Source organism: Sparus aurata, chromosome 10 (genome assembly GCF_900880675.1).
Source record: "Sparus aurata chromosome 10, fSpaAur1.1, whole genome shotgun sequence".
Lineage (NCBI taxonomy): Eukaryota > Metazoa > Chordata > Actinopteri > Spariformes > Sparidae > Sparus > Sparus aurata.
The window spans coordinates 7,002,613-7,074,701 of NC_044196.1; the positions used below are offsets into that span (position 1 = coordinate 7,002,613).

The following is a 72,089-nucleotide window of genomic DNA, read 5'->3' on the forward strand; positions in this document are numbered from 1 at the left end:
GGGACTGTGTGCTTTGTGCTATCGTTAGCCACTACAAGGGTGGGTTGCTCTCTTAGCAGCTCTTTTACTGAGCTCAGGGGCTGTGTGCTTTGTGCTACTGAGTTAGATAGCTGCTTAGCGACATGCTCAAAGGCTGTGAGTTGTGACTTTAGCACGTCATTGTCATCACAAACTGTATTCAACTACCTCAAGTCTCACTCACCAAGGGTTGCACTCACAGGTAAGAAAACACCATATATTATCTGATGAACATAAACAGTGAACATGGCTATAATTAGTAATCAACGCAGTTGAGCTAGCATGTTAGCACTGAGAAATTTTGGCTGCACTTTCTCTCTAATTTTTGTGCAGCTAGCTACCTCATAGCTTTAGCATCTCCAACAGCAATATATTCTTCTAATCTAATAGAAGAGTCCCAGTTAGAGGTGCTGGAGGTTAATATACTGACGTGCTCGACATTCATGTTTTTGTATTAAGTGCCAGGATAATTTACATCTTATTTTCCAAAGTTGAACAATTTGTGTATGATTTGCATGTAGAATGTAATCACATGTTTGATTTTTTCTTTAATTTTTTTCCCCCACAGACTAATCAGATCCCAAACAGAATGAAGGCAAGTAAAACATAGTTGTCTTACTAACTGTATTATGTTCATGCAGGTATCCTCCAAATCTCGCTCTTTTACTTGTTGTAAAGGGGAAATGCACTATGATGAGGTAAAATGATGAAAAGATTTATGTTGTGTCTCATTAAAGAACCACCATATAATTTGCCAAAGAGCCAGGTTGAAGCTACAGTAGGCGAGGACGTCACTTTGGACTGCCACCTCCATCCTAAACGAGATGTGACAATAGAACAATTTGAATGGAAGTTTAACAAGAAAGAACGTGCCCTCGTCTACAGAAGTAAAGATTTTTCTGAAACTGATCATCAAAAACAGAGCGTCTCTTGGGAGCGATGGTAGTCTAACAGAGGGGAAAATTCCTCTGAAAATCACAAACGTTACGAAGGCTGATGAGGGACCGTACAGCTGCTCAGTTGGAAAAAGGCGAAGATCCTGCGAGATTCGACTCACTATTGGTAAGTAGTGCAGTGTATCTCATACACTACTTGATCACACAACTACTGTTAAAATGTTTTCAGACCAATCTCATCTTCGTATATATTTATCAATATATATATGTATATATATATATATATATATATATATATATATATATATATATATATATAGTATATATACATATATATGTATATGTATATATATATAGATATATTATATATAATATATAGTATGATATATATATATAGTATATATAATATTATATATATAATCTAGTATGTATATATATATATATATATATATATATATATAATATATATATATGTGTATGTATGTATATATATATATATATATATATATGTAGTGTATGTATGTATATGTATATGATGCAGTGTACTTCTGCCTTTTTTCCTCTGACAGAGCCGCCAAAGAAATCTGGTAAGTAGTTAAGTTTGTTCAACAGTTTGTAACAGTTTTGTCTTTATCATTGTTACAGGTTTAAGTATTCATTTAACGTCTGCATAACCAGGAAGTCAATTCTTACAACCCAGATTAACCTATTTGCATGTTGGATGGTTCGATCACTGTGTCATTTATAAATCTTTTCATGGACTCCTTGAAGGGCATTATCCTGCTTATACAACAGTCACTTACCAAAAAATCCAAAAACAACCATTAATATATTTCCCATTATTTTTATGTGTTTTGCTTTCAAAATAAAACGTTTTCCCCGAGCACTAACTGCCTGGCAACACCTGAGACTAAAAGGAACAATAAAATAAAATCCCATAAGTTTATTATGTAAAGTAAATAGGACGGACCTTAGATATGACTTCACAATTCATCCACTATAATCAACGCACTGATTGACAAGCTGTGTCACAGGTGATACCATCAGTCAGCTCGAGTTAATGCTTCTGAAACATTTTCAGAATGATGATGAAATATTCCTGGGTAACTTTGTCACCTTTTGTCAACAGTTGAGAAAGAAGAAGTGGTTCAATTCCCCAGCATGACACCCAAATGTAAGTAAATGCTTTTTCATTTCAAAATGTTCTAAAACTGCTCATGTAGAGCATTTTTTATAAGGATACTGGAGTCAAGCCTGAATGAGAGAAACATACAGTGTTACAACTAAGGTACAGTATGTGTTAGATGTACAGTTGGCAAGCTTCCAGCTTTATTTCAGCTACCTTTATTTCAAAAGTCCTCTCTTTCCTCCTCCTACTGATAGCACGGCTTTGAATGTGTATTCATGTTTTAATAAACGAAAAGTAGTTGGATCAAACTCCTAATATTTCTATAACAGCAGTGGATGGAAACGTGCATGAATGTCTCCTTTACTGGTTATTCGATCAAAATGTGAAATACATTTGAATAGAAACCTGGCAATAGTTTTATCTCTGCCTTTATACTTTGTACTCAGAAAACTTTGTTTTTCTGTCATTCTGTCCCTCATTTTTCCTGTAGTGACAGATCGACCAAAGAACAACAGTAAGTACTTGAGTTTTGTTCAGCTGGAAAAGTTTTGCCTTTATCAGTGTGGTCTGAGATAACAGGTGAAGTCATTATTTGTAGGGATTCTCCAACCGAAAGACCACCGTCCCTAAATCAGGTACGACAGAAAATGTGACGAAAGAGAGCTTCTGCTCAGAGTGGCATAAAGGGCTAAACAGTGAACTGCAGTTTAATGAGACAACACAACAAGTTAGGACTATATACATTTTCTGAAACACATGAGTGCAGTTTGGGGGTAAAGGTACACTACTCAAAATGAGTTAGGGACAGTGTAGTGTTTCATTTAATTGTTTATCTGTGACATATCTATATTTTGTGTTATGTGAATGTTCTTTTTTAATCAATTGATAAATAGCAGCTATGATGGCTTGAAAATTGTTTCTATTTATTCTTTTTACTTTATGGATGGGGATATGTTGTGGTTTCTTTCTGGTGACAAATTTATTTATGTATGCCCTAAATGTAAATGTAAACCCTAAATCTTCTGTCAAACTGGCTTCCAGTCTCGTGGATTAAATGAATAGATGTGAAGAACAAATCTTGACAAATTTCCTCTATACTTTCAGCGGTCATCATAGCTGGTCTTGCTGGTGGTATCCTTTCTCTGCTTGCTGTCTGTGTCATTGCTACCATTATATACTGTTATTGTCAAATTACCAGTAAGTCTTACGTTTCTTCTCTGTTCACTTATATTGTTATAAATGTATGCTTTTTTTCACAATTTTGCACACTTTTATTGAATTATTAACTAATACTTGTTCATCTGTTATCATAACAATTGCTTTTTCTGGGAATTTTTTTCTCAAACACAGAGCAAAAAACAGATCAGGGTGAGTAAAAATTTTCAGTCATAACGTGTTATTTACTCACACTGTTTATCAGTTGTTTATGTGTAATGATAACACAATATAACACACATTTTTTTTCCACAGACACTACACCAGAGCCAAGTGATCCTGGTGAGTAAAACAAGTGATGCCTTTACTGGATCCTTTAATGAATATGCTATTATAACTCCCGTGTCATTTGTCTGAACGTGAACACGGTTTATTCATAATAATAAACAAATTCAGCGTATACGGAGCAGCCGTTTTCACACTTGAACGTGAATTGAATAAGATAAGATACATTTCCAAGTCAATAAAGTGTCCGTTTGATGTAATTAAAGTAAAACGTCAAAGCACTAGAGGAATCAAGATGAGGAACTGTGTTGTGTTGAGGCTTATAACCTGTTGATATGAAGTGCTTTGCAAATAGTATGTTGTGACACCACCTAAGTGTGAGACACTTTGTCTTGTAGCCCCTGAGGAGCAGCTGCTGACCAGTGAGGGAGAACCGGTGCCAAGCGGCAGTCATGCGCCTCCAACACCAGATCGGACAGGTAGGATTGATCAGCCAGCGCTAATATTATAAAGTGTACGTTCTGGACTTTGATGATTAAAACACTCCAGATTGAGGTCTTTGAGAAAGTAGTTTTACTCATCTAGCCTTGATGAGGCTAATAACAGAAATTAGCCATTTTGAAAGATTAATAATCTGTTTGTACTGTTTAGGTACAGAAGAAAGGAAAAGAGGCATAAGGACAACGAGCAAGCCTGAGACTTTGAGACTGAAGAACATGGGAAACACCAGGGACAGTAAGTAATTGAGCCCAACTATTGTTGTTTGATGGCGACCAAATTTTAAGAGGTTTTATTCCATTCAAATATTTTCTCATCAGGGGCCTCCTCTAAAACAGCACACTTGATGGACTTTATAAGGGCCTGCCTTCTGTAATCAGCAGTGTCTACTGGAGTTGTAGGTTTTCTACACTGTAAAATCGATTTGTTTTAAAAACCTGTAAAGCAATCAAAAAAACAATGTTATCTATGTGTTTCAGTAGTGCATCAAACGCCTACAAAAACTGCCATCTTAATCCGAACTGTCCACCAGATCCATTTCAATTACACAGCAACCAAAATACAGTATTCCATGATTGAACGGTGAAAAAATGGCAAAAATAAGAGTGATCACTGAGGCTTTTTTTCATGCTATTATCTCGAAAAAGAGACGATAGGTGCTTTGGTCCACCCTAGAGACTGTAACAGCCAATGGGTAATTGTGTAGACAAGTAAATAAATAACTATAATGAATTTTTGCTATTGTTACTCTCAAGCATAAGTAACATGTGGACCCATTACCCAGTGGTCAATTTTCAATATATTTTTGAATTATTATTTTAGTGTTTGTAATATTTTCAGTATGATGATGATGAGTTTTTCTTTAACACTGTGATATCATTGACATTAACATTAATTCGGTGGAGAATACATTATGTGTCTCATTGAATTATAACATAAATCTTTAAATTATGTAATATAAACAACATATTCAAATGTATTACAGCAAGTTTGCATCACTTGTTTTCTTTAGACTATGAAACTAAGTCCTCTCCGGAGAAATTAACTCTTAACAATGCATAATTGCATGCAGATGATACGGAAACCGTGAGTCCCAGTCACTGTTTCAACTCACTCTGCCAGAGATTGTATGAAGAATAACAGTCAACTGATGATGTCTGAAGCTTTAAATGTGATAATGTTGAGAGTTTGTCGGCTAAACGATGCTATTGGCACATCAGTGGATCTGAAAGGAGGCAGAATAACTTAGAAATATCACGATGGATATTAGAAATACATTGTCATATGTAACATTATTCTTCATATCAGGTAATAATTTAATAAAAATAAGGGTAAGTTAATATATATTTCTCTCTGAACCTGTGTGACTCATATGAAATATCCCATAAATATAAACATTTAAATGAAAAACATGAGCTCACAGTGACAATATTTCACGTCAACAAAAATATTATATATCTAATCTTGTTAGAACATATTGAGGTCCATTTTACTGTAATGTATTGCGCTACAACATCTATATTAATGCAGCATTTCTAAACAAATCCTACTGTTGGGACTCACAGATAAAGTCGTTCACTGTGGATTTCAAAATGGACTCTGAACTGAACTCAGTTTCCCAGAATTCCCCAGTCTTCACACCTAGGCACAAATTCAGCTTTGGGCTACTATTGGTCAGGGCGACAGACCATTACTAGCTGTTATGGTCATTTTGGTTGTAGTTATTATGTTAATTATTAATCAGAACTACAAACAGTTTAGTACCTTTTCCTGAGACTGATTTGGTGAACTGGCCAGCTTTTCCCTTCTTCAAGGTGCCTTGAAGTGATTGAATGTAAACTGGATCTTATTATTTATCATAATTGATCATTATCCCCGATAATCATGAATTATTATTGATAATTATTATTAAATTTAACCTAAAACTCCATATTAATGTTGCAAAACGCACTACATATGGTACCCCATGTGAGGAAGTGTATATTACACTAATAATCAATTAATAAACAACACAAAGGTTTCTTGAACTGTACACGTTCAGCCTCAGTCTTTAATGGCTGCTTTACGCCACCAGATGTCACTTCATCTGCCCATCACTTATGATCATATCTCATCGTCGCTAAAAATATGTTATTATTTTCTATCAAAGACAGACAAAATAGTTGGTTATCTGAGAAGAAAGCAATGTTTATAGGTAAACAATGTAAATGCTGTTTTTCATTATTCTTTCATTACACTGTGCAATCAACGTTTACTTCGTAGTGACAGCTCACCTCTAAACCGAGCCACATACTACCTAAGGAATATGTTATACCACCATCAAACTATCAGTAACAGCAAAATGTACTTAATGTAAAAAGTAGTTCATAGTGCAGTGAATTGATATTGTATGATTGTGGATTAATATTCCTGCTGCATTAATGTGTATGTGTCATTTTACTGCTGTAGATGTTTAATGTCACGTTCCTTTACACCCAGCTGAGTAGTTTAACGTACAGTGGTGCATCTTCTTCATCTCATGTCTTCATCTTCATCAATGTTGTTGTTTTTCTCAAGTGGTCACTGTCTTTTCTGATTGTATATCATGTTTTATATGTTGTCTTTTCTTTTTGTATGACTGCAGCAAATTACTGTAATCTCAGTGTGACTTTCTGGTGAAAAATGTATAAAAATAAAAATGTTTTTCACTACACAGGAAAAGTTATAATCGTATAAATAACAGGTGAAAATTATTTGTACTGACACAAAGTTCTGCTATATTAAAACCTACTGTGAAAGGTGATTGTAGTCAGTAACAAAGTACATTCACTCAAGTACTGTACTTCAGTACAGTTTTGAGGTAGTTGTACTTTACATGAATATTTTTTATTTTCTGCTACTTTTTACTTCCACTCCGTATTTTGGAGGCAAATGTTGTACTTTATACTAACTCCACTATATTTATTTTAACTTTAGTTACGTTTTGGATTACACTCTGCATCTGTGGTACATCAATAAGCTTATTCATTAACAATCAAATAAGAAAACACACTGACTCTGATCATCAGAAAGAAAAAAACGGCAATAAGTAGTCAATTAACAATCATCTGTTAAATTACTTTTGATACTCGGACATTTAATTGCTTTTATTACTTATACTTCAGTCTTATCTGTATGTGTCGCTTTTCAATTGACTGTTTGATGTGGGCCTGTACTGGTTGTTTTCTTTCTCCCTCTGCCAGTTCTCTCTCTGTCTCTCTCCCTTTGTTGCTCCCTGCTGCCCTCTCTTCCTTTGTCTGTGTGTTTATCTTCCAGGAAGACACAGTTGTACAGGTGTTATTCTGGATGACAGAATTCAAGTAGGATTAAGTGGAAGTCTCACTCTCTCTGGAGCCACTGCCCAGCTCACATTAGAAGGTGATGTTTTTCCCTTTGTCTGCTTCTTGCCTTTTTCCACCACCTGTCTTTCAGAGCTGGGTTAGTTTGTTTGTAGTGTAGTTTGGAGGTCACGGTAATCCAGTTTAGAGGAGATAATTGGTTGCGACAGCCCAATGTGTGGCTGGTTCAGTGATTTCCCCTTTTTTGTATTTCAGCTGGGATCTCCAACCTTTTTTGGTAAATACTTTGTTTGTGCTTCTTTGATTTCAAAATAAACTTTGGTTCCACTTTTCATCTAATGTCTGAGCATCCTTTTAAATAGTTACACCCTCTCTGCAAGTATTTTGGTTAACATTACCAAAATATTATTCTAACTAATATCTTTACTTCTACTCAGTCATGACTTTTGGGTACTTTTTACAACAGTGGCTGAAGTGAAAGTTATTTTCTGTTTTGTTGCTGTCAGCTCGGTTGTTGAGACTCAAACCTTGAACAGGATCCAACATTTTAAAAAAGGGTCAAAAGTGTCCACTAACAGACTGAGGATGATCTGATAACAAAGAGCAGACCTGATGCAGTAACACTGTGTATCCTGACATGTTGGTGAAATCTTTGATTTTATTTCTTGGAAACAGAACAGAATACTCCCAGTGATATGAACAGATCAACCAGTGACACTGACGTGGCTCTAATATCTCCATTATTTTGAATTGAACAGGGCAATGCAAACTGTACCTTTACATCTGCACAGCAGGGAGGTCTGGATATTTTGATGGGCTGAAGTACGACAACACAGAAACCTACTGTAGTTACTGAAACCCCCTATAGTCTAGTTAGTCATATATTTAATGAACATTTTTGATCCATTATGATTATTGCATTTCCAACATATTTTGAAGTAGCTATTAATTTGTTCCTTGCACTGATTTATTTCATTTTCATGTCGTTGGGAGAGATGCACTTGTTTGGCAGGATTATATGCAGAACTCAAACACTGACACACCACACATCAGGGTGTATTGTATTTCTTCATCTAGGATGTGAGCGCAAATAAACAATACAATGAAAGGAGGATGTTCAATAAGCTCAACCTAGTCTAAGAGTGGGTGGAGAGTTTCACCTGGAAGACACATCCCAACATGTTCTGCTACCAAACTCAGTCATTTTTACACATTGCACTGATGCTGAACTCCTCCCCTGTAAGGTAAACCTGTACACCCACTTTGAATAATTCGGTTGAAGCATCATGATCTGTGGAGGATGATGGAGTCAATGTTTCTGGCTTTGCTGTTCACCTGTATGAACCCTATAGGTAGGTTTTTATTACTCACACAGACAGTTGTTGTTCATTCTGAAGGTAAACTGCTGCACTTCTGTAGCTGAAGACTTCACTCTGAGCATTTATATTGACCTGTAATCATGTGATGAACATGGCAGAGCTCAGATTTAAACTAATGTTGCTTTAAAGCTAAAATGAGCCTGTTTTCTTGTCTGTGAGAGAAGAAATTTGAATCAGAAATCTGATTTCTTTTTATTCATGTGTGTTGTAATCCTCAACACTGGTGTTTCACAAATGTACGTTTTTTTTGCATGTGAAGATGTTCACTCTGCATCAACTATCAGTCAAGTTCAGGTTCAGTGTATGAATCAATATAACAACTGATCAGCAGTTTCATGATGTCTGATGAAACATGTATAGAATATTAAGAAGGTATTGTATCTTTGTAATTCCCATGGTGAGATACAGGAATCTTTTCCAATACCAAGTTGTTGCTGTGTTTACAGTCATCACAGTGATAACGTATGGTGATGATTACTTATAAATTATGGCTCCTTATGAATGTATATTTGTATGAATTGCTGTATAATGGTCAATTACGGGCCAGAGTGTTGAATACATTTTGCAGATTTGCCTTGATTTACAATTATTTTGAGACATCATGCATTTTCTGATGTGAATTATGCTGGTCATGTGTTGGAATATACTGTGTTGAGGTTATTATGATAGTTATGATGATCAGATGTCTGATAGTGTGATGTGATCTGTAGGTGTGGTATGCCCTTTGATTTATGACAGGTGAACAGGGGTTCACTGGAGCAGAAGGGCAAAACAATTTTCAACGGCACAACAGAAAAACCTTCGTCTGAGGCCAAATTAATTTGTGATCATTCTGTTGTCGTCCTTCAGTAAAGGCCAAATGTGACATTGAGAACAAGAGTGTACGTTGATTTACTGACTGCTCCTAACAATAATATTTTATTCATGGTCCGGTCAGAGAATGTTATGTTGACTGAGAAAAAAATTAGAAAGAAAAACTCAGAACTGTTTAAACTACACAGACAGTAAGCTGCTGTTTGTTTGATGAGCTTGAGTCGGAGTCTTGACATGAAGATACTAAAGTAAAGTACCTCAAAACTGACACATCCATCCTTCACCACCCTCTCATCAGACACCTCCGTCACACCTGCTCTGACTCCTCGTCTTCTTCTCAGCCAGAGGAGATAACAGCTGACAAAATGCTGCGTACCTTTTGATATATGAATATTTTAGATTACTCTCCCCAGCCTGTTGTCACCCTTATTTCTGATGCACATGAGCGCTGGCGCCTGCTTCCTGCTTTTTAAATGAGCACCTGTGCTGCCGTTCAACCCACCTCTGCCCACTGAGTGTGTGTGAGCAGGAAACCATGATTTCTGATTGTCAGAATGACAAACTGAATTCATTGAATTTGATGACATGTATAATAAAGTGCTCCTGTCTTCTGTTTGTTCTTCAGTTTTACTTGCAGCTGAAACACAGCTGATTGGTTCACATCAACCAATCGTAGCCCTGGTCGGTGATGACGTCCTTCTTCCATGTCACCTGGAGCCTCCACTGGATGTAACAACACTATCAGTGGAATGGAGACGTGGTTCAGCCCTGGTCCACGTCTATAGAAGTAGGGGGGATGATCCAGTTTCTCAGGACCAGAACTTCAAAGGTAGAACTTCTCTCTTCCAAGATGAGATGACCAGAGGAAACATTTCTCTAAAACTGACCGACGTCACTGAGCAGGATGCAGGAAATTACACCTGCTCTGTTCCCAAACTGCAAAGAAGCTCCGTTACACTTGTTGTTGGTGAGTACAGATAAACTGAAGCAATTTGAAATGGAATAAGAGAAAATATTAGATTATATTTTCAATGTTTCTGTTGTTACAACTCTGCATATGTTTTGGTTCAGTTAGGGTTCAGAAAACAAAAATACCTGTTTTGGTCGCCACAAACAAGCAGCAGATGGCCTGACTTACCATCAACTTACAGAAGAGGATTGGGTCTTACGTAAAAAAAAAAAAAAGGAATTGAGAAACTTCTGACAAAAAGTTGGAATTCTGAGTTTAAAGTCTCTCTGTTTCTTTCTGGCACCAAATCCTGCACAATGGACCTTTTAAACAAATGTTTTCTGTATCCTCAACAGAAACTCTTCTTGTTGGCCCTAATGTTATCGCACACATTTTAACATTTCATTTTATTTTCATCCACAGAGCCACCACCAGCCCGTGGTAAGTGCTTCCTGTACACAGATATCATCAGTGTGTCATTAAACAGGTGAATTGTTCAGCAGTCAGGTTTTGAAGCACCATCTGCTGGACGGCTGTTGACCCTGTTCAGGAATCAGTTCAGTATTAAACTCGCACTATTTAATGCCAGTCAAATCAAAATACTCTTATCACGTGAGAACAGTCTGCCTCCTAAAGTCAGAGCAGCGTTTCAGGTCTTTGACAGGTTCAGTGGGACCGACTCTAAGTTTATACCTTATTCCTGAACAGATGATCCATATTTGAAAAATGGATGAATGTTATCTTTGAAGCCCAAAGTGAAGAACAAATCCTGACTTGTTTCTCTGTTCTTTCAGGTTTTCTTTCCACGTTTATAGTTATCATTGCTGTCATTGCTGTCATTGTACTTGTTGTTACTGGCACATGTCTGAAGAACAAAAAGATCGGTTAGTCACACATTTCTCCTCTTTTTATTTCCCCTGTCTGTCTTAAAACACTGCTGCATCTGATAACATTTAAAGCAATATTATATAGAGATACATATATACATTTCTTATTTGGACACCACTGTCATGAAAACAAATCCCAGCTTTCCTTAACAATCTATCAGATGTAACGTTACATTAAGTACAGTGTACAGTGCTCAGACTGCGATGTTGTATACAACTCTAATACTCTCTGAAACAGAGTCAATAACTTCAGGCAGCAACATGCTAACAGCTAACACTCTGTCTAAATGGACTTTTGGCTCCATCAGACATTACTGTGAGAAATAAGCGCACTTTGGTTGTTTTTACACAGTGGAAAGAAAAAAATGTTCGGAAGACCAAGCAGTCCTCTAAAAATGTCTTGTGAGTGATGATGAAGAGAAACAGTTCCTGAGTGTCAAGTCAAAGCTTCATGAGAAAGAGGAGATCCTGCAACAACAGAACATCAACATGTTTCCACAGCAGCCCTGCCATTTACACTGTCAGTGGTCTCACTATGGCACCATGACCAGTCCACTGCAGCCTCAACCAACAGCAGTCCAACATCTGGCAACTTCCTCTAGAGCAAGGATCCAAACGATGCCAGGCTTAGGCGTCGACATTTCACACCCTGCACACTGGACCTGGAAAGTTCAGTAGTTATATATAGACAATTTGATGAGCAGCGACGATAAGAAGTATTGAAAAAGCTCATTATTTCTGGATGGCATTCTCTGAATTTATGCTTTAATTTCCTAGATCAACATGAATGTCTTTACTGTTCAGTTTCTATATTTTTTGTTTTTATTTTGTGCCACTTAAAAGAATTGTGTTTTTGCTCCATTTCATATAAATATTCCCTGAAAAAACAACACCGAAATGTATTAAAGTTTCCAAGTTAATGTTGGAAAAACAAAGCAACTTATTTAAACCAACAAACCCAGTCTCATCTGTGATACTGAGTGACCAAACTGTTTAATTATGTTAGAATTCACACGGATGACAAACTGAGTTTTTTTGGTTTTATATGTAAGAGTCAGTCAGAGACGGTTTTTAATCAGGAAACTGAAGAGGTTTAGAGTCAGTGTTGACCTCTTTAGAATATGTTCAACAAAATCACACAAGTTTCCAATCACACTGCAAAACATGAGCTGATTGAATGAAACTAAACCTGTGAAAGTAAACAGTCCTGCTTGCTTACCTGTTCGCAGTATTCTAACATTTTCCTTTTTTTACTGATTTTTGTGTTATTTTGAAATAGTTTCAGTTAAAATCTTACCTACTGTATTTTAAATAGTGAGAACTGTTGTTCTGTTTGTGATTTTGAAAGTGACAGAATGTCCTGTGTTTGTTTACACTCCTGAGAAATAATCTCACCACCACCGACCCACACAGTGTTGTTATGTTTGTGAGGTTTATGGTGTTAAATTCACTGTTATTGTGTCATAATTATGTTTTTATCCAGTGAACGATCTCATAAATTCTCAGCATTTCTAAACAAATATATCTGCTCCATAATTAACAACACAAAGGTTTCTTGGACTGTACATGTTCAGTCTCAGTGTTTAATGGCTGCTTTATGTTTTAAAGCCAGTAGATGTTGCTTCATCTGCCCATCACTTAAAATCATGTCTCTTTAGAAATGTATTATTTTTGATCAAAGACAGACAAAAAAATTGGTAACCTGAGAAAGAAAGTAAGGTTTATAGGTAACAAATGTAAATGCCATTTTTCTTTATTCTGTCATGAGACTGGACATTCAAAGTTTACTTCATAACGATTCAACAAGGTTAGAGTAAAGCACTCCTCTGTGCATCAAACACAGAGTAAACAATAAAGCTGGATGTATGTTCTCTGATTGTAAACTAAAAGGCATCATCAGGAATGTTGTTTTGTTTCTCATGTTGTCACTGTCTTTCATCATTGTTTATCATGTGTTATATGTTGTGTTTTCTTTTTGTATGACTGCAGCAATTGATTGTAATCTCAGTGTGACTTTCTGGTGAAAAATGTATAAAAATGAATATTTTTCACTGGACAGGAAAAGGTATCATAAAAATAAAAGATTTGTACTGACACAAAGTTATGTTATATTGAAACCTGCTGTGAAAGGTGATTGTATCCAGTAACTAAGTACATTTTACCCACTACTGTACTTCACACATGTATTTTTATTTTCTGCTACTTTTTACTTGTTTGTTTCTTTGATTTCAAAATAAAACTTTGGTACCACTGTTGCTCCATCTGATGTCTGAGCATCCTTTTAAATACGTCACACCCTCTCTGCTAGCATTTCTGTAAGAGGGTCCTTAACATTACAAAAATATTATTTTAATTTGATATATTTACTTCTACTCAGTCATGACTTTTGGATACGTTTAACACTGGCTGAAGTGAAAGTTGTGTTTTGTTTTGTTGCTTTCAGTTCGGTTGTTGAGATTCATTTCTATCAGATGTTTCTCCTCAAAGCTGCTGTATCTGTGAAGAGAGCTGACAGTTTAAACACAGAACAGAAAACTGAAAAAACAAAGGTGTCGAATAACAGACTGAGGATGATCTGATAACAAAGAGTTGACCTGATGCAGCTACACAGTGTGTCCTGACATGTTGGTGAAATATTTGATTTTATTTCTTTGAAACAGAACCATCTTATTATAATACTATTTTGAGGTACTGTGAGGGAACATACTGACTGATGAAGAATCTGCATGTTTCACTGATAAGAGTGTTTACTCTGTCATGTCATGGGACATTTCAATACAGGTATGTAAACATGGAAACAATGTTCTTGTGCAGAGAGGGTATGTCAGAGTCAGTGGGATCTGAGCTCCAATAACAACAACCATTAACTACAACCAATAACTATTCCTTATTCAAGGTAGAAAGTATCCCTGTTACATCAGTTTAAAATCAGCTTAAAAGAGTTAAAGGTTTTCTTGATGAGCTACGTACCATACTCTCACATTTCCTGTGTTTGTCATGGACATGGCCCAAGTAATGAAGTGAATTCACGAATATCCCTTTAAGAGTTGTCACATTGTGGCGAGGTGAGATTGTAGGTGGGAGGCCACCAAAATCTGACTTACTGATAACGTCACCTGCAGAATTTCACCCCAGGAAATATCTTATGGAAATCTGACAAGACCTCAATTACATATTGGACAGCACAAGTTCGTTTAACTGAGATAAGACAGAGACGTGGTTCCAAAGTAAAGAGCATTTATTAATTGAAGTGAAATAATCAATAAATGAAAATATCTGTGGAAAAGGGGGTTAATAACTCACGGAAAATTAATCCAGTTATGAAAATATAACAACTTCATTTAAGTATTCTTCTGTAAACACAGTAAAATTGTATCCCTTTGAAACACATTCCAAAAACAACAAAAGAGAGTGGACAGAAGCCAGCTAAAGGGAGGCAGCCTACTGTAGGATGTGTTCCAGGAGTGCAACAACTTACCCACCACACGTGCTCACGGCAATCGCCAATCATTCCAATCACTGCAAACTGTGTCCCGGTGAACTTTAACACTACCAACAGTGAGGGAACCACTCCAACACCTGGGTGTGTTCAAGAGCCAGCAGCCTAATTAACATGAGGAAACACTGGTTTCCCCATCACAACATCATGAGGTGAAACTTACAAAACTTTGTAGAATGGCTATGGCAAAGTTTAAATACCTGATGCCTTTTTGGAAATTGTAAAATGTGTCTGTTTGTCGTGCCATTGCTGTAAAAGCCTGTTTTTTGTGTGTTTTTGTGCGTCCTGTCACAAGTATTTCTTATCTTCCAGCATCTGATTGAACTGATTTCACCATTCACAACAAATTTAACAAAGAACTTAACATTTTGACATGACAAATTTTACATATAATAATTGTGACAGAGTATTTTCAGTGCTGTGTTGCCACTTTAACTTTAAAAGATCTAAATACTTCCTGCTCCACTGCAGTTTCCTCTGTGAATCAGCAGAAAGTTTCTCATAGTGCACAGTGCCATCATGAGGACAGACAGAACACATCAAAAGCTGTCACAACAGACAGAACAGTTGACAGACCAAGTGAAACTCCTACAAGCCTCAGATCATTGTAGTGACTGAGAAACATTTTCGAAACACAATGGAACAATAAATCTATTTTTATTTTTTGTCAGTTTTACAGCAGAGGAAATATTACACTGCTTCAGATGAGGGATGGATAAATCCGTTATGAACTTTGTTCTGCATTCACAGCTGCTGCGTTTAAAGAAACGTCACAACTTGGACAAACCATTCAACACAAGTGTTCATACAAGTCAACATAACTTTACAATCAGAGGACAATATTAATGTGTGTTTACTCTGGTATTAAAGCTCTGTGTTTTAGTGTTTCTCTCTATCCTTGTTGAATTGTAGCACCGTGGATCATCAGTTTGATGACGGTATAACATATTCTTTATGAAGTACGCAGCTGGTTCAGAGGGAAGATGTCATTATGAGGTAAACGTTGATTGATAGAATAAAGAAAAATGGTATTTACATTTGTAACCTATTGACTTCACTTTCTCAGAATTCTGACTTTTTGTGTCAGTCTATTAAAAAAAACTACAAATTAATACATTTCTAAAGAGACATGATCAGAAGTGGAAACAAACACAGGACATTGTCAAACTCACAAACAGAACAACAGTTCTCACTCTTTAAAATAAGAACAATGTTAACGAAAATATTACAGAATGACATGACGTCAGTGTTGGGACCCACAGATGAAGTCATTCATTGTGGATTTCAAAATGGACTCTGAAATGAACTCAGTGTCCCAGAATTCCCCATTCTTCACACCTAGGTGCAGAATTCAGGTTTGAGCTACCATTGGTCAGGGTGACAGACCCCCTGCTGATCAGGTAGTCAAAACCCCAGAGCATTCAATGTTCACTCTCTCACTCAACGCGCTCTACTCCTTTAACTTTGGATCTTCAAGGGCTCCTCTCCACCTCCCCCCACGGGGCTGCCTGCCTTCTAGATCCCTTCTTCTGGGCCCAACAAGCTGTGGAGAGCTGCAAGCTGCATTGGCAGCAGGCCCAAAGAACTTCTCCTCACTGCAGCGACACGAGGTCCTGCCAATCTGAGGATCTAAGGAACACCAAGCAGGTTAGCACCGAGCTGCTATCCTTACAAAGTAAAGGAGCGACCAGTTTCCTCCTCTGCCGACTTTCATCAAACCTTGCACAGCAAGAGCAGCTTGTTCAACCTTGGAGCCCCAACTTTCTCCTGCAACCGCCAGCACCTTCTCCTCAAAGACTGGTAACGTTGAACTGGGCTTAGATAGCAAACCATAGCACGGCTAAGCACAGGACTTTAAACTCTGGTTGATGTATTGTGTTCAATTGATGTGTTTGTTCAATGTTTTGGTGTTATGGTGACCTCGAGTCAAGTTATTGGTAGTTTGCTTTCCTAGACGGCTAATTCGACATTAGTTGAATTATGTTTCACACCGACTCAGGGTCTCTGCATGCAACTAACCATCTTCTATAACCTGGCACCACGTCACACACACATACATACTCACAGACACACACATTCCTTGAGGCTAGAGCATATCACACCCACATGTGATATCATTGACCGCCATTTTTCCTTTGTTCTGCCAGGCACTCGCACACACACACACACACACACACACACACACACACACACACACACACACACACTGGTATAGTACATGTTAGTTAGATTGTGTGTTTCCATTTTGTGTTAAATAAAAGATCTTGAACCTTCTTGCTGTCTATTTAATATTGTACATGAGTGAATGTTGCCAACCTCTACCCTGTCAAGAACTCCAAAATCCTTCAACCATTACTAGCTGTTATGGTGAATTTGGTTGTAGTTATTAAGTTAATTATTAACCAGAGTTATAAACAGTTCAGTACGTTTTTATGAGACTGATTTAGTAAAATTGCTATCTTTTTCCCTTCTTCAAGGGTGGTGCCCCGAGGTGATCTAATGCAAATTGGATCATATTATTTATCATAATTAATAATTATCCCAAATAATCATTAATTATTATTGATAGCCTAATTTAACCTAAATCCCCCTTTTATTGTTGTTAAACACACCTTAACCAGGCCTTGTGTAAGGTGAGGCCCAACATCAGTAAAAAGGAGTAATGTGAGAACCAAGCAGGAATGTTCACTTTCACAGGTTTAGCTTCATTCAATCAGCTTGTGTTTTACAGTGTGATTGGAAACTTGTGTGGTTTTGTTTAACATATTCTTAAGAGGTCAACACTGACTCTAACTCTCTTCAGCTTCCTGATTAAAACTCTGACAGACTCTCTTACATATAAAACAAAAAAACACTCAGTTTGTCATCTGTGTGAGTTCTCACATAATTAAACAGTTTGGTCACTCAGTATCACAGATGAGACTGAGTCTGGTTTAAATAAGTTGCTTTGTTTTTACCACATTAACTTGGAAACTTTAATACATTTCGGTGTTGTTTTTTCAGGTAATATTTATATGAAATGGAACAAAAACACCATTTTCTTAAGTGACACAAAATAACAATACATAAATGTAGAAATTAAATAGTAAAGTCATTCGTGTTGATCTAGGAAATTAAAGTGTAAATTCAGAGGATGCCACCTACAAATAATGAGCATAAGTACTTCTTATTGTCGCCTCTCATCAATCAAAGTGCTCATGAAGCCAGTAAAGAGTGCAGAGCTGAAAAGACAGAAAGTAACTTAGAATATTTACTCAACTACTGAACGTTAAAGGTCCAGTGTGCAGGGTGTGGAATGGAGTAAAATACTTAGAATTATCTTTTCATTTTTGTTTCACCTGAAACTAACAGGTATTGTTTGAGCTTCATTGAGAGCTGCAAAGTGGTTGTCGGTCGGCTCTGATAAATGACGACACTTCATCCTGTCACCGTTTGGATCCTTGTTCTGGAGGAAGTTGCCAGATGTTGGACTGCTGTTGGTTGCAGTGGACTGGTCTTGGCAGCAGAGACCTGTGGAGAGCCTGATATCCAGAATGGCAGGGCTGCTGTGGATACGCCTCATGTCGATGTTCTATTGTTGGAGGATCTTCTCCTCTTTCTCATGCAGCTCTGTCTTGACCTCAGCCATCTCTATGGTCAGCTTGTTAGTGGTGCTGTTGTCAGTCCAGGGAGGCTTCAGGAACTGTTTCTCTTCATCATCACCGACTGCACTGTGATCAGACGTTTGTCTTTCTCCTGTGTTAAAACAAAAAAAAATTATTAAAAGTTATTTCTCACATTAATGTCTGATGAAGCCGGTTTTTGATCAAAAGTCCATTTCAGGTTAGCTGTTAGCATGTTGCTGCCTGAAGTTATTGTCTCTGTTTCAGGCTGTATTAGCTCAGAGTTTTAGAGATTGTACAACCTCGACAATCTGAGCATGCAGGTTTACATCAAGACATAACACTGTACTTAACATTACTTTTCATCTGATAAATACTTACAGAAAGCTGGGATCTGTTTTTATGACAGTAGTGTCCAAATAAAAATAATAAATATTCATCACTATGTGATTTTGCTTTTAATGTTATCAGATGCAGCAGTGTTTTAAGACAGACAAGGAAAAATAAAGAGAGAAGAAATGTGTGACTTACTGATTTTTTTCTTCTTCAGGAATGCGAAAAGAAACGCGCCAATAACAAGTGCAATAACAGCAATGATAACTATAAAAGTGGAGTGAAAACCTGAAAGAACAGAGAAACAAGTCAGGATTTGTTCTTCATTTTGGGCTTCAAAGATAACATCCATCCATTTCTCAAACATGAATCATCCATTCAGGAATAAAGTATAAACTCAGAGTCGGTCCCACTGAACCTGTCAGAGCACTGAAATGCTCCTCTGACTTTAGGAGGCAGACTGTTCTCTGAAAACACTGGTCACCACAAGTCTTCAAGTAATAAGAGAATTTTAATTTGACAAATAATGAACTAATTCCTCTTCAGACCACTCTGATGAAGGTAAAACTCCCTGAACAGGTTCAACAGCTGTCCAGCAGATGGTGCTTTAACACCTGACCACTGAACAATTCACCTGTTGAATGACACACTGATGATATCTGTGTGCAGTAAACACTTACCACGGGGTAGTTGTGGCTCTGTGGATGGAAATGAAATAAGATGTTAAAATGTGTGAAAACATCAGGGCCAACAAGAACAGTTTCTGTTGAGGAAATACTTTAAACTCAGAACTGCAACTTTTTCTCAGAATTTCAACTTTTTGTTAGAAATGTCTCAATTTCTTTATTTTTTTTTTATTTTTTTTTACATAAGACCTAATCCACTCCTTTAACTTTATGGTAAATCAGGCCATCTGCAGCTTGTTTGTGGCGACCAAAACAGGTATTTGAAGCCAAAACAAGACGTTTTCTGAATCCTGACTGAACCCAAACACTTTGACAGCATTTATTCTGGTGTTTGAGTTGTGAGACAAGGAGTGTTCAATTGCTTCTGCAACCAAACCACTAGATCCCACTAAATCATACACACTAGACCTTTAGTGCTAAAGTACTTTGAACAAGTATTTAATATTTTATCTTATTCCATTTCAAATTGCTTCAGTTTATCTGTACTCACCAACAAGTGTAACGGAGCTTCTTTGCAGTTTGGGAACAGAGCAGGTGTAATTTCCTGCATCCTGCTCAGTGACGTTGGTCAGTTTTAGAGAAATGTTTCCTCTGGTCATCTCATCTTGGAAGAGAGAAGTTCTACCTTTGAAGTTCTGGTCCTGAGAAACTGGATCATCCCTCCTGTTTCTATAGACGTGGACCAGGGCTGGACCACGTCTCCACTCCACTGATAGTGTTGTTACATCCAGTGGAGGCTCCAGGTGACATGGCAGGATGATGTCATCACTGACCAGTACTTTAACTGGTTGGTCTGAGCCAATCACATCAGACTGTCCTGGGGAAACAAAGATCACTCACTAGACTTTGTGTCGAGGCATCAGTAAACACTTTGTTTCTCAATAATGATTAAAAAGTATTGTTACGACCAGGGCCTAGGGGAAACCCTGGCGCAACAAGAAAATGAGACAGGAAGAGGGGAGTCTCATTTTCTTGTTGCGCCAGGGTTTTCCCTAGGCCCTGGTCGTAACAGTATGAAGTACATCTATGAATATCTGAGTAACATATATTCATTCAAGTTTCCATTAAAATGTAGTCGGGGGGTTAATCGCTGGGTAAAATGATCCCATTCTACCTTTTAGACTTACCAACAATAAGTTCCACCTCAGCTTCCTTCTTCATTGCAGGCAGAGAACATTTGTAGGTTCCAGCATCAGACAGTTCCACTTTAAATATTTTCATGGAGACGTTTCCTCTCGGCAGCTCATCCCTAAACAGTCTTGTGCGTAAAGAATAAGATGGATTTTGTTTCTCAAACAGCTGTCGTCCATCGTGGTGATAGTAGACGTACTTTGGCTCCAAACCTGCTTTGGACCACACCACTGTCTCATAAGTGACACTGACTGCAGGTTCAAGGTGACATGGAAGAAGAACATCATCACCGACCAGGGCTACGATTGGTTGATGTGAACCAATCAGCTGTGTTTGAGCTGCAAGTAAAACTGAAGAACAAACAGGAGACAGGAGCACGTTATTATATATTTCATTAGATATAATGAATTCGGTTTGTTATTCTGACAATCTGATCTATCTAAGATATTCATATATCACAAAATACGCAGCATTTTGTCAGCTGTTATCTCCTCTGGCTGAGCAGAAGACGAGGAGTCAGAGCAGGTGTGATGGAGGCGTCTGATGAGAAGGTGGTGCAGGATGGATGTGTCAGTTTTGAGGAAGTTTACTTTAATATCTCCATGTCAACACTCCGACACATACTCACAAGCATAAAACAGGAACCTGTTCGTGTAGTTTAAACACTTCTGAGTTCTGAGTTTTTCCTCGGTCAGCATTTAAACACTCTGTGATCAGACCGTGAACTTGTGAAAGTAAAAATATTGTTGGGAACACTGAGGCTGAGCTGCAATGAGCTACTGTTATGTTCCAATTTCCTGTATTGCACAATGAGAATTACAAAGATACAATAAATGTTTAATATCATACACAACATGTGTCAACAGACATCATCAAACTGCAGATCAGTTCTGCTAAATATTATTGTTGTATTGTCTGGCAACTTTAATCTTTTCCACAATGAATTTAGTTTCTTCCCTCTGGACAGAGATTTATACACTGAACCTGAACTTAGCTGACAGTAAAAATACCTGTTTTAACAACACACAGATAAAAAGAAATTCAAATTCAAATGTCTTCTCTCACAGACAAGAAAACAGACTCATTTTAGCTTTAGAGCAACATCAGTTTAAATTTAAGCTCTGCCATTTTCATCACATGATTACAGGTCAATATTAATGTTCAGAGTGAATCTTCAGTCTTCAGCTACAGAAGTGCAGCAGTTTACCTTCAGAATGAACAACAACTGTCTGTGTGAGTAATAAAATCCTACCTGTAGGGTTCAGACAGGTGAACAGCAAAGCCAGAAACATTGACTCCATCATCCTCCACAGATCATGATGCTCCAACTGAATCATTCAAAGTGGGTGAGCAGATTTTACCTTAATGTGCACGAGGGGAGGAGTTCAGCATCAGTGCAGTGTGCAAAAATGGGTTTGGTAGCAGAACATGTTGGATATGTCTGCTGGGTGATTCTCTCCACCCACTTTTACATGACTGATATTCACGCTTGAGATTATTGAACATCCTCCTTTCATTGCATTATTTATTTGTGCTCACATCCTAGAAGAAGGAATACAATACACCCTGATGTGTGTTGTGTCAGTGTTTGAGTTTAATCCTGCCACATGTGCATCTATTTTTCCCTGTTCAATTCAAAATAACGCAAATATTATAATCACATCAGCGTCACTGGTTGATCTGTTTTCACCTATTCTGCCTCCTCTCACCTCAGTGCTTCTGGATATATAGAGCTCAATGTAATATCAAAGAAAACAAAACAAAAGTTTGAAATACTCTAAATATTGTCACACTGAGTGCAGTTGTAGGTTTTGCTGAAGTAGAAGAAAATGTTCAGAGTGAAGTCTTCAGTCTTCAGCTACAGGAGTGCAGCAGTTTACCTTCAGAATGAACAACAACTGTCTGTGAGTAATAAAAACCTACCTGTAAGGTTCATACAGGTGAACAGCAAAGCCAGAAACATTGACTCCATCATCCACAGATCATGATGCTTCAACCGAACTATTTAAAGTGGGTGAACAGGTTTACCTTACAGGGGAGGAGTTCAGCATCAGTGCAGTGTGTAACAATGACTGAGTTTGGTAGCAGAACATGTGTCTTCCAGGTGAAACTCTCCACCCACTCTTAGACTAGGTTGAGCTTATTGAACATCCTCCTTTCATTGTATTGTTTATTTGCGCTCACATCCTAGATAAAGAAATACAATACACCCCGATGTGTGCTGTGTCAGTGTTTGAGTTCTGCATATAATCTTGCCACACAAGTGCATCTCTCCCAAGGACATGAAAATGAAATAAATCAGTGCAAGGAACAAATAAATAGCTACTTCAAAATATGTTGGAAATGCAAAAATCATAATGGATCAAAAATGTTCATTAAATATATGACTAATTAGACTATAGGGGGTTTCTAAAACTACAGTAGGTTTCTGTGTCGTACTTCAGCCCATCAAAAAATCCAGACTTCCCTGCTGTGCAGATGTAAAGGTACAGTTTGCATTTCCCCGCTCAATTCAAAATAATGCAAATATCATAACCACGTCAGCGTCACTGGTTGATCTGTTCATATCACTTAGAGATTTCACCTGTTCTGCTGTCTCTCACCTCAGTGCATCTGGACATATAGAGCTCAATGTAATATCAAAGAAAACTTAAACACAGTTTGAAATACACTAAATATTGTCACACTGAGTGCAGTTGTAGGTTTTGCTGAAGCAAAATCTTTAACACACACTTATTATTCTATTGTATAAACAATGCATCAAGAAGCAAAATGAGAAAACGAGGTTTCTTCATTAACACCGGTTAATAATGATTATAACAATATAAACAAATCAATTCTGCAGCAATGTTTCGGCTTGTTTCTGTCTTGGTCCTGAGTTGTAGTTGTTAGATACTGGATAATGGAGCACGAATCGCTGCCTGGTTTGTACTTTTTGTTTATGTTTCTGGCTTAAACATGCATAGTGATTGCTCTTTACAGCTCTGTATGCAAATATCACTGAAAGTGTTCGGCTTCAGTAACGCAGAAGGAACCCAAAAGCCGACAGACGCTGGAGCAGGATGCCAAGGTGCACAGGTGCTTTATTCACACACAAAATAGAGTCACAGGGGGAGAGCTGGGACTGAGTCTGAGGAGTGAAGGCGCTCTGAGGAGAGCGGAGGACAGGTGGGGGGCTGCAGAGGTGCGGAGGACAGGTGGGGGGCTGCAGGAGAGCGGAGGACAGGTGGGGGGCTGCAGAGGTGCGGAGGACAGGTGGGGGGCTGCAGGAGAGCGGAGGACAGGTGGGGGGGCTGCAGGAGAGCGGAGGACAGGTGGGGGGCTGCAGGAGAGCGGAGGACAGGTGGGGGGGCTGCAGGAGAGCAGAGGACAGTCGGGGGGCTGCAGAGGTGCGGAGGACAGGTGGGGGGCTGCAGAGGTGCGGAGGACAGGTGGGGGGCTGCAGGAGAGCAGAGGACAGGTGGGGGGCTGCAGAAGTGCGGAGGACAGGTGGGGGGCTGCAGGAGAGCAGAGGACAGGTGGGGGGCTGCAGGAGAGCAGAGGACAGGTGGGGGGCTGCAGAAGTGCGGAGGACAGGTGGGGGGCTGCAGAGGTGCGGAGGACAGGTGGGGGGCTGCAGGAGAGCAGAGTACAGGTGGGGGGCTGCAGGAGAGCAGAGGACAGGTGGGGGGCTGCAGAGGTGCGGAGGACAGGTGGGGGGCTGCAGAAGAGCAGAGGACAGGTGGGGGGGCTGCAGGAGAGCAGAGGACAGGTGGGGGGCTGCAGAGGTGCAGAGGACAGGTGGGGGGCTGCAGGAGAGCAGAGGACAGGTGGGGGGCTGCAGAGGTGCGGAGGACAGGTGGGGGGCTGCAGAGGTGCGGAGGACAGGTGGGGGGCTGCAGAGGTGCGGATGACAGGTGGGGGGCTGCAGGAGAGCAGAGGACAGGTGGGGGCTGCAGAGGTGCGTAGGACAGGTGGGGGGCTGCAGAGGTGCGGAGGACAGGTGGGGCGCTGCAGAGGTGCGGAGGACAGGTGGGGGGCTGCAGGAGAGCAGAGGACAGGTGGGGGGCTGCAGAGGTGCGGAGGACAGGTGGGGCGCTGCAGAGGTGCGGAGGACAGGTGGGGGGCTGCAGGAGAGCAGAGGACAGGTGGGGGGCTGCAGGAGAGCAGAGGACAGGTGGGGGGCTGCAGGAGAGCGGAGGACAGGTGGGGGGCTGCAGGAGAGGGGAGGACAGGTGGGCGGCTGCAGAGGTGCGGAGGACAGGTGGGGGCTGCAGGAGAGCGGAGGACAGGTGGGGGGCTGCAGAGGTGCGGAGGATTGCACAGGATAGCAGGAGGTCACTGGAGGCAAGAGTAGACGCAGTTAATGGAAAACACTGGAGGAACATTCATACACTCTGGAGTTTTTAGCAAATGCTGGACTGAGCCATGTATCGCATTTGGATCACTTAACCTGCCTCAGGTGTACGTGTGTGTGTGTGTGTGTGTCTGTGAGCTCCTTCCCGAGACTGCAGGCTCCGCCCAGCCCTCCAGCACCTCTGTAAGCAGACAGGAAACACACAAGCACAACCAAACACAGACAACTGCAGCCTTAGATCATAACAGAGGGAACTGGATACGTTTTATTACACAAAGAAAGAAATATATTCATGTATGACATTGGCTGAATTAACAACTATGTCCATTTAGTTAAGAATGTGCTGCAGACAGTGTTGCACAAACTTTATACAGTTCAAAATTTACAATTTTTTCATGGAAGTCTGGTGACTTTCTGCATGGACAACAAAGAATGCAATATCAGTGATGTGCTGTATCGAAGGTAACTGGACATGTTTCAGTTTGATGAAGATGTTTCACCTCTCGTCCAAGAGGCTTCTTCAGTTCTATCTAACTGGAGGGGAGTCGCAGGGTTTTAAACTCTGTGTGGGAGTGTCCTGACAGAGTCATTAAAGACACGGGAGAGTTTTGAGTTTCAGAGTCGTTCAGAAATCAGAATCAGAAACAGATTCATTGCCAAGAAGGATTTTACACCAACGAGGAACTTGTCTTGGTGAATAAGGTGCATGATTGAAGACAATAAACAATAAACAAACAGTGACTATTAAATATACAATATCAACAATATAAGCAAACAGAGGCATTCCCAGTTAGTTAGTATGACCTGGATGACTCAGAACCTTCATCAACAAATATACAAGCAAAAATGTGTAAGTACTATCAGCAAAATGTAGTATTCATAGTGCAGTCAAATGTCTCATAATCATGGCCGAAATGAGACCACTTTAAGATGCAGAGACAAAAGGCTTGTGTTTCTACAATGTTTAACGTTTAGCTCCTTTATACACAGCTGGTAAATACTTATGCTACATTTACTTGAGCAATATCCGGATGTTTCACTTTTCACTTGATCAAAATATTATTTGAACTTGATATCTTCACTTCTACTCAGTGATGACTTCTGGGTGCTTTTAACACTGGCTGAAGTTAAAGTTGTGTTTTGTTTTGTTGCTGTCAGCTCGGTTGTGGAGACTCAAACAGGATCCAACATGTTTTATCAGATGTTTCTCCTCACAGCTGCTGTATCTGAAGAGAGCTGACAGTTTTAACACACACTTTTAGGCACTTCTCTCAGTTTGGTTCACTGATGTTATCAGACCATTGACTTTGTCAGCACTGTACTGCATGACTGACACTGACAGACATAGGACACTGGAAAAACAGGTGAGTTAACATGGGAAGTGTTAAATTACTTTTATGGCATGAAATGAAACAGACAGCCTCTCTTGCATACAGGCTGTGTCAGTGTTAATGAGATTTGAGCTCAAATGAACCAACAAGCAGTTTTTTTTTTATTCACAAATAATTATTCCTTATTCAAGGTAGAGAGTATTTGTGTTACATTAGCGTAAAATTAGTTAAGAGTTAAAGGTTTTCCAGAGGAACTATGCACCATATTCTCACATTTCCTGTCCATGTCATGGACATGGCCCCAGTAATGAAGTGAACTCACTAATATCCCAGACTCCCTTAACAAATCACGTGATTTTAAGAGTTGTCACATCATGAGGATAAACTTAATGTTGTTAAATGGCAAAGTTGAAATACCTGATGCCTTCTTGTAAACTGTAAAACGTACATGTTCGTTATGGCATTGCTGGAAAAGCCTGTTTGTTTTTTGTGTTTCAGTGCATCCCGTCCCAAGTAAAATCAAGGGCTGGAAAATGATCAATCATAAGAGGGCCGGGGTCAGCCTTGGTCTCCGCGCCCAAAATGTCAAAAGTCTTTGCTTCAAGCGAGCAGAACTCCACCGCGAGCAAACACAGAGGAGAGAGAGAGCGCGCACAAAGCAGCTGCACAGCCTTGTTGTGCATGAGGTTGTTGCTTTTTACTCGCGCGCACCTGCCTCTGCTTCACTCTGTTACTGAATATGTGTGCGAAAATCAAACTAGTGCGCGCGGCAGTTGAAATCTGCGCGTGTGACACGGAATAGTTTACGAGAGTGAGATCTGCGCGCGTGCACATGTGTTTTCGCTCGCGCGACTTTTGACACAAATAACACCATACGACAAGGAGCGAAGGGAAGACACAGTGGCTGTGTATCAATTCAGGGGCAGCATCCTTCAAGGACCCATCCTTCGCGGCCAACAAAGGCAGGGTCCTTCAGACAGACCTGCAGGCAGCGTCAGCCTGTTGTGAAATTGGACGGTCTACCCTTCACAGCATTTCCTGGTTGCGTCACCAGATGTTCCCGCCCCTACCCGCACCTCACTATTTCTGGTGAGGTAAGGTCCGCGAAAGTGAGAAGAAGAGTAAAGTTTGACAGTCAGATCTGTTTGAGCTTCAGGAATTCCTGATTTCCTTTTTAATCCTCCTGCTTGTGGAGGAAGAGGAGAAGCGGCTCTGGTTTATCTCCGGCTGAGAGGACCGTGGAGAGGTAAACCTGTTATTGAACCCACAGTAATGTTATCAATATCATCATTATTATCATTAGCTAACAGTTTGGGCTCATTAACATACCGATACATTACGTTAATGCTGACATATAAACTGCTGATCGCCACTTAGGGTTTTATTTACATTTTAAAAGGTGTCATTCCTATTTAAAGTGTTTGGTAGATAGTTTTGTTTGTTGTAATGATTTATTATTATTATTATTATTATTATTATTATTGAAATTGCCTCTTCTTAAAACATTCTTAGTGACCTGGCAGCCGTGGATGGAGTCAGAACTGCAGACCCAGTTGACGGACGATGTGGTGGACAGAGGAGACTGGACCCCCAAACACCCTGAGTACCGACCCAGATGATGTCCCACTGACACCATCCAGCCCAGCAGCACTGCAGGGACTCCTGCTCAGCCTGTTACTGTCCATCACCTGTTACTGTTTTAATATTGTTTTTAATGATAATTGTTTTTGTTAATAGTGAATAATAATCTGTAAATAGTTATTTATGCTGTAATTTTGTAAATAGTTGTAAATGTTAAGACCTTAATAATAAAAGAAAACATTCAATCCCTTGTTGTCCCTGAAAAGTCGCACTTGATGCTGTTTGCTGTTATAAATTCTACTTAAGCTGTGAATACTGAATGGAATAGACAATGTGTAACAATAAAACAATATTTTATTTCATGAATTATATAAAATGAACAATTATGAACAAATAATTTAAAAATAACTCATAAATAAACTAAATAACCGAAATAATGCCAGGATTGTTGTCTGGTGCAGAGAAGAGCCTCTCCATCCTCTCTGCAGCCTCGTGTCCTCTTCCTCCTCGAAGCAAGAGAAAAGGTTAACACAAGATCACATTAACACAGGGATGCAAAGATTTACAAAAAGTGACATCAGGACTGACAAATCGGCTATTTAGTATTATATTGTAGCGTTCCTGGTTAAAATCTATTAGCTGTCAACCTGTTACCCTCCGGTCTCTCTGTCAATCACTGGACGGCAGGTCAGATCAATCGACGTGCGGGACGGTGGTTGGTGAAGAGGGGGAGGGGGGGGGCGTGAGTCTGGGAGTCTGAAAGAAAGAGTGAGGGGAGTTGTGTGTTGCTGAGAGCTGATAAAGTGATCGTGTATTTCGTGCTGCTGAGGCTAAATAAAGCATCTCCTTCAGAGTTATTCCTTGTCTCGGACGTATCAGTGAAACGTTACACTGGTGTCAGAAGTGACTTCGGACAGAAGACGGCATCCTGTACGGCTGGTTCGGCATCGCTATCGAGTTAGCCTGTTAGCTGGCGCTAGCTGACGCGAGTCATGGATGGCAGACGGGGAAAGAAAGTGAAGGACGAGGTGAGGACGGACGAGGGGGACGGCGGTGCTTGCGGGTGGTCGGAGGACATGACCAGTGAGTTCGCAAGAGCTGCTCACGCAGCGAGGGATCGGCTGAGAGGCGCCGCGGTGAAAATGGCTAACGAGGCCGGCCTGACCCCTTCATCGGCGATTCGCGCCACTCCTCGCCGCACCGGAAGTGACCAACGGGCGGAGGTTGGCAGCAGACGTGATGGTGCTCTACACCCAGTTGTGGTCTCAGCCATCAAGACCCCCAAGTACTCCGGTAAATCAGACTGGGAGGCTTTCCTCGCCCAGTTTGAGTTGTTAGCACATGCAGAAGGATGGTCAATGGACAATAAGGCGCTGCAGCTGGCTCTGTGCCTAACGGATGATGCACTGTCCTGTCTTCTGCTGCTGAGCCCCAGGGATAGACAAGACTATGGTGCTTTAGTGGGAGCTTTACAGAGGCGATTTGGACAGTGTGTACAGCCTGAGCTCCTGCGAAATGAACTGAATAACCGGGGCAGAAAGACCGGGGAGCCGCTGCGGGTGTTGGCCAACGACATAGAGAGCCTGACGCGGCGGGCGTATGCTCATATGCCCCCAGGAGTACAGAGTGAGCTGGCACGGGATCAGTTTATCAGGGCCCTCTTCCCCACTGAGTTGCGTGTCCAGGTGCAGTTACAGCACCCCCAGACCTTGCAGGCAGCCTTGGAGATGGCTGTGGAGAGGGAGAATGTGTGGGGTGTGGCTGGGGCGAGCTGTCAAGAGAAGAACTCACCTGCTGTAAGGGCTGCAGTGGGGAGCCCCCCACTAGAAGAGAGGCCGGCGTGGGTTGATGAAGTAACGGGACTGCTAAGGGCTGTGTCACTACAGACAGCACGCAGAACACGCCCAGGGCCCAGGGTCTGTTGGGGGTGTGGCCAACCGGGACATTTGGTCAGAGAGTGCCCCAAGTCACGCCAGGCTCAGGGAAACGGCTCAGGGCCCGCATAGTGGGGGGTATGCGGACCCAAACATCAGCCCCATCTGTAACACAGCTGCCACATCCCGCACCACAGTCGGAAGGTGCCCAACATCACAGCCGGGGGAGCCGGGCACCACTTCCCCCAGAAACGGATGACTCTAACAACTCAGACCGGGAGCCAGTTGTCACGGTGGGACGAGCCTCTGCAGGTGACTCTTGTTACATTCCTGTCACAGTGGAGGGAGTGCCCTGCTTGGCGCTATTGGATACAGGGTCAACGGTGACTGTGGTGAGACCAGATGTGGTACCAGAGGGGACACGGCTCGAGCCCACCTCAGTGCGACTGCGCACAGTCACAGGTGAGCTTGCTCCTATGAAGGGCAGGGGCGTGCTGTCTGTGACTGTGGGGGGAAGAACACTGCATCACCCAGCATGGATAGCTGCAGTGCAGGACCCATGTATCCTGGGTCTCGACTTCTTAAGGGCTGCAGGCTGCCAGCTGGATCTCCTAAGAGGGAGCGTACGTTTTCAAGAGGGGCCAGTTATCTCCTTGTCCCCCAGGCTTCTTCCCGACACGCCCCCTGGTCGTCATGCAGCTAATGCAGTAGAGACTGTCGTTGTACATTCCCTTCCCTGGGCCCTGTCTCCGGTGTCTCACCCCCAAATGGAGAATTGCTCCATCAGCTCAAGCAGGGATCTCTCCGTGGCAGCCCCACCCTCGTTACCACAGACAGGAGAGGAGAGGGTGTTGGCTGCAGTGAGAAAGATATGGGAGAGGAACTGTAGCAGCCTGGACCCACAGCAGCAGGAACAGCTGTTACAGGTGCTGCTGGAGTTTCGAGACTGTTTTGCTCTGAGTGATGGAGAGGTGGGGAGAACTCATCTTTTGCAGCACGAGGTCGACACAGGGGATGCACAGCCTATCAAGTGTCGCCCTCGACGCCTCCCCCTGGCTCGCCAGCAGGCTTGTGATGAAGCTGTGGAAAAAATGCTGCAGGCAGACCTCATTGAGCCTTCAGATAGTCCATGGGCAGCAGCCGTTGTCATGGTCCCTAAGAAAGTCGGCTGGCGGCTCTGCTCGGATTACAGACCAGTGAATGGAGTAACCAAGAAGGATTCATACCCCCTGCCTCGCATTGATGAGTCACTGGATCTGGTCTCAGGGTCCTCCTGGTTCTCATCCCTGGACCTCCGCAGCGGATATTACCAGGTACCCCTCGCGGCTGAGTCCAGGCCCAAGACCGCCTTCTGCACCGGGCGGGGGCTGTGGCAGTTCAAAGTTCTCTGTTTTGGACTGTGTAATGCTCCTGCCACTTTTGCCAGGTTGATGGATAAGGTGCTGGCTGGTGTACCCCGTCAGCAGTGCCTGGTCTATCTTGATGACATCCTGGTGCATGGCAGCTCCTTCGAGGCTGCCCTGGGTTCCCTGCAGCTGGTGTTGACAAAAATCAGAGCAGCTGGCCTGAGGCTGCACCCAGATAAGTGTCACTTCATGCAGCGGGAGGTGTACTTTCTGGGGCACAAGGTGGGAGGGGAGGGCATCGGCACCATGAAGGAAAAGGTGCAGGCTGTCACTGATTGGCCCAACCCCATCAACCAGAAGCAGCTGAAAAGTTTCTTGGGCTTGGCTTCTTACTATCGGAGGTTTGTACGGGGTTTTGCCTGCACCGCCGCACCCCTGTTCCAGCTCCTGCAAAAAGACAGAGACTTTGTATGGACTGAGAAATGTCAGGAGGCGTTCAGTAGCCTCCAGCGTGCCCTGAGTGAGGCTCCAGTGCTGGCCCCAGCTAACCCCACCTTGCCTTTCATCCTGGATACAGACGCGAGCGGCGTCGGTGTGGGAGGTGTGCTGTCCCAGGTGGGGCAGAAAGGAGAGCGGGTGGTCGCTTACTTCAGCCGAGCATTCAACAAGCATGAGAGGCGATACTGCGTCACCCGCAGGGAGCTCTTGGCGGTGGTACTGGCAATCAGACACTTCAAATATTACCTGTGTGGTTTGTTGTTCAAGGTGCGGACTGACCATTCTGCTCTTCAGTGGCTCATGACATTCAAGGAGCCGGAGGGGCAAGTGGCCCGGTGGTTAGAGGAACTCCAGGCTTTCAACTTCAATGTGGAGCACCGGGCTGGGGCACGCCACGCAAACGCAGATGCTCTCTCGCGCCGACCATGTGCAGCGGACGGGTGTCGCTACTGCGAGAAGAAAGAGGTGAGAGAGGGAGAGCTGCGGGGAGAGGAGGAAGACGGCTCCACCGAGCAGCAAGGGGAGGAGATCATATGTCGGGAGTTACAGACTGTGGACATGGCAGAGTGGAGACAACAGCAGGTACAAGATGTGGACCTTCAGCCCGTTCTGCAGTGGGTGGAGGCACAGCAGCGACCACCATGGGAAGAAGTGGCAGCCTTCTCCACAACGACCAAGGGACTGTGGTCCAAGTTCGATGCTCTGCGCCTGCATTATGGAGTGCTGCAGCGGGCATGGAAGGAGCCTGCAACCGGGGAGGAGCGTTGGCAGGTGGTGGTCCCCAAGGGCCTGCGTGAACGGGTGCTCAAGGCCGTGCATGGAGCTGCAGGATCCGGGCATTTTGGAGTTACAAAGACACTCCGCCGCCTCCGCCAGAGCTTCTACTGGGGTCAATGCAGGAGGGACGTGGAGGATTTTTGCCGCTGCTGTGACCCCTGCACAGCCCGTAAGGGTCCCTCTGGCCGCTCTCATGCACCACTCCAACAGTTTCTGGTGGGGGGCCCGATGGAGAGAGTGGCGGTGGATGTAGTGGGCCCTTTACCCCGCTCAGACAAAGGGAACCGCTACGTTCTCTCCGCCATAGACTACTTCACAAAGTGGCCCGAGGCCTACGCTCTGCCAGATCAGGAAGCAGAGACCGTGGTGGATGCCCTGGTGGAGGGCATGTTCAGCCGTTTTGGAGTGCCTGAGACCATACACTCCGACCAGGGGAGAAATTTTGAGTCCCGGGTGTTTGCCACCATGTGTGAACGGCTGGGAGCACACAAGACTCGCACCACTCCTTTGCGGCCCCAGAGTGACGGGTTGGTGGAGAGATTTCACCGCACCTTGGGACAGCAACTGGCCATTCTCACAGCACAACACCAGCGGGACTGGGATGACCATCTGCCCCTGGTGCTCTTGGCGTGTCGTTCTGCAGTTCAAGAGACCACATCCTGCACCCCTGCTCTCCTCATGCTGGGGAGAGAGCTCCGCACCCCGGCAGTGGTGGCATTTGGCCGGCCCCCAGATGTTCTGGACACACTCTCTGGTCCTGAGTATGCCAGGAAGCTTCAGGACCGCCTGGAGTCAGCACACAGTTTTGCACGGGAGCAGCAGCAGAGTGCTGGTGTGAGACAAAAACGGAACTATGATGTGAGGGCTAAAGGGAGACACTTTCTGCCTGGAGAGCTGGTTTGGGTGTACAGCCCTCGGCGTAAGAAGGGCCGGTGTCCTAAGCTGGACAGCCAGTGGGTGGGCCCATGTAGAGTGCTGGAGCGGCTGGGGGAAGTTGTCTACAGGGTGCAGTTGCCTGCTAAGGGAAGGAAGGTAGCACTTCATAGAGACAGACTGGCTCTTTATAGAGGGTGCTCTTCCTCACCGGCGCAGCGGACATCAGAGGCCCCTGAGCAGCCTGTTTCCATTCGCTCACACCAGGCTCCTTTTCCCCCTTCCCCAATGGCAGTGGCACCAGTTCCTGAATACCCAGCTCCCCAAGCAGCTCGGCCGCAAAGGCAGAGGAGAGCTCCCAACCGGTTCAGAGACTTTGTTGGTCCCCTGAGTGGAGGAAGTAGTTAGGAGTGAGACCACACGTTCTGGAGAGGGCTAGAATGCGCCCTGGTCTCACTGGAGGGTCCGGTAGTCTACCCGGACCTTCCTAGAGTTAGAAAAAATAAAGTAAATGGGGTCCAAGGACTTTAATCCCTTGTTATCTGTTTTAAAAAAAAAAAAAAAAAGGGAAAGGGTGGATAGTGTTGGCTGTTTGCCCAGTAATGTTGCTTATGCATTTTCCTTAATGCATATGGTTGCTGAAATGTCTGTAGGTTCTCGCTATAACTTGTTCTGTGTCTCCCTCGAGGGCGAGGGACTTTGTGGTGGGGGGGTAGTGTAGCGTTCCTGGTTAAAATCTATTAGCTGTCAACCTGTTACCCTCCGGTCTCTCTGTCAATCACTGGACGGCAGGTCAGATCAATCGACGTGCGGGACGGTGGTTGGTGAAGAGGGGGAGGGGGGGGCGTGAGTCTGGGAGTCTGAAAGAAAGAGTGAGGGGAGTTGTGTGTTGCTGAGAGCTGATAAAGTGATCGTGTATTTCGTGCTGCTGAGGCTATATAAAGCATCTCCTTCAGAGTTATTCCTTGTCTCGGACGTATCAGTGAAACGTTACAATATATTATAGCCTTACTCCCATCCAGTCAGCGGAATGTTTCGCCTTGTGAACAAATGTTTCTGACCTCAGACAGTGATGAAGCTTCTCTGTTTGCTCCCTAAAATACAATGAAATGTGAAACACACCAAAGAGTTCTAATACAGCAAAAAAAAATATAATCATCATAAGGATAATAATCATAAACACAGCTCTTTATTCCAACGTTTAACTAGACTTTTCACGGATCACAGCCTGACCTAAATCTGTTCATTGTGGTCCATTTATGTACATGAAGTAAAACGAGTCTATAACATCTCCACAGTCACAATACGATATAAGATATAAGTCAACCTCTGAACGTCTAATGGTTGAAAGTAAAAGGCATTAAGTTGAGCATTACCAACGTATTTTAACTGATATGTTGAGGTTTTAAGGTCCCTTGAAGTTTAACATATCTGGCGTTTGACGATCAAATGACTAAAAACTGAGTACAGACCCAATACTTACATTTAAATGAGAGATCTGCGCCACTTGAGGTTGCCATTATTTATTTATTCTCTTGAGGCGCGCAATGAATCTTGGGCAATTTGTAGCCGCGAAGGATAGTAGCGGTGTGTCCTCCAGAAACAGGCAGAAGAAGGAGGCATTTGTGGGGAGCATTTGGAGCACACTTTGAATTAGGATAGGCTTCGCGCGGCTTAGTGACGTAATTGCACTTCAAATACGCACTCCGAAGGATGCTGCCCCTGAATTTGGACACAGCCAGAGTAAATACACAGACGCTGATGAACACACGAGGAACAGGTGAGGTGAGAGAGGAGGGAGGACATGAAGGCACAATACAACAGACAGAGGGAGCCAGAGGGGAGAACATAGGAGAAACTTAAAGGACACAGAGGGTCATGGAAAATCAATACAAAGACACAACAAGACATGATACAAAGACGTAATTCCATAATCAGAACATAACAAAAACATGACTCTAGAGTCATGACACCTTCCAGCAGCTGTTTGAACTGATATGACCATTCACAACAAATAAAAAAGATTATAACATATTGACATGTCAAATTTTACACGTAATAATAATAATAATAATAATAATAATAATAATAATAATAATAATAATAATAATAATAATAAAAAAGGTAAACTGAATAATCAAGGTTCTGTGTCATCCAGGTAATACTAACGAACTGGAAACTAACAACTCTGAAACTCACAGCTCTCCCATGTCCTTAAGGACTCTGTAAGGACACTCCCACCCCGAGTTTAAAACCCTGTGACTCCCCTCCAGTTAGTTAGTAGAGAAGAAGCCTCTTGGACGAGAGGTGAAACATCTTTAAGAAAATAAAACGCATTCAGTTGCCGACGATATAGCACATCAATAGTATCACTTCTTTTGTTGTCCATTGAGAAAGTCATCAAAAATAAATGGTAAATTAGAGATGGGCGGATGACAAAGACAAAAAAACTGTACATTTTTAGACTTGAAACTTTATAAACTGTGTAAAATGCTTTCTGCAACACATTTTTAACTACATAGTTGCAGTGGTGGACAGTAGCAGAGTAAATTTACTTGAGTACTGTACTTAAGTACATATCCAGAGGATTTGTACTTTACTTGACCTTATTACTCTTACCTGAATACTTTTCCAAGACAAATATTTTACTTTTACTCGAGTTAATTTCTAGGAAGGCTGAAAAGTACTTGTTATTTTCAGGTCTGCTCTTTTTTTTTCTAAAAAAATACTATTGGACACAAGTTGTGTTTGTCAAAGAAGGAAACCTATCACAGTGCAGCTCTCCACTGGGATCTACGTAAAAGCGGAAATACGTCATCCCTCCCATAAGGATACCACCAAAGTAGCCATGCTCTCCACTGCGTTTGTCAACACAAAACCGCGACAATGGCTGCATCAGAGTTACTCGATTATAAAAATTCCTCGAGGCAAAAACTCTGCCTCAAAGCCTCTTTAAATTCCTATGACGCGCACTATATGCGAAGGGATCTGATTGTGCCACATGGACCGTTGTTCAGGAAGCACACCAGCGCGTCATATATTTTGAATTTAGCTGGCTGGCACATTTTAGCTCTGTATTTGTAGTGATGTCGTGAGACTAGATATGATGTTTAGCTTTGATGTTTTTAACCTCTTCAACCCGAGCTGCGCATGTTGCATTATACACCCTTTAAGGGCAAGCTAACCATGTAGCAACACATTAATGCAGCGCACCAACTTAACGGGAAGAATCTCGGCTAAACGCTCATGATAATCATTTTCACCTAATCCAAACTCAATTCCGACACCAACTAAAGGAGCACGTAGAAAAAACACACTAATGGCGCATGTCCGAAAAATCGGTGTTAGTGATTACGCTACTTCATGCTAATGCTATATACAGCATGTCATATGAAAGCTGGGACTCTACAAATTTCAACGGTATACGTCTCATCACTCTGTGGCCAAAACTCACTGAAACAGCCGCCGAAGAAGAGCAAAAATAAACATCACTTTATACAGACATGTTCATGAATTACTACATTGGCTGTTTTGTGATTGAGTGCATTACACCGCCTCCACCAGCTAATCCAATGTGTCTGTGTCACTTTGAAATGATTCCTGACAGTTCAGGATAAGTTTCGGTTCCAGGAGGACACCTCTAATGTGGAGTAGGTAGGACCCTAGTCTTCCCACACAGTGTATTTGCCTCCTTGTGATTGGTGGATTAGTGTGGTTATCATGGATTTGGGGACTGAAGACTGAAAAAGTCTTATTTATAATTTATTCATAAATTTATTTTATTTATTCACATAATTTTCATTGAAAAAAAACCTTGTTGTATTCGGGTCAATACGGTAATTGTTTTATTTACATTTATTTTTTAATAAATTGTACACATTGTGTACCTGTTTGGCTTGATATTTTATATTCATTCTTTGTTCTCAGGTGGGTAATTTGCAGAAGGTGCAATCCTTTTTTTGTAATGAATGAAGAAAACAAAACCAAGGCCAAATGGCCTTTACTATTTAAGTTTGTATTCACAGTTTTACATGTTATACATGTTTTACAGTTAGTTGATTGAACTGTATTGTTGTTTAATTATTGGCACTAGCACTTAATAAATGGGCTTAGTTTTGGAGCCAAATGTTGGAGTTGGAATGAATACCTCTGTTTTTTGAGAAATGCTTGATCATTTTCGTTATGCATCATTTGTTTTGGTTGTTTAAAAACGAAAAAAAAATATCCGATTACTCGATTAATCGAGTGCTAGATTAATCGATTACAAAAAGAATCGATAGCTGCAGCCCTAGTTGTTTCAGAGCCTGTGTGTGTCGGATGGTGTTTCCTCACTGAGATCATAAGGTAAACTCTGCCATTCTTGCTACGTCGGCACATTTGGTGTTGTTGGCATTATATCGACATGCGTTTTCTTGCTTTGCAGTGGAGCTGGCCTGTCTGCCGGCTGGAGGTACTGTGTTGGGAACGTGTGGCCCAGAGCGGTGCGTAACGGCCCATGTGCGCTCAGCATTGCTTTGCCGAGGTAGGCCTGCTCATTGATCGTCTGCCGTATATGCTGCTTGTTTTCATTAAATAACTGGCTCCGATTGTGGTGATAGCTGCTGCTTCATCCCCGGTGTCTCTCACTCTCGTGACGGGGCCGCTGCCTTGGAATCCTTCCGTTATGTATTTGAAATTTACCTTCCTCCCAGGAATTCTTTTATAATAGGTGATTTATTTCCAACCCTAAGCCGTCTGCTCGTCGGGAATCTCCGCTGTTCTGTCAATGCTTTGCTTTGCTCTGTCCGCTCGCTCTATGCTTGTCAGGTCGGGGTATTAAGGGAAGACTATGGATAAGGGAAGGTGGACCCAAATGCAGTTAAGCACGGGAGGCAGGGATATGGGGAAACAAAAGCGAGCTTTATTATATCAAAGCTGATGCCAAAAACCAAAAGCAGACAAAATGGGGGCAAGAGGCAAAGTAGTAACACAACAGCAAGACAAAGTAGCAAAATAAAACAGTTCAACAAAATGCAAAGAAAAAGGCAAAGTACAAATCAAACATGGAAAACTCGAAATCAAAACATACCATGAGGGAACTTGAAACCTGAGCAGGCGCAGACGTGGTCAAGCATGGACGTAGACAGGGGCTGACAAGAACAATGACCAGACAAGGAGTGAAGGGAACACAGAGACTAAATACACAGACACTGATGACAAGACGAGGAACAGGTGAGGTGGACCAACAGGTGAGACAATGAAGGGGAGGAGCACATGAGAACATGAAGGGAACAAAGCAATAGACAGAGGGAACACAGGAAAATACACAGGAGAACTTAAAGGACACAAGGGGGCATGGAAAGACAAGACACAAGACAAGATACAAAGACACAGAAATTAGACACAAAACAAAATCATGACAACCGAATGCAAAACAAGGAACAGGAATCTACAGTCATGACAACGCTGAGCATAATTAAAGGAGCATTCAGGATTTTTATTTAAATAGGACATGACCGTTGGGTTGTTTGCACAATATCATTTAATTTATTTTTCTTTCTTTTTGTAGTAATAATTTGTTCATATATTCCTTATTCCATTATTATTTTAGCTCATTGGTCGTGGTGTCTGTGTGAAGCACAAGTAAACTCAGTGCTGACTTTCTGGCCCTATTCTAGTGTGGTGGTGCTCCTTGAAGCCAGTGTGTTGGTTTGCACCGTGCCCCCCTTCCATGACTTGATTTTATCAAGGTTTGCTGTTTTTCTTTCATCAAACAGGAGCTGTTGGGCCTGAGCGGGTGGCTGACTGATCCCCTTCACTTCCTTTTTTCAGTAGCTTGCAAGTTGTTGTGATCTGACGGTGTGAGGGTTTTCCTGTTTGGTGTGTTTTAATTGGACCCCTTCCCCTCTCCTTCAGCTAGTCATCTTTGCTGGGAGGCCCACAGCCCAGTGCACTACACCTTTAATTTTCATTATACTTTTGTGTGAAGGTTATGGGGCTAAAAGAAAAACTGTGCAGTATTGGGCCAAAGGGGTAATTGTGCAATAAAGTTCACCAAATAATCTTCACCAGACCGTATATGACACTTTTAAAGACTTGTGTTAATTAAAATAAAGAAATGTGAATGAACTTGTCTATTTTTGGAAGCATGTCTCTGCTCAGTGATTTTGAACCTGTGACCTTTTCTCTCTGTGTAGTACAAGTGGTTGTATCCACCTAAAATATTTCCTGGGGGCGAAATTCCCCTAGGTGGCGTTGTTGGATTTAAATAACTTAAGTTAACTTGGTCAACTTAAAAAGTACACCCTCGCCGCTTTGCCACGAGTATATTAACACATTAAAGTGAAACTAACTCTGCTGACTGTCCCGGGGCCCCGTTCTGCTCCCTAATGATGAATGTAAGTTAAAACAACAAAGTTACATCAACCTTGTCAGAGATACACCAGCTCCGATGTTCTCTGAGGTAAAATGTATGTTTTTATCAATGTAGTCTGGATTTGAAGAGAGCTCAGGTGGATACAGTTTGTGTTCGCGATCGAACATCACTGGGATCAGTAGATCCCGGTGATCTTCAATTGAGGTCACTCATTCCAGTCAAGTTTCTCTACTTGATCAACAGGTCGGCCATTCTCAGGAGATGTAATGTGATGCCTGTTTCACAAACATGATTGGAATGCCTTTTGTTTTTCACTTTCGGTGTAGATGAACAGGACTGACACAAACACTGACATAAATGCTCTGGTGCCGGATAAATGAAACCCAGGTGAACAGAAAAAAAAGGTGGGAACAAGCAGGGCCGTAACTACCATTGAGGACACCGAGGTCATGTCCTCGGTGTTTTTTCTCTGTGGAAAAAAAAAGAAGAAGGTGATAACTGCCAACAAATAACTTTATTTTGTACTGAAACCACCTGTCCTCTGTCAGATCACCACCTTGGGTTACAGAGTGGATTATCCTGTCGTAAATATACAATCTTTGGTCATTACACTGGTTTGTGGCTAAAAAAAAGAAAAAACTCTTGTTACACCATTCCTGTTCGGCTCCGGACAGTGGTCAAGAAGCACAGGTGAGCTGTTTCTTCCAGGGCCGAAGTTCATTATTACCTTCGGGGTGAACCTCTTTCAGGTATGTTGTTGGTCGGTAAATAATGCCTAGGAGCTTTGCTGTCTTTTGAGGTGCCGTCACGTTTATTCACAGCTAACTGCACAATATACTGTACATTTTATTCCTTTCGTTGCTGCTGCTACTCCTCTCTCTCTCATCATTTACTGTCTGCCTCACACACGCTCCCTCACTTTTGCTTACCCACTCACACCTCACGCACACCTGACGCACGGCCCTATTCATGAAAGAGCTACGCCACTCTCAAAACACTCTGTTAAAATAACTTCTGGACAAGCTGTACTACAGCGGTAAGGATTCATAGTCTGAAGTGTTCTCTACTCCCTAAGATAGACATCGCAAAATTGGTAACTGGAATAAACTGGCCAGGTTGCTTGTATTTTAATAAACCACACGCTTTCAAACTTTAAAACACGGTGTCCATTGATGTAAATACAAAGCAGGCCAACAAGCTCACGTGAGTGATAAGAAGCACAAATTATTACAGGTAATAATCACGCCTAGTAGTGCCATCCAAGTTAGTGATCAACCATCACAAGTGATAACATAACTAGCTAATGTTAACTGCCTACAAATGGTCGTTTCAGAGGTAGTGATGCTGCTGTCTTGACAAGAGCCCATTATTGGGTGGCCACTGAAAGCAGAGGGAAGATAAATCATGTTGACTGATGTTAGCTAGCTAATTTATAATCCATGCTTGCTCATTTTTTGCAGTTATGCTGTTCTTTGACTGAAAACAAGAAAAATGCAAAAATGTACTCTGTAACAATGAACATAACCACATGTTAAATATATATAACAAAAAACAGTTGTGCAACAAGAAACTGCAATTATGATAACAAGTTTCAGGTCTGAGGTAGTGCAAAAGTATTGGTATCGATACTTGAGTATCGTATCTGGATACAACATTTTAGTATCGATACTTTTTGGATTTTCGATACTTTTGACAACTGTAGTACCTACTAGATGTTTTAATAGTAATTATAGGCTATTACCATACTTTTAAACATAGTTTTAAACATACTCGGCAAGACTCCGGCAAGCAAACAGAGTTTCTTCTAGAACTCTAAAACTAGTTTTTATAATGTTAATCCTAACAGAGGCCAAGCCAGTAATACAATGTTACCCAGCACTGTTAAAGTTACTTTATCAACTCAGCTGAGTTGTTGTGTGTTTACTTTCTTCAGACATAATGAAGAGAGCACAACAAACCCTGTTTCCCTTTGGGAAGAAGATAGTAAGGCAGGAAGAGGACTAGAGGGGGAGAAAAGGAAAGAAAGGTGAAGAGAAGACCAGGTGCTGCCCCAGGATAGGATTATCAATGTCCCATACACACAATACTGTCCTCTGATCTAATTCAATCATAATCATAATTATTCAATCGTAATGTAACTTAACTTAACAACATATCTAGTAGTATCTAATAGTGAAATCGTATGACTTACATTTTGCTTGTGTTCATGTACTGTTTGTGTTTGCATTATTTGGTATTTGAGTTATTTAAGTGTGTCTTAAAGTTGATATTAAGGAGGTGTATATCTTTTTTACTTAATTCCTTCTTGGCAGGAGAGACAAGTGGAATCTTGTCTTGCATTAGGCCCTGTTACATCTAGGCAAGATAATCTTTGAAACTTTACTTATGTTAGGACATTTATGTTCATTGAAGTCAGTGTACTGTCAATAATAAACAATTATACAATTTCAGTTAGTCTACATGCATGGTGACTGGCTGCCTGCCCCCATCTACTGGCTCTGACTGCCTTCATATCTCCAAATCCGTACTGTATTCTGCTGTCCCTGCCCTCTCGAGGGTTGGTCAACACACACTCACACAGTGTCAGTTACAAATACACATTTCCTTATGGACCCGCCCGCTGAAACATTGCTTATGTTCGGACCTCCGCAATTATGACCTCAGTATTTCTAAAATCCTGGTTACAGCCCTGGGAACAAGACAAAGACAGGAAGTGTGAAGTAAAACATGACACACAAGGAGAGGCTTTCAGCATAAAACAGGAAATAACACAAGACCAAGACAGATGCAAGCTTCCTGACAGAAGTAACCTTACTTACTGACTTGATCTGTATATATTGTTATCATTATTAACCAGTGTTAAAGGAGAAATCCTATTTTCTCATTTTGCTTCTTGATGCATTTTTATACAATGTAATAGTAAGTGTGTGTTAAAGATTTTTCTTCAGCAAATCCTACAACTGCTCTCAGCACAACAGGTGAACACTCCCAGTGCCTTGAACAGATAAACCAGTGACGCTGACGTGGTTAGAATATTTGCATTATTTTGAACTGAACAGGGAAATGCAAACTGTACCTGCACGTCTGCACAGCAGGGAAGTCTGGACACTTTGATGGAAACTCCCTGTCGTCTAATTATATATTTAATGGTTTTTTTTTGTTCTGATTTATGATGATTATTTAATTTCCAAGGTTACACACCAGGATGTATTGTATTGTATTCCCTCTTCTAGGATGTGAGAGCAAATCTTTGTCCATGCCAATGCAATCAAGGAGGATGTTTAATAATCTTCAGATGGAATGTCAGTCCAGTAAGTCTCTGCAAACAAACCCAGTAATTTTACACACTGCACTGATGCTGAGCTCCTCCCCTGTGCACAGCAAGGTAAAACCTGTTCACCCACTTTGAATAATTCAGTTGGAGTATCGTAATCTGTGGAGCATGATGATGTCAATGTCTCTGGCTTTGTTGGTTTCCTTTCTGAATCTTACAGGTAGGTTTTTATTACTCACACAGACAGTTGTTGTTCATTCTGAATGTGAACTGCTGCACTTCTGTAGCTGAAGACTGAAGACTTCACTCTGAACATTTATATTGACCTGTAATAATATGCTAAAAATTGCATAGTATAAATTTAATCTAATGTTGCTCTAAAGCTGTTTTATTTTATGTGAGAGACGAAATTTGAATCAAATCTGTTTTTTCTTTTTTCTTTCCCATTTGTGTTGTAATCCTCAGCACTGGTGTTCACCAAATGTTTTGAGGTTTTCTGTTCTTGACAAGAGTTCTTGATGTGCCTAGAAATATGTTGCATTACCGGCTAAACAGGAATTGCTGTGTTGCTTGGTTTCTATTCTGCTCTGCATCAACTGTCAGCCAAGTTCGGCTTCAGTGTACAAACCAGAGGGAAGAAACAAAATTCACTGTGTGGCTCTCACCAGGCCCAGATTTGAAAAAATATAACTTTGCTGTAGGATGACCACTTTAAATATATGTGGCGTTATTAGCGGTTTACGCTAATAGTTCAAGCACAAGTGAGGAACTTGATGTAGCTTTCACCCATGGTCCAGTCCAAGCTATTTGTTTTTATTTAATTTAGAGGCTTGCTGTGATGCCACCATCAGGACAACTGTCTTGTGTTTCATGTTGAGGACATCTGACATTTTGATCTGTCATCATCATCATCATCCTTGCTGGGTCTCAAACCCACAACCCCTGACACCAAGAACCAGCTCTTAACTCACTGAGCTGATTGGCTGGAAATGAGACCTGCTGTGTAGTTTCATAGCTGCCCAGACAGTGACTCAGGGAGTCACTCAGGCAGCTGTTGTCAAGGCAGATTTCAAAAATGGTCAAAATGTCAGAAATTCTGTTACCTGAACAAAAATCTGATGATACATAAAATGCATCTGGAAATGTTGGTGCTTTGCTTTTAACTCCAAGTGTTTTGCTTCATAAGAGAAAGTCTGATGTTTAAAAATGCCACTCTTACATTGACTCCAGTTGTTCCCATGAGAGCAGAATTCAAAATGTTCTCAAAAATTCAGTTTTTGAGAAAAAATTCTGATATTTGCCAAACTCCATCAACCAAGAATTTGATAGTATATGTTTACAGTACCGTTTACAGTCAAACATGTTGATGCACTGTAGGCTTAATTTTTGATAAATCAAAAATCCATGAAACAAGTTTTGTGAAGAATGGTCTGAAGATGCTCTATAATAAGTTTGGTGACAACTGAGCAAAAATTGTGGGAGGAGATAGGTTTTATAAGTTTTACAGGTTTCGAAAAAAACTGAGTGATGGACTTCATAATTTGTAATGATTTTAAGTGGACTAAAGTTTCAGCAGTATTGTGGCTACAGTTTGGTGAAAGTTCCAAAACTGTAGCATGTACTGTTGATTTTGTAGTTATTTAAAAAAAAAATTAATTTAAATGCTTATTGACTCTGGTGAGGCTGCTGCTGGTGCTGCAGGATAAACCACTGGGTCTTCTTTCCCTTTTCCGCTGGGCAGCAGCCTGCATCATCCTTTCTCGGGCATTGTCTACCGCCACTTGCAGTCGCCGCTGATGCTCCCTAATCCAGTCGCAGACTTCTCCTGTAGCTGGCTCGTCCACACAGCCAAGCAGAAAATCTACAGGCAGCTGAGGTTCACAGCCAAACATCAATAGGAAAGGGGACTGACCTGTAGTTTGGTAGGGTGTAGTGTTATAACTAAATGAAACTTGTTGAGGACATTCTGGCCATCTGTGCTTCTGATCAGCTGATTAAGTGCGAAGAAGATCGAAAGATCCTGTTAGTGCGCCCACACTGGCCATTTCCATGAGGATGGTAGGGGGTGGTTTTAGACTTCTTGATACTGTACACGTGGCACAGCTGCTGGATTATTCTGCTCTCGAAACTGCGCCCTTGGTCAGAATGTAGTCGTGCTGGGACCCCGTGTATTTGTAGAACCACTTCTTAGTCAATACATCTACTGTTGAGGCCCGCTGATCTCTAATAGGGACAACCTGGGTAAACTTGGAAAAAACGTCAGTCAACATAACACTTGTTCCCTTCCATCTCTAGCAGGTTCTTAATAGATGAAGTCAATGGCCAAGATTTCATTAGGTCTGGAGGCTAGCAAGCGACCCATAGGAGCTCAAGCCTGTGGCGGTGTTTGTTTTACAACACTGCATCTCTCACAAGTTTGACACCAATCTTTCAATCAATACTTTTTCCCATACCTGGCCAATAGCATCGCTGTCGGACCGCTCTGTAGTATGCTCAATGCCTTGGTAGCCATGATGGGTGTGCAGCTGTTGGAACACCTCTTCCCACGGACTCTCTGGAAGTACCAGCTGGTACACACACTCGCCACCATCAGGCCGTTGATATGTCCAGTGCAGAAGTCCTCTTCTTATACCGAGACATTCCCACTGACGCAAAAGCCCCAGTGCTACAGGATGGAGTCCCTGTCTCTCTATAGGGCCAGGCATCCGCCGTTGCTGGCAAAACAGAAGGACAGTCCAAACTATTGCAGTTCTGGCCCAAAATGTACTCACAGAACTTTTGTGTCATAGAGCTATAGTTTTTCTCTGCAGGATGGAAGCTCTGGCTAGCATAAGCAATAGGTCTAACCTTCCCCTCCTGCTCCTGGGAAAGTATCGCCCTCAGATCGTCTTGACAGTCATCTACCTCTAGAATGAAAGAAAGATTGAAATTTGCATAAGATAATACAAGAGAGGACACCAACCTTGCCTTGAGCTCATTAAAACTGTAACCACACTCGGGGGTCCAGCCCTCCCCAGGAAAATTCCCTGGCCTCAACGGTTCTTCTTCCCTGTCAGGCCAGCAACGGCTTTGTGGAGAGGGGCAGCCAATTTGTCAAACCCCTTGACAAAACGTCTATAGTAGCTGGCAAAACCAATAAGAGACGTGAGTTCAGGTATTGTACCTGGGGTTGCCCAGTCAGCCACAGCAGTGATCTTCTTTGGGTCTGTAGAGCAGGGCCGTTTCTGTCTTTTTGGGGGCCCTACGCAAGATGCTGTTCGGGGGCCCCGAATTTGTCAAACTACAATGGATAGATCCCTAACCCTTTTAGGTGCTGGAGACTGATTTTGTCTCCAAAGATGCAACAATCTAATAAATTTAAGAGGAAAACAGGCTAGAGTTGTGAAAACCTCTCTCAAATTTAAATCAAACATCTTAAATTGACCCAACCAAGCAAGTTGAACTGATAGAAAATGATAATACAAGGTAAACAACGGGGATCCTCTATAGGTCAATAAATGAAACTGATGCAGTTTTCCTTAAAAATGTAAATTTTATATTGTAAAACATTTTTAAACTTAAACATCCTGGTCTGGTGGTGCTGAAGGTGAAATATTTGTCCTTAGCTTCCCCCTCTGGATGCTCATATATAAAATAGCCTTGTTCAACGATCCTCAGGTGTCTCGTTCGCAGAGTAGCCCTGATCTATTAGACCCAATCATACACCGGAATACCGGATGTCCCCCTAAAAATTGGAGATTGGTTTCCTTGGGATAATAAGCAAACGTTCTACAGGGGGACAATCTCTGGGAACTGAGTGTTGAGAATCAGCCGAACTGCTAGAGTCCGATGCTGACTGAGGTGGATCTCTGCCGAAGCTGCTGGACCAAGTCCTTTAATTCTTGAAGCTCGATAGCCATGGCTGAAATGAGGAAGAGTCAGTGAAAACACAGAAGCACTTTGACTCAGTCGGAAGAATCCAGGGCAAGGATACGCCCATGTGCAGCAGGTCCCTTGACGTGCACACTGCTGTTTTGCTTAAACCAAAAAAAATAAAAAAATAAAATAGAATAGAAATTATTTGTTTCTTCTGTAAAGGAGCAGACTCCTAAAAAAACAAAAAACAACAACAACAAAAAAAAGCACAACCAAAGTAAAACAGTCTTACTGCCCTGTGACATTTTCCCACACCTGTTAGCAGTCCCTGCAACATCATCAGCCTCCATACCTTTAGCTTTCCCAGCTAATGCAACCAAGCCAATATCAACCCTCCTGGCTTCTGTTAAGTCTTGTGTCCCCAGCAAACCTTGTATTTGTTCCTTCCAATTACTGTTATCTAAAATCACCTGGCCTTCCTTGAACACTGCAGGTGCTCTGAAACCCGATTCTCTGATCACCAAATCCCTTCACCATCTGTGCGACCACGCTCACTGCTGACTGACAGCACCTATATAAAAAGACAAAGCATGTGCATAAAAACGAAACTGATACACACCGCTCCTTATAACAACACGTCACCAAAAGCAGGAAAATGCCACCACGAAAACAAACAGAAACTAAATAAAACAACCTAATATAACTAAAATGGGAATACTACAATGGAATAATGACCGAAAAAAACACACAAAGACAACACAGAGGGTAAGGATCAACAACAGAATATCATTAAAAAAAATCCCACCACCAGAGCCTCCGCTGCAACAGGCGCAGCGTCCCCCTGGATCAATGTGGCTTATATTCCTTCCCAGCAAATTTGGAAATGTGGAAGTATAGGTGCCTCGCATTCCTATACCTACACTAGCCCAGGAGGGACTCACTACCGGCTACATTCGTGCAGAAGGTGGAAGTTGCCAGACAATACAACAGTGATGTTTAGAGGAACTGATCTGCAGTTTCATGATGTCCGTTGACACATGTTGTATAGGATATTAAACCTTTATTGTATCCTTTCAATTCTCATTGTGCGATACAGGAAGGCAGAACATAACAGTAGCTCACCTCTTCAATTAGCCTCAGTGTACCCAACAATATTTTGGCTGTCAATACCAAGTTGCTGCTGTGTTTAGTCATCAGAATGATAACATTTTATTCATGGTCCGGTTATAGAATGTTATGTGCTGACTGAGACTATTTGTACTACACAAACAGTAACTTGCCTTTTGTTTGATGTGTGTGAGCCAGAGTCTTGACACTTTGAGTCTTTAACGCAGCTTTAGTAGACTATTTTCGATTTTCAGAATAACAAACTGACTTCATTGTATTTGATGACATAATAATAGTATAGTATAATAACGTGCTTCTGTCTCCTGTTTGTTCTTCAGTTTTACTTGCAGCTCAAACACAGCTGATTGGTTCACATCAACCAATCGTAGCTCTGGTTGGTGATGATGTTCTTCTTCCATGTCACCTTGAACCTGCAGTCAGTGCCACTTATGAGACAGTGGTGTGGTCCAAAGCAGGTTTGGAGCCGAAGTACGTCCATTATCACCAAGATGGACGTCTGCTGTTTGAGAAACAAAATCCATCCTATTCTTTACGCACGAGACTGTTTATGGATGAACTGCCGCGTGGAAATATCTCCATGAAAATATTTAAAGTGAAACTGTCTGATGCTGGAGCCTACAAATGTTCTCTCCCTGCAATGAAGAAGGAAGCTGAGGTGGAACTTATTGTTGGTAAGTCCGACTGTTTTAATAAAGGTACAACATGTCTGAGCTCAGAGTTGCGATTAAATAGTTGAACATACTTGAGGAAATGCAATTGTAAATGAGATCATTCCACCTGGCGAAACCCACTTCAGTCCCCCGACTACATTTGAATGGAAACTTATTTATTTATTTAGGCCTGTTTACTGTGTACTCAGAAAAAGTAAAATAATGTCTCAGGAGCAGCTGTTGCTCAGATATTCTTTTTTTTTTTTAATCGTTATTTAGGAACAAAATGTTCACTGATGCTTCAACAGGAAGTCTAACGGTGATCTTTGTTTCCCCAGGACAGTCTGCTGTGATTGGCTCAGACCAACCAGTTAAAGTACTGGTCAGTGATGACATCATCCTGCCATGTCACCTGGAGCCTCCACTGGATGTAACAACACTATCAGTGGAGTGGAGACGTGGTCCAGCCCTGGTCCACGTCTATAGAAACAGGAGGGATGATCCAGTTTCTCAGGACCAGAACTTCAAAGGTAGAACTTCTCTCTTCCAAGATGAGATAACCAGAGGAAACATTTCTCTAAAAATGACCAACATCACTGAGCAGGATGCAGGAAATTACACCTGCTCTGTTCCCAAACTGCAAAGAAGCTCCATTACACTTGTTGTTGGTGAGTACAAATAAATGAAGGATATTGAAATTAAATAAGAGAACATATTAAATACCTGTTACTTCAAAGGTCTAGTGTATAAGATTCAGTGGCATCTAGTGGTTTGTCTCACAACAATATCACCAGAATAAATGTTGGTTTATTATTAGTAATTTTTTTTTAAACAAAAATGGAGACATTTTTAACAATAAGTCAGAATTCCAAGAAAAAAAAAAAAATAGAATCATGAGAAAAAAGTAGGAATTCTCGGAGAAATATCTGAGATATATAGAATTCTGAGAAAATGTCAGATTTGTGTGTCTAAAGACACCAAATCCTACACTTTGGATCTTTAAGACAAATGTTTTTGTATCCTCAACAGAAACTCTTCTTGTTGGCCCTAATGTTTTCACACATTTTAACATTTTATTTCATTTTACTCCACAGAGCCAAAATCAGCCCTTGGTAAGTATTTACAGATAGCGTCACTGTGTCATTCAACGGGTGAATCGGAACTAGTCAGGCGTTAAAGCCCCATCTGCTGCACGGCTGTTGACTCTGTTCAGGCAGTTTTACCTTCATCAGAGTGGTCTAAAGATGAATGAGTTAATTATCAGTTAAACAGACCTTCAGTCAAATTAAAGTTACTTGAAGACTTGTGGTAACCTGGCATTCTCAGAGAACATCTCCTTCCAGGAGTCAGAGGAACATTTTAAATCTTATCTCAAAACAATGACAATTCCTTGCAGTTCATTGTGTTCTCATTCTGAAAGGATTTTAGCTTTTTGGTTAATTTAAAAGTGCTGTGATTAATATTTTCAACTGATAGTGATGAATCTGCTGCTCATTATCAGCTGAATGTGCAGCTCTTAACTCAAATGCTATCTGATATTTTAGATGAAATATTTTGAATGATGAAAGAAGTAATAATAATGACCTTTACCAGGGTTCAGATGGACCGACTCTAAGTTTACACTTTAATCCTAAACATATCTGTGTTTGAAAAATGGATGAATGTTATCTTTGATGCCCAAAGTGAAGAACAAATCCTGACTTGTTTCTCTGTTTTTTCAGGTTTTATAATTATCATTCCTGTCATTGCGGTAATTGCACTTATTATTGCCACATTTCTGAAGTACAGAAAGATCAGTAAGTCACAAATTTCTTCTCTCTTTATTTCCCCTGTCTGTCTCAAAACACTGCTGCATCTGATAACATTATACAGTGATATGTATATACACATATATATATATATATATATATATATATATACATATATATATACATATATATATATATATATATATATAGATATATATATATATATATATATATATATGTATATATATATATATATATATATATATGTATATATATATATATATATATATATATACATATATATATATGTATATACATATACACATATATACATATATATTTTGTATTTGGACACCACTGTCATAAAAACAAATCCCAGCTTTCTGTAACAATTGATAAGCTGTAATGTTACATTTAGTACACTGTACAGTGCTCAAGCTTCAAGGTTTTACCATCTCTAAACTCTCTGAAACAGAGTCAATAATGTCAAGCAGCAACATGCAACCAGCTAACGCTCTGTTGAAATGGACTTTTGCTCAAAAACTGGCTTCATCACACATTAATGTGAGAAATAACACCACTTTTTTTGTGTGTTTGTACACAGTAAAAAGAAAAATTTTTCAAATGACCAGGCAGTCCTCTGAACAATGTCGTGTGAGTGATAATGAAGAGAAGCAGTCCCTGAATGTCATGTCAAGGCTTCCTGAGAAAGAGAAGATCCCTCAACAACAGAACAGCAGCCCTGACATTTACACTGTCAGTGGTCTTTGCCACCATGACCAGTCCACTGCAGCCTCAACCAACAGCAGTCTAACATTTGGCAACTTTCTCCAGAACAAGGACCCAAACGATGCCAAACTTAGGCGTCGACCTTTATCAGTCCCGACTAACAACCCAGCTGACACCTGACGTTGATGCAACATTAGAACAACGTTGTACTCCAACGTTGGATTACCATTGGATTATGATATGGATTTGAAAATTGGGTTTACGTTAAAACTTAACGTTGGCTGGACGTCAGCCCTGAACGTTAAATAGACATTGGATTTTTTACGTAGGCTTGACGTCAACCTTTTGCGTTAAATAGACATTGGATTTTAGTTGTACTCCAACGTTGGGTTCCTGTTGGATTATGATATTGATTTGAAAGTTAGGTCAACGTCAAACCCTAACGTTGGCCTGACGTCAAGCACCAACGCTAAATACACATTGGATTTTAGTTAGACTTTAACGTTGGATGGCCATTGCATTATGGTTGTGTATGAAAATCATATTTACGTCATATCCCAACGTTGACATTACATTAACCTCCTGTGTTACAGAGATCTTGGATTATGTTTGGACTCTACGTTGAATAACATTGTTTTAGTGTGTGTGTGTGTGTATGTATGTATGTATGTATGTATATGTATATACAGTCTAGAAAAGTCTAAAAACAAAAATTGGTAAGAAATATTTATTAAATGTAAAGAACAAAAAATCTTTGTGCAAACATGCATATACAAAATTGGTGTCTCTTTAAATAAATACAAATTAACATAAAAATTAAAGAGAAGACACATTAAAATGAAAGAAAAACAATTAAAATATCAAATAACATTCAAGCAACAACAAAACAAACTTTTCAAACAGCATCTGAACTATCTTAACAGCTTAAGCGTGACTTCGCTGGAGACTTTTAGAAGCTAACTGGTGTTTTTCAGATTTTGTCTTTGACACCAGCGCTTTCACACCGAGTTTGCCCAAGTTGAGGGTCCTCTTAGTGTACACTGTGCTTCAGATTCATTGTTTTACAGCTTTTAACCAACTGAATTCTGGTTGTTCACGGCAACACTTGTTATATATACACTTTCCCATAGTTGTAGCAGGTTCCGCAGTCGAAGTCTTTCCGGAACTGGGGAAGAGTGCGGCGATAAATTCTGACTGGGCTGTTGGCAAAATGCCACTTACGTTCCTGGATACTTCAAACCACAGCTAGCGTCCTAACAATTGAAAAATATCAGCATTAAAACATCACTGGCCGAAAACGGCCTGTCTTTTTTTTTTTTTTTAACTTCAACCATGTTAACTTGTTTGGGGATAACTCACCATAACAGATTCAGTAAGGGCTACCTCTTTGGTTTCCAGCCGTCTTTGCCTCATGTGCACAAGTTTCTTCTTATGTGTTTAATGTGTTTACTACCTATTTCAGGGAGCATTACCGCCACCTACAGAGCCGGATGTAGGACGAGAGATAAGCCAGTGAGGAGAGTGTGTGTGCAGACCCAGGAGGGTGGCAGTTAGTTTGTTTTCAAAATAAATTAAAAAAAGATAATTACATAAAATTACTACTTTACTACTCTGCTACTTCCTTCACCTCTTCTCTAGATTTTCTAAATTAAACTTCAGTGCTCTCCTCTCCTCCCATATGTACTCCATTATCACATGTTGCACAGATTCAGTTTCCCCACACTGTTCACATTTCCCATCTGCATCTGAATAAGGTGGATAAGTGTCAGCCTGTATTGGAACTCCCAATATTTGCCACTGTTGTCACCTTTATCTTATTTGAGTATTTTTTTAAACATCAATGAAAATGTTTAGAAATATGATATATTTAAAAATGTTCCTGAAATAAGTATCTGTAAAATAATTAAAATACATTATGTGAGACAGCCATCAACATGTTTTTTTTATTATCAAAAAATATAACTGTCACAAAGTATTACAGTCATTTTCACCATATCTTATGTAGCCTACTCCTGGTACAGACTATTACAGTCTGTAATATTTATTCCAAACTGCATATAGTAATTTATAGGCTATTACCTTTTAATATAGACTATTTCATGACCATTGTAACTGCTAGAATACAAGAGGTGTTCCCGAACAAAATGTTGTTGTAGCCACTTGTCGCAATGACAATAAAGCTTCTTATATCACTGTTTAAAAAAAATTCTATGAGAGATTGTATGGATGGTTTGTATGGCAAAGACATAAAAGCAAAGAGCAATTTTTAATTTCATCAACAACTCTTGAAGAAAAATCAAGGTAAATATAGCCTACTGTCTGAATTCTACGCAGCTTCTAGGTTGACTAGACGTTGGATATTGGTTGCTTGCCAACATAACTTAAATCCAACTGAATAACAATGTCAGCTTGGAGTAAGATTTTGACATTGTTTGTATGTTGTTAATATAACGTTGAAAAAACGTTGGGCTTTGGTCAAAAGACCTACAACTCAATGTCAGAATTCTACGTGTATTTTACGTAAACTGGTGAGGTTGACTAGACGTTGGATGTTGGTTGCTTGTCAACATAACTTAAAATCAACTATATATCAACGTCAGCTTGGAGTTAGATTTTGACGTTGTTTATATGTTATCAATATAACGTTGAAAAAACGTTGAGCTTTGGTCAAAAGACCTACAACTGAATGTCAGAATTCTACGTATATTTTACGTAAACTGGTGAGGTTGACTAGACGTTGGATGTTGGTTGCTTGTCAACATAACTTAAACCAATTAAATAACAACGTAAGCTTGACGTTGTAATTTTATGTTGAAATTACGTCAGCTTTAGACGTTATCTCAACGTTCACTTTTAGTTGGTTAACGTTGCAACCAATATCCAACCAAGGACCAACGTTAATACAACGTCCTGTGTCAGCTGGGAACCACTTTGCAGCTGTGGCATTTTTAAATGAATATCATGCAGCAGAACACTGAGCAGTGACAGTTTCGGTTTAGGATGTAAAAACAAGAATATCGTCAGAAGTTGAGTTTATGATTTTTATAATTTGGGTGAATAAACCCACTCAAACATGACTGTCAATAAGAAAACACAGCACTTTTTATTTTCAGGTGATTATACAATAATGAAAAGATAATTATAATATTATACTCCATTCCACACCCTGCACACTGGACCTTTAAAGTTTAGTAGTTGGATAAATATTCTAAGTTACTTTTTGTCTTTTCAGCTCTGCACACTTTACTGGCTTCATAGATACTTTGATTGATGAGCGGTGACAATAAGAAGTACTTAAAATGCTCATTATTTCTGCGTTTGCAAGTGACACAGTGTCCAGCGTTTGTTTCCACTTCTGAGAAAAAATCTCACCACCACTGACCCACACAGTGATTGTGTTTGCAATTTAAATAGTGTTGATTTCACTGTAGTTACCGTGTCATAATTATGTTTTTATCCAGTGAATGATCTCCTAATTTCACAGCACTTCTAAACAAATGTATACGCTCCATGATTAACAACACAAAGGCTTCTTGATCAGGTCTCTTTAGAAATGTATTATTATTATTTTTGATCAAAGACAGACAAAAAAGTTGGTAATCTGAGAAAGAAAGTGAGGTCAATTAGTTACAAATGTAAATATTGTTTTTCTTTATTTTATCATGTGACTGTGCAATCAAAGTTTACTTCATAATGACATCTAACCTCATAACCAGCTGCGTACTGCATGAGAAATATGTTATATCACCATCAAACTGATGATCCACGGTGCTACAATTCAACAAAGTTAGACTGAAGCACTCCTCTGTGCATGAAACACAGAGCTTTAATCCCAGAGTAAACATTAAGGCTGGATGTATGTTGTCCTCTGACTATAAAGTTATGTTGACTTGTATGAACACTTGTGTTTGATGATTTGTCTATGTTGTGATGACGCAGCATCTGTGAATGCAGAACAGTATTTCTCCATCTATGTGAAGAAGCACATTTTTCTATTTCCAATTTAATATGTGTGTCTTTCTACTGCAAACACTTGGGCCGTCTTTTCACTCATATAATACTTGTTTAAGCACTCAACATTGTTTTTAAACAGTGTTCTGGTGTAAAGCTGTCAACAATTAAAAAGAGATTTATTTTTCTAATGTTTATTCAGTCACTACAATGATGCAAGGCTTGTAAGAGTTTCACTTGGTCTATCCAATGTTCGGTCTGTTGTGTTGGTGACAGCAGGTGATGTGTTCTCTTGTTGGTCCTCAAGATGGCGCTGTACACAATGAGAGGTAAGAGGAAGGTGCTGTTGAGGAGGAAGTATTCAGATCTTTTAAAGTTAAAGTAGCAATATGTCCCTGAAATACTCCATCACAAGTGGAAGTGCTGCATTTTCGTACTCAAGCAAACATGTGTATGTTTTATCAGCAAAATATGCTTAATATAAAAGTAAAAGTATTCATAGTGAAGTAAAATGTTTCTTACGATGTTGTATGTTTGTGGATTCATATTCCTGCCGCATTAATGTGTCAGGCCTGGGCAGAAATTAGGACTCAGATGCAGAAGGAGAACGGTTAAGACAGGCTTTTATTCTGAAAATCTCCTGATTCGACTTCAAAATGAGTGATAACCAAATAGGCTATGAAAATCTAACCTAATCAGAACAACAAACAAAAACAAATAAGCACACACACACACACAAGAGAACAGAAAATCACTTCCAATGGAGGAAACGGAAATATCAATATCTACACTGAACTTCAAGAAATAACACTTTGAAAAATAACACAAAAGAAAACCACTCTAGAGGATGGAAAAAGCAAAAGGCTGAAAACTGAGCTGCACTGAGCTAAGAAAACTACAACACAAAATCACTCCGAACAGGAGGAAAACAAAAGCACTATGAAATTAAACTCTCTATAAACAATAAACAAATCACTCTTTGTAACGTGGTCGGTGCAGGGGAAGGTTATGGTCCTCTTTCAGTGGAGGTAGCTCCGGTTAGCTCAGATGACACAGCAGGCAACATGTGGGATTTCCGCACATACTTTTATTCCACTGTAACTTACAGACCATACCAAGCCAGGTCGCTAGGGCACTAGTTATCACACGCATACATGCCTTGACACACATAGGCCGAGGATCCTTCACCTATACATCACAACATAAAATAAAATAAAAGGGTGGTCTTCACTCCGCTGGCGGCATTGTTACGCATGGCAGAGCAGAAAACACATCAACTCTTCTTCTAGGTACAGGCTACATTATCCACTTAACAAAAGGATTCAATAACTCCGACCGATACATCTTCTTCAGAGATAAACAGGGAATAAGAAATCAAAAGTGTGGAAATACTTAGGCACGAAATCTGTGGCAAGGCTGTGGAACAAGGCTGGAAGTACACGACAAGACGAAATACTGTATGTTGAAGTGTCCTTGAGCAAGATACTGAGCCCCAAATTGCTCCTTCACTGATGTTATCAAATCATTGACGTTGTAAACACTCTACTACATGACTGACACTGACAGATATGGGACACTGGAAAAACAGGTGAGTTAATATGGGAAAGCAACGATTAAATTACTTGCAGGGCATGAAATGAAACTGACAGCCTCTCTTGCTGACAGGCTGTGTCAGAGTTACATGTAAGTTAATGGGCTCTGAGCTCCCATGAAACCAACGAGCAGTTTTTTCATCACAAATAATACTTCTTTTTTCAAGGTAGAGAGTATTTCTTGTTACATTAGTGAAGTAAACACGTTAAAAGAGTTAAATGTTATCAGAGGAACTACACACCATATTTGCACATTTCCTAAAAGTACAAACCAGGCAGCAATGTAAACTTGCGATGGCATGCTCCAATATGTGATTTTGGTCATGAGTAACAACTGAAACAACTAAAACTCAGGACCAAGACAGAAACAAGCTGAAACATTGCTGCAGACTTGATTTGTCTCTATTGTTGTTATCATTACTAACCAGTGTTAATAAAGAAACCCTGTTTTTTATTTTTGATTCTTGATTCAGTACCTGAACCTACTGTAGATATTGAAACCCCCTATAGTTATTGCCTCAACAAGTTATTTTGAAGCAGCTATTAATTTGTATCTTGCATCAATTTAGTTTATTTTGATGTTGTTGGGTAGGTTAAAACAGAGATGCATTTGTGTGGCAGGATTATTTGCCAAACTCAAACACTGACACACCACACATTAGGGCATATTGTATTATATTCCTTATTCTAGGATGTGAGGGCAAATATTTTTTCTGTCCCAGTGCAATGAAAGGAGGATGTTCAATAATCTCAAGCATCAGTGTCAGTCAGGTAAGAGTGGGTGGAGAGACTCACCTAGCATATCCCAACATGATTTAATAACAATATTCTGCTATTTTCCTTACATAATTAATGCATGCACTGAGGTTAAGAAGCCCTTATCAGGATCCTATTCATAGAAAACATTATTGAATTAAAAAAAAAATCCAAAATCCAAATGTGTTGCTCCTCCCCTCATGCACAGGTAGGTACACCTGTTAATCAGCTTTGAATGATTCAGTTAAAGCATCATGATCTGTGGAGGATGATGGAGCCATGTTTTTTTGGCTTTGCTGTTCACCTGTCTGAACTTTACAGGTAGGTTTTTATTACTCACACAGACAGTTGTTGTTCATTTTGAAGGTAAACTGCTGCACTTCGGTAGCTGAAGACTGAAAACTTCACTCTGAACATTTATATTGACCTGTAATAATGTGATTAAAATGGCAGAGCTTAAATTTATACTAAGGTTGATGAGTCATGTCTATGCTTGCCCTATTTATGTTTGTACTAGATTTGTATTTTATTTTCTCATAACTTTTAGTAATAAGTTTTTTCTTTGGATTTTGTCTGATAGTACGTCAGTGTTCTAGTTTTCTGTGTCTTTATGTCTCATGTGTTGACATCGAGGACCATGTTAGAAATCCCAGTTATCACTTTAACATGTTATCCTTTGGATTATTTTTGCTGTCTTCGAATCCAAAATCAATCAATGAATATATCAATCAATCAATCAATCAACCAATCAATGTTGCTCTAAAGCAAAAATGAGCCTGTTTTCTTGTCTGTGAGAGAAGAAATTTGAATTAGAATTTTGTTTTATCCGTGTGTGGTAAAAACAGGTATTTTTACTGTCAGCTAAGTTCAGGTTCAGTGTATAAATCTCTGTCCAGAGGGAAGAAACTAAATTCATTGTGCAAAATGTGGAAGTTGCCAGACAATACAACATTAATATTTAGAGGAACTGATCTGCAGTTTGATGATGTCTGTTGGCACATGTTGTTAACGATATTTAAAATGTTTTGTCTCTTTGTACCATTGTGCGATACAGGAAGACAGAAGTTAACAGTAGCTCATTGCTTCAGTCAGCCTCTGTGTATCCAACAACTGTTTACTGTCAATACCAAGTTGCTGCTGTGTTTACAGTCATTACTATGATAACATTTTATTCATGGTCCGGTTATAGAATGTTACATGCTGATTGAGAGAAAACTGAGGACTGTTTAAACTACACAAACAGATTCTTGTTTTATATTGATGAGTGTGAGTCAGAGTGTTGACATGGAGGTACTAAAGTAAACTTCCTCAAAACTGACACATCCAACCTGCACCACCTTCTCATCAGACACCTCCATCACACCTGTTCTGACTCCTCGTCTTCTGCTCAGCCAGAGGAGATAACAGCTGACAAAATGCTTCATACCTTTTGAAATATGAATATGAATGCTGTTTGACCCGCCTCTGTCCACTGACTGTGTGTGATCAGGAAACAAGGGTATATGATTGTCAGAATGACAAACTGAATTCATTATATTTGATGACATTTATGATAAAGTGCTCCTGTCTCCTGTTTGTTCCTCAGTTTTACTTGCAAACACAGCTGATTGGTTCACATCAACCAATCGTAGCCCTGGTCGGTGATGACGTCCTTCTTCCATGTCACCTTGAACCTGCAGTCAGCGTCACTTATGAGACAGTGGTGTGGACCAAAGCAGGTTTGAAACCAAAGTACATCCATTATCACCAAGATGGACGACAGCTGTCTGAGAAACAAGATCCATCGTATTCTCTACGCACAAGACTGTTTATGGATGAACTGCCGAGAGGAAACGTCTCTATGAAAATATTCAGTGTGAAACTGGCTGATGCTGGAACCTACAAATGTTCTCTCCCTACAATGAAGAAGGAAGCTGAGGTGAAACTTATTGTTGGTTAGTCCGACTGTTTTAATAAAGGTAGAACATGTCTGAGCTAAGAGTTGTCATTAAATACTTAAAGACACTAGAAGTCTGCACAACATTAAGGCAGGAAGCTTGTGCACTTGTGAATGGGATCATTCCGCCCGGCAAAACCCACTTTAGCCCCCTGACAACATTTTAATGGAAAGTTGTAAATGGATATCTGTTGCTCAGATATTTGTGTACATATACTTAATCATTTTTAATCATTATCGAGTGTGTTCACTGATGCTTCACAGGACGTCTAACAGTGATCTTTGTTTCCCCAGGACAGTCTGATGTGATTGGCTCATACCAACCAGTTAAAGTACTGGTCAGTGATGACATCATCCTGCCATGTCACCTGGAGCCTCCACTGGATGTAACAAAACTATCAGTGGAGTAGAGACGTGGACCAGGGCTGGACCACGTCTATAGAAACAGAAGGGATGATCCAGTTTCTCAGGACCAGAACTTCAAAGGTAGAACTTCTCTCTTCCAAGATGAGATGACCAGAGGAAACATTTCTCTAAAACTGACTGACGTCACTGAGCAGGATGCAGGAAATTACACCTGCTCTGTTCCCAAACTGCAAAGAAGCTCCGTTACACTCGTTGTTGGTGAGTACAGATAAACTGAAGCAATTTGAAATGAAATAAGAGAAAATATTAAAACACTTTTCAAAGTATTTTAGCATCAAAACGTCTAGTGTGTAAGATTTAGTGGCATCTAGTGGCATCAACTGAACACCCCTTGTCTCACAACACAAGCACCAGCTTTATGCAACTTTATGGTTGTTAAGACTACATTTTCAGTGTTTCTCTTGACACAATTCTGCATATGTTTGGGTTCAATAAGGGTTCAGAAAACATCTTGTTTTGGCTTTAAATACCTGTTTTGGTCGCCACAAACAAGCTGCAGGTGGCCTGACTTACCATAAACCTACAGGAGATGATTAGGGCCTGTGATGGAAATGTTGTACTTGTGAAGAGAGATTTGAATTGAAGTCTTACATAGGAATGTTCAATGTAACTGTTTATAATGACCTGTAACCTGTGACCTTGTTTTAGGCCATTTTATTACCTATGTCTGGTATTGAGTGACCACTGAAGCTTAACTCTTCCTTATCACTTCCTTCCCTGAGAAGTATTCCTTTAAGTGCATGTCATAAATTAGGAACTAATTGAGGGAAAACAGATCCACAAAGAGGGATATATACCATGCTTGTCTCTTCAGATATTGAGTCTTCACTTTGTAACAGACCTGCGTGTTGCTCTGTGAATGCTCCTCTTGTACAAGATTAAAAAAAAAATACTTAAATTACTTTTGAGTTAGTGGTGACCGGGCCAGTAGTCAGAGAAGCATTTTTCCATCTCATCTCAAAACGATGTTAATGACGATTCCCTGCAGTTCATTTGTTATTATTAAAGAAATAATAACAAAGACCTCTGACAGGTTCAGTAGGACCAACTCTAAGTTTATATTTTAGGTGATCTGTGTTTGAAAAATGGATGGATGTCATCTTTGAAGTAAGAACATATCTTGACATCTCTTCTCTGTTCTTTCAGCTCTTGAAACCATCTTGATATTGATCCTTTCAGCAATTGCTTTGATTCTCCTTCCACTTGGTATTTTATTACTGAAAAACAAAGAGATTGGTAAGCCACACATTTCTCCTCTCTTCATTTCCCATACGTCTTAAACTTTGATAGATACCCTCTTAATGTGCATCCTGTGTAAGTGATATAAGACTAAACATCCAGTCTACATTCCATTAAAGATGTGTTTTTTCCTCAGACACTAGAGAGCAAAAAATCTCAGGTTTCTGTAAGTTTTTATCAGATGTAAAGTAATGTTTTGTTAAATACAGTGTGGGTCTTGAAGTAAACGTGCATACTCAGACTGTCCAGGTTGTACAATGTCTAAAACTGTGAGCTAACACAGCCTGAAGCAGAGACAATACTTTTAGGCAGCAACATGCTAACAGCTAACCCTCTGTCCTGGCTTTTGATCAAAAACTGACTTCATCAGACATTAATGTGAGAAATAACAGCACTTTTATTGTTTTTACACAGTAGAAAAACAAACGTTGCCAAAGACCAGGCAGTCTTCTGATCAAAGTACATCGGGTGATGATGAAGAGAAGCAGTTCCTGAGTCCTCAATGGACTGACAACAGCACCACTAACAAACTAACCCTAGAGATGGCTGAGATCAAGTCGGAGCATGAGAAAGAGGAGATCCTCGAACAATAGAGCATCAACATGCATCGTCACAGCAGCCCTGCCATTTTGAATATCAATCACTCTGCCGCTTTAAACCCCTGGCATTTTTAAAATGAAGATCATGACACAGAGTACTGAGCAGTGACAGTTTAAGTTTGGGATTAAACAAGAATATCTGCAAACGTGGAGTTTATGATTTTTTTATTTGGGTGAACAGACCCACTTAAACATGGCTGTCAATAATATACACAACACATGATGAATTATAAATATACATGCACACTCAACCTGGAAAGTTCAGTAGTTGAGTAAATATTCTAAGTTACTTTCTGTCTTTTCAGCTCTGCACTCTTTACTGGCTTAATAAACAACATTTATGCTTTCATTTCCTAGATTAACATGAATGTCTTTACTCTTTAACTTCTATATGCATTTGTTTTTATTTTGTGCCACTGAAAAATATGGTGTTTTCGCTTCATTTAATTTTAAATAATATTTAAAAAAAACAAGAATCAGATATGTATTCAAGCTATAATGTTATACATTTATGTAAATTTCCAAGTTAATGTTGGAAAAACAAAGCAACCTAGTTTAAATCAGCAGACCCAGTCTCATTAGCAATACTGAGCAACCAAACTGCTAAATAATGTGAGAACACACAGATGACAAACTGAGTTGACCTACTAAGTATATGTTCCACAAAACCACACAAGTTTCCAGTCACACTGCAAAACATGAGTTGATTGAATGAAATCAAACCTGTGAAAGTGAACAGTCCTGCAAGGTGTCATGTTCGTGTTTGAAGGATGAGGCCGCATTGTTAGCCAGTAACTTATTTTAATGACCCCCGTTCTCAACAACATACATGTCTCTTAATGCAGTCTTGCTCTACACCATTATATGGTACGGTAATTGACTACACCACAGTATTGCCGCCTAGCGGTCAAACATGTAATGACATCCAATCATAACATCCCCCTTTTTCTAAGGCCAAATGTATTACCATGAACCATCATACTAGGTGTGTCAGGTATTTTAACCATTTCTCACTAAGCCAACACCAGTTAGAACTTAGGCAGTTAGAACACATTCACAACATCAACCAGTATACATTTTGTCCAACATCTTTAACATGTACACTGGATTTTCTTTATCTATAAGTTCAGTCTATCAGGCTTTCTGGTTTCTCTTGAGGACCTTCTTAACTCAGGTTCACTTGGAGTAGGTGTGTGAGAGTCGGTGTTACAGTCCATAGCAGGTGTGGGAATTACCTGAGATTCGCCACAGGTTACACTGAGCTCACCAACAGTCCCTTGAGGAGTTTTTAACAGACTGCGACGATTGCGTCTGAGGATTTGTCCATCATCAGTTCTCACAGTGTACGATGGTGGAGCAACTTCTTGCAGGACAGTCGCTTTTGTACTCCATCCATCAGCATCCTCAATCCTGACTGTGTTGTTGGTAGTCAGTGGGGGAAGATGCTTGGTTGATCTGTCATAGAATGACTTTTGCATCATTTTCTGCTGTCGTAGCTTATGTTCCATCTTTGAGGGATTCTTTTGCTTTGATTTGTCGTTTGAATGACTCGGCAAGGTTGTTCGGAGCTTCCTCTTCATCAGCAGTTCAGCTGGTGATAGACCGCACTGGAGAGGTGATGCTCGGTAGCTCAATAGAGCCAGATATGGATCCGAGTCACTGTCAGCTGCTTTCTTTAGGAGTTGTTTGAGAATGTGAACTCCTTTTTCAGCTTGCCCGTTTGACTGTGCATAGTGTGGGCTTGACGTCACATGCTAGAATCATATTGCTCTGCAAACTTCTGCCACTCTTTGCTGCTGAAGCAGGGGCCATTGTCGCTCACCACTGTGTGTGGAATGCCATGCCTGGCGAAGATAGATTTTGCATGTGTTATGACACAGGTTGATGACAAGTTTGCGAGTAGTGCCATCTCAGGGAAGTTTGAGTAGTAATCCATTACCACTAAATAGTCTTTGCCTCTGAGATGAACAAGTCCATTCCGACCTTGTGCCATGGTGCTGTTGGCACCTCAGCTACCATCATAGGCTCTTTGCGACATCTGCTAACTTTAAAACGTGAAAGCAGCCAATTAAAGACTGAGGCTGAACATGTACAGTCCATGAGACCTTTGTGTCATTAATTATGGAGCATACACATTTGTTTAGAAATGCTGCAAAATTCTGATATCGTTCACAGAATAATAACACAACTGTGATACAATGACTACAGTGAATTTAACACTGTATAAATTACAAACACTGTCATTTCTCAGAAGTGTAAACAAACACAGTTCACATCCCTTAAAAAATGTATGAGTTTAACTGAAAATATAACATGAAATGAAATCAGAAAAAAATAAAATAATATGAGAACCTTGTGTTATGATTGGATGTCATTACATGTTTGACCGCTAGGCGGCAATACTGTGGTGTAGTCAATTACCGTACCATATAATGGTGTAGAGCAAGACTGCATTAAGAGACATGTATGTTGTTGAGAACGGGAGTCATTAAAATAAGTTACTGGCTAACAATGCGACCTCATCCTTCAAACACGAACATGACATGGTACCAGGAGTAAACTGGAACGGACGACATGGAGTTGAAACCACCGGAAAGTTTGAAACTAACGGGGAATGTCGACAAGAACTGGCGCACCTTCAAACAGCAGTTTCGCCTGTTTGTTGCGGCTATGGGACTTGAGACTAAGCCGGAGGCAAGGAAGGTAGCGCTGCTGCTAACGATAGCGGGGCCACAGGCCATAGAAGTATTTAACACGTTCGTGTTTGACAGTCCTGATGATAGTGAAAAGTTGGATGTGGTGCTTAGTAACTTTGATGCTCACTGTTCTCCGAAGAAGAACGAGACGTACGAGAGGTACGTGTTCCGGTCTCGTACACAGCGGCAGCATGAGCCCTTTGATAGCTTCCTGACGGACTTGCGGCTAAAGGCGCAGTCCTGCAACTTCGCGATGCTGAAGGACTCCATGATCCGGGACCAGATCGTCTGCGGCGTGGAGGATAAAAAGGTCAGAGAGAGGCTACTACGCGAAATGGAGCTGACGCTGGCAGGAGCCATTAAGATCTGCCAGGCGAGTGAGCTGTCCCAAAAACACGTGAAGACGTTCAGCGAGATGTCTGCAGTCACTTCGGGGCAGGTGAGCGACAGCGCGGCGGCAGTTGGAGCAGTGTCGTATCAGCAGAGACGGCGCACACAGACCCGGCCTGCACAGCGATCAGAGGACGTGATGATCAGCTGCAAGCGCTGCGGCTCGCAGCACAAGCCGAGACAGTGTCCAGCGTTTTGGTAAGCAATGCTCCAGTTGCCAAGGCAAGAATCATTTTGCCAAACAGTGCTTCTCCAAATGGAAAGAGGGGAAGAAAGGAAAAACTGTAAACTTAGCGGAGGAGCCTGATCTCAGTGACACGTTCTTTGTTGGTATGGTGAAGTGTGAAAGTGAACAAACAAATAATCCAGACTGTGCAAATGATGTCACTGGAGAAGATATATGGATAGCTCCCCTAATGATAAATGGGACTGTAGTCACCATGAGATTGGACACTGGTGCGAAAGCAAATCTCATAAGCATGTGTGACATAAAGGCAATGAAAAATAAGCCACAAATAAAAAGGAAAGAATCAGGACTGAAAGACTACAATTGGCGGCCAATTAAATGTTTGGGCACATGCAGGTTGAGTGTCACAGTAAAAGGAAAGGTGCACCACCTATTCTTCTTTGTTGTGAATGAGGGACGTGAATCAATTCTGGGTGACAAAGCCTGTGAAGAACTGGGTCTTGTGAAAAGAGTGTATCGCATCATCCCAACCATAAACCCAGTAAATGACTCTGTGGACTCAATAGTTCGGAACTATTCAGATGTGTTCAAGGGTTTTGGTGTTTTGCCCTTCACATATAAGATACAGTTGAAAGAAGGTGCCCAACCAGTGGTGCATGCAGCACGCAGAGTTCCTGCTCCACTGAAAGACTGTGTAAAGAAAGAACTCGACAGAATGATCACGCTAGGGGTGATTAAAAAGGTTAATCAGCCTACAGACTGGGTCAACTCAATGGTCACCACAAAGAAAAAGAATGGAGAGTTGAGAATATGTATGGACCCTAAGGACCTAAATGAGAGCATAAAGCGTGAACATTACCAAATACCTACACGTGAAGAAATCATCAGTGAAATGTCAGGTGCCAGCTACTTCACAAAGCTTGACGCCTCACAAGGCTTCTGGCAGCTGAAACTGGATGAAAGCAGTACAAGTTACTGTACCTTTAATACTCCCTTCGGCAGACACTGCTTTCTCAGACTGCCTTTTGGAATAAAGTCAGCACCTGAAATATTTCACAGAGAGATGGAGCAGATCATCTAGGGCTTGGACGGAGTACGAGTCTACATTGATGACATCATCATATGGGGGTCCACAGCCCAAGAGCACAATGAGAGGCTGAACAGAGTTATGGAGCGCATACAAAAGTATGGACTAAAACTCAACAAGAGTAAATGTGAGTTTGGTGTTCAAGAGATCCTCTTCCTTGGAGACAAGCTGTCTGCGCATGGTGTCCAACCAGATCAAGACAAGATACATGCAATACAGAACATGCCAAGGCCCACAGACAAAACAGGGGTGCTACGCATCATGGGGATGGTCAACTTCATCGGCAAATTCATTCCCAATCTGACAGCAAAGACATCATGCATACGGGAGCTTCTGCACAGGGACTGTGAGTTTAAATGGACAGAGAAACATGAGCATGAGTGGCAAAAACTCAAGAACACACTAACCACAGCAACTGTGTTGTCATTTTATGACCACACGAAGAGGATAAAACTGTCTACAGATGCCTCCAAAGATGGTATTGGTGCCGTTCTACTCCAGGCTGAGGGTGAGCACTGGAAGCCAGTAGCCTATGCATCTAGGGCTATGACAGCATCTGAATGTCGATACGCTCAGATCGAAAAGGAATGTTTGGGACTGGCGTATGGCTTGGAGCGGCTTCACAGCTATGTATACGGGCTGCCGTCTTTCACAGTCGAAACTGATCATCGACCACTGGTCGCCATCATCAAAAAGAATCTGAACGAAATGTCTCCACGGATTCAGCGGCTGATGATGAAGATGCAAAGGTATGATTTTGAACTGATATACACTCCAGGTAAACACCTAGTCCTTGCTGATGCCCTATCCAGAGCAACTACAGGCAACAGTGTGAGTGCGATTGATGAGGACGTACAGTGTCACGTGAATATGGTGTCAGCTACACTGCCTGTGTCTGACACCAAGTCAAGACAGATAGCTGAGGCTACAGCAAAGGATGCAAAGCTACAGCATGTCATGAGGAACATGGATGAGGGATGGCCAGTTGGTTCATGCCCACGATTTTACCATGTCAGAGATGAGCTTAGTACTGTGGATGGTCTGCTATTGAAAAAGGACAGGATTGTCATTCCACAGGCTTTGAGAATGGACATGTTGCACAGGATACATGAAGGCCATCTCGGCATTGAAAAGTGCAAAAGGAGGGCGAGAGAGACGGTTTTCTGGCCTGGAATTAACAAAGACATTGAAACACTTATAAGTAAATGTGAAACATGCCAGAAACACAGGAACAAGCAGAGCTTCTGTGAACGATATCAGAATTTTGCAGCATTTCTAAACAAATGTGTATGCTCCATAATTAATGACACAAAGGTTTCATGGACTGTACATGTTCAGCCTCAGTCTTTAATTGGCTGCTTTCACGTTTTAAAGTTAGCAGATGACGCCAGGGCAGTTGCTAGGAATTCTGGGCCCCCTGAAAGAATATTGGTGTGGGCCCCTCTACCCCATTCATTGCCACCTTCAGTTTTCTTGTTTTTCAGTGTTCTTGACGGTGTCTGGTGTAATACACCCAATTTGTTTCCTTTTTTACGATTAACGACTTAACAAGTCAGAGTATTATTATGTAAATTATGTATTATTAGTTGTCTTATACTCATTTCACTGATTTGTTATTATACCTCTGATTGCAGATACATTTTCAATTAACCACTCAACAAATAGGTAGTGGGTATTTTATTGTATTTAACAATCAAACACTGATATGCAAAAAAACAACGTGTCCTGGCCCAAGATAGTCCACAGGTAAATATGTAGCATTTAACTTAAATGTGCAAGTAAAACAAAGAGCACATGGAATACGTTGTTGAAAAACAAATATCAAAAACAACAACAAGCCTCATCTAATCTCAATTAAAGTTTAAATTGGCTTGTTTGTTCACTGTAAGTCTCATCAGAAAGCCCAACGCCGGGCCTTTTTGTTAGCAAATTCGCTGATGAGGTCTTTGAAGTACAATTGTCGGCTTAGCTGACTTTCAATTGAAAGTCTAGCAAGGCTATTTAGCCTCTCTTGGCTTGTTGTGGATCTGAGATAGTTCTTAACTAGTTTCAGTTTGCTAAATGTCCTTTCTCCACCTGCAACAGTCACAGGTAATGTACAGAAGATTCGGATGGCAACATATACTTCACCAAAAATGCTCTGAAGCTGAAGTTAATGAATGGAATTCAGCAGTTCAAGGGGAGAGTGGCAGTCTGAAAATGTGGCACTATAAACAGACCTCAAATGTTGCACTTCACTTTCAAAATGAGCACTAAGATCCTGTTTGTATTTGCTTGTTAATGAATGGCAAACTGAGTGAATCTGGTCATCTTTTAAATCCTTGATTTTCAGTATTGCAGCAAATTCCTCACAGATATTTGCAATGGATTGAAAGCGGGTGTCCAATGCATAGATGATGTTATCTAAAGCCACATAGAAAACACTGTTGCGAAACAGATTTGATTCTGTCTCCTGTTGGTTTCCCTCTTCTTCTGACCTCTGACTCTCATCTGCAAAACGTTTTCTCTTTCGCTTGTGGCTGACTGGAAATCCAATGGGAACATCCATAGCTTCTGCGATGAGGGAAGCCTCTGCAAGGAAGTCATCCCATGAGTCGCGAAAGACCTGCATTTCTTCCTTCAATGCTCCATGTTGGCTGCTTCTGCATCTAGAGTAATTTTCCCTGACTGCAGAATTATGTTTCTATCTTCAATGGACTGCAGTATTTTTTTCCAGACAGTCAGGAGAACAATGGCTTTAAAAGATGTAAAATAACTCCTGAGACCAGTGACCTCTGATTTGACTTCATTAGTCAAGCTGCATCTAGCAAGGATGCTATCCAGGGCCTCTAGGAGTGATGGTAAGTGATTTGCAACTGGTTTAACATCCGCTATGCGGGTATCAGACATGTGGTAAAGGGAGCAGCCAGTCTTTTCTTTGAGAATGGCCCATCTCTCTGGGCTGGCACTGAAGATATTGTACAAGCGATTCAAACACCCGAAAAATGTTGAAACGTCGGTACATGACTCTGCAGCATGTACTCCAACAAGATTTAGAGTATGTGAGGCACATGGTGAATATGTAGCAAGTGGATTTATTTTCCTTATTTCAGCCTGGACCCCTTTAACTTTTCCTGACATGTTCGAGCCATTGTCAAAGCCCTGGCCTCTGCAATCTGCAATGTCAATGTGGTGCTCCTCTAATGTCTTCAGTATCATCTCTGATATTTCATGGCCAGTCTTGCCACTGAATTCTTCAAACTGCAAGAAACGTTCAGTTACATCCCACTGATCATTCTCCTTCTGAACGACATATCTCAACAGAATTACATTCTGTTCCTTGTGGGAGACATCAGGAGTCGCATTACATATTAATGAGTAATAAATTGCACACTCCCTTTCCTTCAGTATTTCTTTCAGAACTCTATCTCCACAGACTTCTATGAACTCATTTTGAGACTCTGGGCTAAGGTAATGGGTCACTCTGGTGCTTGGTCTTTTCTCCTTCACTTTTCTCAGATGATCATTCAACAGAGGATCGTACTTGGCTACAAGCTCTACAGTGCCAAGGAAGTTACCATTCCGTACATCACCAAGCGTTTCTGTGCTCCCTCTGAATGGCAAATTTCTTGAGGCCAGAAAAAGAGTAACATCTAATATTCTCTCAAGAATAGCTTTGTTTCTGTCAACTTCAAGTTGGATTTCTTGTTGCAGGTGGCTGTCTATCCCCTTTGCTTCCATCAAAGAATATCTCAGATTTTTCCACTTGAGGTAGCAGGTTTTGTGCGCCTTGCAAACTTCATGGTCAGGGAATTTGTTGTGCATTCTCCGCCATTTGAGATCTGATATTTTGTACCCTTCTTTGGTGTTAAGTGCACTGGCTGATGGTTTTTTTAGGCCATCACAGGAAAATAACATGCATGGCACACAGTATATTGCCCTTGCACTTGTATGCCCTTGTATTATTATTATTTTTTATCACAGACAAAAAAGTTGTTAATCTGAGAAAGAAAGTGAAGTCTATAACAAATGTAAATACCGTTTTTCTTTATTCTATAATGAGTCTGTGCAATCAACGTTTACTTCATAATGACATCTCACCTATTAACCGAGTCACGTACTACACAAGGAGTATGTTATACCACCATCAAACTGCAGATCCACAGTGGTACGATGCAACAAAGTTAGACTCCTCTGTGCATCAAACACAGAGCTTTAATCCGAGAGTAAACATTAAGGCTGGATGTATCTTGTCCTCTGACTGTAAATGTTGACTTGTATGAAAACTTGTTAAATGTCTTTGTCTATGCTGTGATGTTTCTGTAAACGCAGCACCTGTGAATGCAGAACAAATTTCATATTTCTCTCTATCTGAAGCAGCACACTTTTCTATTTCCAGTTTAGGGTTAGGGTTAGCTTGCAGCTTTAATTTATATGCAGACATTTGATCAGCTTTGTCATATGAAAACTAATGTACAGAATAACCGTCCTCTCTCAAACTAAGAGAAGATTTTAAGTCATTTTTTAAAATACAAAAGCGGGAAATTGACATTCATTGGCCATGAGAGGAAGATAATTTTCGGTTATCTGTATTGGCTGAATAAAATCAATTTCATGCATCCCTAATTTGGACACTAAAAACCTGAGCTGTCATAGTCATTTTGGTTGTAGTTAATTATTAATCAGAACACAAACAGTATCTACACAGTACCTTTTTCTGAGAATGATTTGGTGAGTTGGCCAGCTTTGCCCTTCTTCAAGGGTGGTTCCCTGAAGTGAAATTAAAATACTCTTGAATACTACTTGAAGACTTGTAGCTTTTCAGAGCACAATCTGCCTCCCAAAGTCAGAGAAGCATTTCAGTGCTTTGACAGGTTCGGTAGGACTGACTTTAAGTTTATACTTTATTCATGAACAAGACCAAGATTGTTAGAAGATTTGGAGAGGACAGCAAAAGGGGGGGGACAGTTGAGACTCAGAGTGGGGGTACATCTCGATAGGTGCACATCCTGACGGGCGTGGCTTCATCTTTCCCACCATGGCTCGTGTGCTGGATGGCCCGGGTCCCCGCTCTGGTATCTTAGGGCCGTGGAATGGTGATGCGTGGTTTGATTGGTTGGACCTGGGTTGCAGGTCAGCGAGTCGATTGGCGTGGTCCCGTTCCTGAACCTTAGTTATAATAACTCAATTTCCTGAACAGATGATCCATATTTGAAAAATGGATGGATGTTATCTTTGAAGCCCAAAGTGAAGAACAAATCCTGACTTTCTCTGTTCTTTCAGGTTTTAAAGTCATCATTGGTGTGATTGCATTTGTTATTGGCTCATATCTGAAGTACAAGATCAGTAAGTCACAAAATGATCTCCTCTGTATTTCCCGTCTGTCTTAAAACACTACTGCATCTGATAACATTATTTTATTTGGACACCACTGTCATAAAAACTAATCCCAGCTTTCTGTAACAATTGATAAGCTGTACATTAAGTACAAAAAAGTGAACTTTTGATCAAAAACTGGCTCTATCAGACATTAATGTGAGAAATAACAGCACTTTTTTGTTTTTATACGATAGGAAGAAAATGTTGGTCGGAATACCAGGCAGTCCCCTAAACGATATCTTGTGAGTGATGAGGAAGAGAAACAGTTCCTGAGGCCTCACTGGACTGACAACAGCACCACTAACAAGCTGACCATAGAGGTGACTGAGGTCAGGTCAAAGCATCATGAGAAAGAGGAGAAGATCCTCCAACAACAGAACATCGACATGCGTATCCACAGCAGCCCTGCCCTTTTGAATATCAGTTTCTCTGCAGGTGTCTGCCACCAAGACCAGTCCTTTGCAGCCACAACCAACAGCAGTCCAACATCTGGCAACTTCCTCCAGAACAAGGATCCAAACGATGCCAGGCTGAAGTGTCGACATTTATCAGTGCCGACTAACAACCACTTTGCACCCCTAGCTTTTTTTCAATGAAGATCACACAGCACTTGTTAGTTTCAGGTGATTATACAATAATGAAAAGATAATTATAACTAGAACTGCAAGCAGTTATGAACAGGGGCCAAGCCCCCCCACGTGACTCAGACCCCACGCATCGCAGAGCCCACGGAAGTTGACCCCAAAGAATGACAGGCTAGGGGCAAAAGTGAAGACACAGGCCAACTACTGAGCTGTGGTATTTGCTGTAATGGGAAGTGCACTGGAAGTGCAAAAGGCTGAATGTATGCCGATTTGGATTTGTTGTACTAAGCCATGCCCACATTGACCAGTCATGACCACCTTCAAGATATGGCCTCAGGATTGGCCCTACATCATAC

The 72,089-nt window shown here is 40.9% G+C and overlaps 3 protein-coding genes across 3 annotated transcripts; 2 read left to right on the top strand and 1 right to left on the bottom strand.

The window, feature by feature from the left end:
* The first annotated feature begins 780 nt into the window (after window positions 1–780).
* On the top strand, window positions 781–11,328 carry LOC115589319 (uncharacterized). Its single transcript, XM_030430165.1, has 11 exons — window positions 781–1,080; window positions 1,484–1,501; window positions 2,044–2,088; window positions 2,534–2,557; window positions 3,148–3,240; window positions 3,394–3,411; window positions 3,514–3,540; window positions 3,882–3,962; window positions 4,135–4,218; window positions 10,116–10,319; window positions 11,234–11,328. Exons 3-11 carry the CDS (start codon window positions 2,076–2,078, stop codon window positions 11,326–11,328), a joined length of 639 nt encoding a protein of 212 aa, XP_030286025.1. The 5' UTR covers window positions 781–1,080; window positions 1,484–1,501; window positions 2,044–2,075.
* Window positions 11,329–18,396: 7,068 nt separating this feature from the next.
* On the bottom strand, window positions 18,397–21,924 carry LOC115589320 (butyrophilin subfamily 1 member A1-like). The gene is made up of 4 exons (XM_030430166.1): window positions 21,830–21,924; window positions 20,574–20,927; window positions 19,937–20,263; window positions 18,397–18,560 (listed from the first exon to the last, which is right to left on the bottom strand). The coding sequence occupies exons 1-4, from the start codon at window positions 21,912–21,914 to the stop codon at window positions 18,397–18,399; spliced, it is 930 nt and encodes a 309-aa protein (XP_030286026.1). The 5' UTR covers window positions 21,915–21,924.
* A 21,082-nt stretch (window positions 21,925–43,006) lies between these two features.
* Window positions 43,007–51,112, top strand: LOC115589321 (myelin-oligodendrocyte glycoprotein-like). Its single transcript, XM_030430167.1, has 6 exons — window positions 43,007–43,042; window positions 48,123–48,476; window positions 48,794–49,123; window positions 49,550–49,567; window positions 50,177–50,251; window positions 50,808–51,112. The coding sequence occupies exons 2-6, from the start codon at window positions 48,353–48,355 to the stop codon at window positions 51,110–51,112; spliced, it is 852 nt and encodes a 283-aa protein (XP_030286027.1). The 5' UTR covers window positions 43,007–43,042; window positions 48,123–48,352.
* The last annotated feature ends 20,977 nt before the right edge of the window (window positions 51,113–72,089 follow it).

What these genes read in the sequence shown, in the direction of transcription:
- LOC115589321 (XM_030430167.1), top strand. Translation starts at nt 48,353, where the DNA reads ATGGATGAACTGCCGCGTGGAAATATCTCCATGAAAATATTTAAAGTG. An exon ending in TGAGGTGGAACTTATTGTTG is followed by an intron (nt 48,477 to 48,793) that starts GTAAGTCCGACT and finishes TTGTTTCCCCAG; the next exon opens with GACAGTCTGCTGTGATTGGC. An exon ending in TCTGAAGTACAGAAAGATCA is followed by an intron (nt 50,252 to 50,807) that starts GTAAGTCACAAA and finishes GTTTGTACACAG; the next exon opens with TAAAAAGAAAAATTTTTCAA.
- LOC115589319 (XM_030430165.1), top strand. An exon ending in ACCAGAGCCAAGTGATCCTG is followed by an intron (nt 3,541 to 3,881) that starts GTGAGTAAAACA and finishes TTTGTCTTGTAG; the next exon opens with CCCCTGAGGAGCAGCTGCTG. An exon ending in TCCAACACCAGATCGGACAG is followed by an intron (nt 3,963 to 4,134) that starts GTAGGATTGATC and finishes TGTACTGTTTAG; the next exon opens with GTACAGAAGAAAGGAAAAGA.
- LOC115589320 (XM_030430166.1), bottom strand. Translation starts at nt 21,914, where the DNA reads ATGATTCAGTTGGAGCATCATGATCTGTGGAGGATGATGGAGTCAATG. An exon ending in CACCTGTCTGAACCCTACAG is followed by an intron (nt 20,928 to 21,829) that starts GTAGGATTTTAT and finishes TTTGTTCTTCAG; the next exon opens with TTTTACTTGCAGCTCAAACA. An exon ending in AAGCTCCGTTACACTTGTTG is followed by an intron (nt 18,561 to 19,936) that starts GTGAGTACAGAT and finishes GTTTTAACACAG; the next exon opens with GAGAAAGACAAACGTCTGAT.